Raw genomic sequence first — 50,597 nt, 5'->3', positions numbered from 1 at the left:
CCCCCCCCCAATTTCAAATGGATTTCTAATAGGAATTCTGAAGGCCAAGTTAAAATTGTATATTTATATCAAAGCTGTTGTGTAGAAACTCGGAATCTTACTGTATTGAAGAGAGAGTGTTTTTCAGGATGCACAGACGAAGCACTAATGATAATGATAATTGAAATTTTTCCTGTTATGAACTAGCCTTTGTAGAAATAGCTGAAAAAATGTGAGAAAAGATCATGATATATACTTGCATATATTTTCACACCACCATTATGTTAAATACTGGTTCTATTAACGTTTATCATAGACTTAAGAATAGGAATTTTAGGGCTATTGTAATTTACTAATGAACGCTCCTCTGGACTAAGGGTTTGATTGTTAATGTACTGCTGTGCTATGCAGTTGTGTGTTTTTCTTTGTATTTTTATTTCCTACTATGTGTGTAAAATATAAACATAAAAGACAGCATCTGCAAGGCTGGATGCACATCAGGACTAATTTTCAGCAGTACCAGGAGAATTTTCCTCTGAGGTGTTCTTTTTCTTATTACACTGACCATGTAAATTACTTGCAGAATTGTTACCTTTTTTAAATTTCTTTAAAATCCAGGTGCTCTGCTGAGTTCTAGATCTCGAAGCAGCTGGGGGACAGTCAAATGTGTTCATCTCCAGTTAACTCTGTTACACTGAAAGACTGCACATAGACATGCAGAAACGTTCTGGCAGAGTAAAGCCCAGAAAATGTCTTGTTAGACTATCAAAACAGTGAATTTCATTGGTGTCTTGAAGAAACTGCTAGAGTGGGTAGCTGCTAAACTACGAAGACCAAAGTTCCAGCTGTGATGATAATGCATGTTAGGCATTGTAACATTTTAAAGAACTTACTGACTGATGCAGTTTCATTCCTATTTGCTAAATAGTTGAGGTAAGATGAGGATTTTGATATTTTAAAGATCAGATCATGAGACATAGCTATATGTAGACCTCATGGTAGCAGGACATGTGGTTCTTCAACAATGATCCAACACATTTATGCTGTAGAAATAGTTCTGCTACAAAAATGTAATACCAAATAATCCAGGCCTTTGCAGCATTGTGAGTTATATAGAGATCTAAGATAAAGTGTGTGTTCTTTATGAAAGAACTCCTTTTACTTGCATTCTCTGAAAGTTTGTATGTGGAGTTACACAGACTGCACTACTGAGGCTTTACAACAGCTCTGTAGCTTATTGCAGTACAAATATACAATGGCTCTTCATTTAGGCCCTTTTCCATGACTTTTTGAGAGTCACTGACACAGATACTTTATGTATTTACTTTTCCCTATTTAGAAGGATGTGTTGGAGAGAAATCTTTCATTGGAGCTGTTTCAGTGAGTCACCAAGCAGAAACTGCCCATTAAAAAATAAAAATACCAAAGACGCTTTATTTGGTGGCTTGCATACTGAAATACAAGTTCTTTGTAATGTCCCATTTACCAACCTGTTAATTAGGTAGAATTAAACTGCTTGGAAGTCCTTTATCCTTTTCAGGACATGATAATTAGTATTCGCTAAGATTATAAATGCAAAGCTGCACTGTTTAGTCTTCATTAACTACCTGGATGAGGCGATGGAATGCACCATCAGCAAGCTTTTGGAAGACACCAAGTTGTGTGTGCTGGAGGGCAGAGCTGCTGTTCTGAGGGACCGTGACAGCCTGGAGAAGTGGGCTGACGGGAACCTTGTGGTATTCCGTAAGGAGCCTGAAAATTGAAACAGAATAGCCCTACACACTAGTAGTACAGCCTGGGAACCAATGGCTAGGAAGAGACATTGCAGCAAATGACACGGCTTTCCTGGTGGCCACCAAGATGAATGAATGTGAGTCAGCAATATACCTTTACTTAGCAGAAATGAAGCCAGCAGCTGAGAGAAGCAAGTATTTCTGCAGGCTTGGCTTTCGTGTGACAGCATCTAGAACTGTGTCTAGTTTTGTGCTCCTCAGTATAGCAGATGTGCAGAGGTGCTGGAGCAGGTCTAGAAAAAGACTACCAAGATAATTAGGGGGCAGGAGCACACCATGTGTAAAGAAAAGCTGCGAGAGCTGGGTGTCCTCAGTGTTCAGAGGAGACTTGGGGTGGATCTTGTTTTCAGTTACTGGGAGGGTATGAAGAAGACAGAACCAGACTTTTCTTGGAGGAGACATGTAACAGGGCTAGAGGCAGTGGATAAAGTTCCAGCAAGGGATGTTTCAATTAGACATTGGGAAAAGATTTACACCATGAGGGTGGTCAAGTGCTGGGACAAGTTGCCCAGAGAGGCTGTGGGATCTCTATCCTTGGAGATACTCTGAACTTGGGAATAGCCTTGAACAGCCTTTGAGGCTTGAAGATGGCCCTGGGTAGAAGATTGAAGCAGTTGACCTTCTGAGGTTCCTTCCAATGTAAATTGCTTGCTCTATGTCACATGATAGGATTGCACAACCAACCATTTTCTCCCTCCTCTGCATACAGCTGGTCCTGGCCCAGCTGAAGTGTGTGGCTCAGAGAGCAGCAGAGCTTCATGGAAGAGGACAATATGACTATCTTACGTAAATTCTACTACATGGCTCAAAAACTGGTTTTTTGCCGTACCTCTTCATAGTCAAAGATTCAAAGTTTAGTGCTTTGAGTATTGCATGTGCTGTAATGCAATAGACTAAACCCGAGCAAGGTATCTTTTTCCAGAGTTTTGTATTTTTAAATAATGTTGCGGGTTTTTTTCTGTAATATACGACTTTAAAAATTTTTCTGCTATGCAGAAGTAGTCTGATTCCTTGTGCATCCTTTCAGCTAATGAAATAAATGTATAATTGTAATTGCAATACAAGCTTATTCTGCTTTTATTTGCTTGTTGAGGCTGTTTTGTTTTTTTTTTCAAATTCATAAATCCAGACTTTCTCATAAGCAGGCTGCCTGAGATTTATACTTATTTACTTAATAAAGGAATAGAAAGCTAAATTAAGTTGTCTGGAATGGGAATTAGACAGGCAGCATGTTCTAGTATAAAATACTTTGTTGTAACGTTTAACTCAGAAGAGATAATTTGGAGGTTTTCGTCTCTTTGTTACCCTGGATGTTATTACAGTGTCAAATAACCAAACCTGAATAAAACAGTCACATAGTTTTACTGTAAAGGCAATGTAAAGTGCTTATTGATTTGGTCTTTATTTTGTAGTATATTTTTTTAAGTTCAGTCTCACTGAGCTTAATTCAGAAATCTTGTTGATTTTTTTTTTTTAAATATATTCCTGTTACATATGCAAGTGAGGACTCAGTATGAAGAACCAGATTTTTAAAATCAATCTTGAAGGAGGTGATTGGTTATTTTTTTATTTGTTTCCCTCCTCACTTCTGGTTTTGCTATTCATACGGTTTTCTAAGAAAAGAATGAGTCAAGTTTCTCCCTAGGTAAGTCACAAGCCTTAAAAGTATACTGAATTAATTTTTGTAGGTTGTGGTATCAGGGTGGCTATAATAAGTTACTAATAACTGTCATTCATTACTATGAAATATACAAGGTCTCTCAATTTTAGCATCTACTGATGAGTGGGAGAGAAGAAATCCTAAACCCCAAAATCATGTGTTTCCTTGGAATACCTTCTGTATGTATTACACAATTTCTAGCAAAACCAAACTGTATCTTCTGTGTGTCTTCTGCATGTTTAGGTCCCTCAAAGTAGTGATGACATGCAGATCAAAGCAGACGGGGCTAGTGTTAAATGGAGGTGTTCAATAAAGTTTCTTTTTGAAACTTAAAACCTCAGTATGAACTTTGAACAAAAAGAATATTCCCAAACCAGCCTGCCCACGGCTTACTAGGAAAATAAATCTTTTCACATTCCTAAAGCTGGACTGTCGACCCTAGTCATGCCTTGCTTTAGCTATTTTATACTTTATTTTCCCTAGTACTGCTTGGGTCTGCTTATTCTTACTTTGTCTGATGATTCCTCTTGTCCTTTCCAAACTGCCCACCCAGCTGCTGTATCCAAACAGCTGTAACCAAGGGCACCCAGGATGTGTTCTGATGCAGTAATTGTATGTTGTGGCCCTGACTCCCTACAGTTAAGGATGTTTCTGATAAATAATCGTTTCTCTTTGTATTCAAATGTGCTCTTAAAGAATGAGAAGTGACTTCAAAATTTGTCTATGTCAAATTGAATACCCAAGAGCAGTATTCTGTTTTCAAAATGGATTTAATGCAACATGAGGCTGTAAAATGCAAAGGTGGTTGTTTTTTTTGGGGGGGGAGGGTTTGTTAATATGGTTTGCTGTTCTAATTGATTAAGGAAGGAACATTTCCATGTTACACAGACACTTTTACATCCTGAAAATGAGCAAGCTATTGCATAAGGTGGACGTGCCTTTTAGAGTAGGTGGTTCCAGCATCCCTGATTCCTGGAACACTCCAACCTCACATCCTTCTGCTGCAATATGATATGTTTTCATACAAACCACCATTTGAAAAGGGAGTCTCTTACATTTATTTCATCTCTTTATGGAGGTATATTTTTTGTTATTGTATATTTTTAGTAACGTCTGTTCTTTCAGCTGTCAGGTGCTTGCCTCAGAGATGCTTCTTATTTTTGCTGTAATACTGCAAAAAACCATGACAAATACAAATATTGTTCCATTTCTCTCGCTTGTCTATTGCTCTTTCCCCTTCTGAATATTGTGGAGAGTAGTTTAATGCGATTAGAACATGCCTCTTGCTATGCAGGATGTTATACGAGTACATAGCGTGACACCAGGGTAGATTTTTAAAGCTATTTGTGCCTGTTGAAATTTTCAGACGACCTTAAGACTTAAATCCTCTAATAAATACCTCACCCTATTAATAAAGTACTGCTGTTTCTACATATCCACCAACAATTGAAAATCTGGTCCGTGGATTGTTCCCCAGCAAGTTTTAAGTGTGTTATAAAATATGATGCAACAGGATATGTGATACAGGAGGGAAGGAAGGGAAGGCGTGTTGTTAAACATTACCCTTTCCCAAAGTGCAGGTGGGTAGGGAATATATTGAGCATCTTCCTTCCCTACCCTCTTCAAGACTGTGTTTGTTCAAAAAGCTTTGTGCCAGGTTGGTAGAGTTTATTATCACCAGAGTCCTGCTGATCCTCCTGCAGCTAAACCAAACACCTTTCACCAGTGTGAAAGCTTTCTTGCCCCACTCCTGCATTTTGACTGCCAGAGAAGCAGAGCTTGGACATCTTTGCATACTAGTAAATGCAAGCTCAGCTGTGTGCTTTCACTGCCTGTTGGGCTGTGATTTTAGTTGTCCCTCCACCTAGGTCTTGTTTGCCCAGCATCAGGCACTGGAATAGCGGCTGGGGCTGCTGTTATGAATCAACCTTTTTTTTTTTTTTTTTTTTCATAAAGCAATTAAAACTGTACCCAGACACAGTTACCAGTTCTGCTGACATTTTTGGAAGGGCTAGGGTGAAGTTGCTGTGTCAGTTACTGGTTGGGAGTTTGCATCCCAATACAGTTTGATACTCCTTTGTACACGGCTCACCATGGGTACTTGCAAGCTTGGGTGCTGTCTACAGCAGCCAGTGTTGCCTCTGGTGCTGTGATGCCTGCTGTGTACCTGCAGTCTCCAACTTCAACCAGCTACATAGAATTGTTTTGATTGGAAAAAGACCTTTAAGATGGTCAAGTCCAACCGTTAACCCGTCTTTGCCAAGCCCACTACTAAATCATGTCATAAGTTCCACATCTGCACACCTTTAAAATACCTTCATAGAGGCTGACTCAACCACCTCCCTGGGCAGCCTGTTCCAGTGCTTGACAAATTATCCTCCAGTCCACCATTCCCTTCTGAATGCACTGCCCCTCTTGGAGCAGTAGTTGATAAGTCTGGGCTACAAGAGAAATTTCCTAAGAACTTTTGACTTCAGTGCAATGGTGCTGTTGTACTCTTGCTTTGTCTCCAGCACTTAAACAACTGTGGGCTTTGCACAGTTTGCACATTGCTGGTGTTTCTGCATGTGTCTGCTCGCTCTGGCCATTTGGATCATCAACATCCACGAAGAGAACCCAGAAGAGGGAACTGATCTGAGTTACAGCTATCCTGCTTTGCTGTGTAGTCCCAAAGGCACCTGCTAGTACAAACCAAGGGGAAGTGTGGGAATATGGTTGAACTGAAGGGGTGGATCAGGAACAGAAAGGGCAGGATTAGCTCTAGTGTCAGTTAAAACCACTTTAGAAACTACAGTCTCAGTTTCTCAAACACCATTAGCATCATAAAGAGATAATGGAGGCAGTTTTCCAGCTAGCTAAGTGCATGCCTCATATAACTTGGAAAATGACTTTATAATTTTTGAAGCTTTCAGGGAAATCTGGTAGAAGGTCACACACTGATCTGGGTAGCAGTAACATGAAACAGGACTGGTAGGGTAGAACAGCCCAAGACAGGAACGAGAAGTGCAGGGGAAAAAGAAATGTGATTGGTTTTGTTTTGGGGGTGTCTCTTGTGCCTTTGACTTGACAAGCAGGAAGAACTATTCTTAAATAAGTGCCTGTGTGTTATGTTGGAATGGGTTTTTCATAAAGCCATTACCAAGGGATTCCTGAGCATCACAGCTCTGCAGCTGCTGAAACTAATACAGCTGGTTCCCACAGCCTGTGTCCCATCTACCACTGCTTGCTTTTGCTCCTGCAGATAGGTGCAGTGAAGCTGGCTGTTGTATTATGCTTCTAAAAAACTGTGTTCTTGGACCTGATCCCAGTGGATATCTGTCTCGCTTTCAGGCAGCCAAATACAAGATCTACCAGTACCTAGCAAATACTGGACTGATAGTTGAACTTTTCCTAGTGCTGGGTCAGGCTGCTTAAGAACAGCTTTACTAGTCATGGTGGAGGAAGGTGAATGGGCTTGCTGAGCTGAAGGAGACACATGGTGACTTGATGGCAGTAAGCATGCTCTTTTACACAAGCAGGTGGGATTGGGTAGTCTCAGGAGGCTACATGCCATCTTCGGCTGGGTGTCTGCTGTCACTGCTTTGCAGCCAGGTTTGGCAGACATCAAAGCCATCCCTCTTGGGAGGAGGAACGCCTAGCGACGGAAGGAATGCCTGTCCTAGTCACAGCAGCACCACCACGGCCCATGCCCTCTGTGACTTTGTGAGCAGCATTCAGAAATAGCACTGGCTAAGAACCTCCTGTGCGGTGTCACTGACACCTCCTGAGTCATGAGGATGACCTGGATCTTTCTGTTCTGCAGGACCTTTCTGTCTAATGGAGCAGCTAATAAGGGATACGGAGGTCCCAAAGTCACCTAACCAGAAGTACTGGCTCCACTGGTGAGCTAGCTGTGTTTGCAGCATGGTCAGTCATTCTTTAGTTATGACCCTGGGGACTGTATGGAGCAGATGTGGAAGGAACAGAGCTAGGGATAAATGCAGCCCAGGCCGTGTTAACTCCACATTATAGGTTTTGATACTAGGTAGCCTTGTGGGCAAGCTGTATTGGAAGCAAAGGATATGTAAGCCTAGTAAATGCTGCTTCTCAGTACACGTGCTTGCCAGCACAGTAGCTGGCTGTAAAGAGAGGTAGGGCAGTCGCTTACCATCCTGCAAAAACTTGGGCAATACACAAAGGCAGATTTGTGGACAAAGCATGAGATGATCTTGGCTTGGTGGATAGCAAGCCAAATGCCTTTTCTGGGGCAGGAAGGGAGCATGACTGTGAGACCATTAGCAATCTGATATTGATCAGGCTTAAATCTGGTACCTCAGATGATCTGGTTATAAGGAGATCCAGTGTAACTGATAAATTACAACTTAAATCTTTTTATAATTATTCCCTTTTCTAGACCACAGTGTTCTGGTTGAAAACATAAAAAGTAAAATATTGGTATATTAAAATATTTAATTAGTGTGAATACTTACATCTATCTCTGCATAGAGAACTTTTCTCCTTCCTATTGGGAAGACTCCAGTGAAAATTTTCAGGTGTACTTTTGTCATTCAAGTATCTTCTGTGCGGAGGTGTTTTCTTGTTCTTCCCCAGCAAATGTAAAATGAAAAAGAATAGTATTAAAGAGTAACAGGGTTTACTAAGTACAGGAGAGCATGGGAATGGGGAAATTGTGGGGAGAGGGGCAATTTTTTCAAGTTCCCTTTAATTTGTTGTTGCTATGAAGTAGAGGAATAAAGAGAAGCAAGGTATGCTTATGTGATACCATGAATGTTATCAAAGTAGGAGGAAAAACACGACTACTTATGCTTTCCTCTTCTGTAGCATCTGACTATGATCTTTCCTTGATAATTCAGCATCTCTCCTTGAGAGAGGTCTTTCAAGAGAAAACGGGGAGGGAAATCTGAAATAACTCAACAGTCATCACTCCTCCATCTTAATGTAAAAAATATTCTAGATATGCTTCACAGATTTCCTGTATTCTGGCTGAATCAAGCAAGGTAAAAGATTAGCATAGACACCCTCCCTTTATCAAGTACCATTTGCCAAAGTGAGATATACATACTTGGTGATGAGAGCTAATTTTGTAGGTCTGATCTCAGAACTGTCAGTCTGTTTTGAATCTTCTGGAAAAGCTGTGGAGACTCTGTTTCAGGTTATTTTTCTCAATGCGAATATGGTTTTCTTTAGCACAATTTTTGATTATTAAAACTCTGGAAAACCCCTGCATTTTGTCATGTGTATCCTCTCTCTTAAGAACTAACTTGCTGCCAGATTACTGGGGGTGAGTTAACATGATGCAATTTGTAAAAGATTCCACATCAAGCTTGTGGAACAGCAGATGTATAAGTGTGATGCCTGTTCCTGGAATATTAGTAGAAATGATGTAAAAATGGACTAGGTTAGCTGACATGTGGATAAGTGTGATGTCCTGAGGAACAGTCAGCATAACATTGTAAGGGAAAGTCTGGTCTCACAAATTTACTGAAATTCTTTGAAGAAATTAGCAGGGAAAATGCATTTGATATGTTGGATTTTCAAAGGGCATTTCACATGATCCCTTGCTTAGAAGTCTTTTTAAACTGTGGGAAAGAGGAGTGTCCTTTGTGTGCAGAAGTTGCTAGTTAAAAGATAGGAAATGGGTGGGAATAAAGAGGCAGTTTTTGCAGTGCTTGAAGGTTACTGATAGAGTCCCAGATAGATCAGTGCTAGGGTGTCTGGTGTTTAATGTGAGGATAAATGATCTGGAAAAGATGGTAAGTAGTGAGATGATGAGTCTCTAGACAATACTACAAACATAGTGTCAACTGCAAAAGAATTTTATGAGTCTGAATGGTAAATGGCATATGAAACAATATAGCTAAATGTGAAAGATTCGCATGGTTGGGGGAGAAAAAGGGTCTTAAATTTATATATAGAAAATTATTCTCTTAAAATCTTAAGATTCTGGTATTATAATAAAAAATGTGAAGATAGTCGTTAGTAGCAGACCAGAAAGCAAATAAAATCTTAAAAGAGTAGAGACCATGCCACCACCATGTAAATGCACTCATTTTGCATGTTATACACACCTCCTCATCTCCTAAGTCAGAAGAGTGTTGGTGGCATTGAAAGTAGATTAGAAAAAACAGAAAGAATCCTAAAAGTTGCACAGCATCCATTCCCTAAGAATTAGGTTTAATCAATCTTTGAAAGCACAAAAGATTGGTATGACAGAAGGGTAATCATCTGTAAAAGGTGATATGATAGTAGTGTCTAAAATGACAAGTGGAATGGAGTGAGTAAATAGGAAATTTTTTTGCTGCCTACCTCTCAGTTCTTGTAGACAGCGAAAATGAAATTTAACAAGTGGTAGGTTAAAAACCGATGTTTCTTCACAATGAATAATTAAGCTGCAAAGTTTCAGGATGTTGTGGCTGTTAAAATTTTCCATAGATTCAGGGAGTTTTGGAACAAATTAATGAAAGAAAAATGCATTCCAGGCTATTAATATAAAACCAGCACATCTGGCTCAAAAATTCTTCAAGTGGTAAATTGTTGAAGACTGGGAGAGTGTTGTGGAAAAGTATCAGATCATGCTTGCCCAGTTTTTGTACTTTTCATTGGTATAATCTGCTGGCAACTCTCTGGACAAGTTATTAGATGAGAAGTATGTCATCCAGTATGGCCATAATTGTAACTATATTTATAATCTTCGGAAACAAAATGGGAAAGAAAAAAGGCATATATTGGTAACAGCAAACTTTTAAAATAATGAAAGTTATATATCATCTGTTTGATTTCATATTTGTGAAGTCTAAAAGCAAAGGAAATTTTGCTGCAAGCCAGATCTAATGCTGCTTCATGAAAGCATACAATAAATTGTATTTATCAATAAAACGTTGACATATAAACAGTAGAAGTGGTAAATGAGATTGCTGGAATTGAAGGAGTAATCTAGTTGTCATTAATAACATTTGAGCATATATGATGAAAATAATTTTCCGCTTGCTTTAAGCTAATGTCTTGAAATAGAATTGCTATTAGGGATGGGATTCTTTCAAGGTAGGGATAAACTAATGTTTCTCCCACTTATAATTCCGTGTATTCCTAAGCGTTGTTTGCCTTTATTTTTGAGGATTGACACTTTTTTTCCCCAGTCTGAAATAACCCAAAACATCAAGGGGCTCTTACCTGTCTTTGTCAGGCCTAAGTGATTTTTAATTTATACAAGAACCCTTCCAAATCTGCAGAGCTGAAAAAAAACCTGTGGGTTTTGCTTTTATATGTTTTTAAAGGCTTGTCTAATAGTTTTGAAATTTCCTTTTTTAAGTAATGTAGCTACAAAAAGCTGATATAAGTTTTTAATTTCTTAGTTTGCTGTAGAAGCCATGTAATTTTTCAGGTTTCCACATTGAATATCAATTGAACCCATTATCTCAAGAACACATTAGCTCCAAGAATCTGTTATTATTTTTGGAGTACTGAACACTGTGGATGCAAACATAAGAACCTTCATGAGTACATATGAATTACGAAGAATCCTGATTTCAGGGCAAGGTCAATCACTTAGTTGTTGACTAAAGAAATTTCTTCCTTTAGCAGATTGTTCATTGTCTAATTAAGCTGTTTACAACTCATTCTATAGTATATAGGACTGACTGCTGGCAGGGGGAATAATGGATCATATCAATTTCTGAGGTTGCAATCCAGGAAAACAGTTTTTCTGTAGCATGCAGAAGAAAGTAAATAAAACTGAGGAATGCAGCTCCTGCAGGTCATCAGCATCTTTTTAACTCATTCTGGTGTCACATCCACAGAATTCCCCTGGAGAAAATCTCCAAGATTCTGCCAGGAGTTCAGCACCATCCTGATCCTTTCTCATTACTTAAATCTTGATCTTGGCAAGCACAGACATAGGAGCTGTTACTGTAATCAAGGATGCTTCATTTCTCTGTACCCAAAAGCTTGCTGTCTTTTGTTCTGTGAAAAATCATGGGTTCTTTCATGAAGTGAGGTGGTAGTTTTCATTCAGAAACTGTTGCTCTATGTATTTATGTTTTGTTGTATCAGGTAGCCCTTTACCTAGGACAAACATTTCTTTTTGATATAATAGTTTCAGATGATCAGATTTGGCTGAGATTGTATCTTGCCCCAGATACCTTTGAACAGCCTTCTTGTCTGCCATCTCTTATCTTTTAGCATAACTGTGGGATGGTGTCCAAGGAGGCGTTGTTTATTCCAAATCCATGGAAGTTGCTGTTAAATTACTGCATTGGGGATGAAGAAAATTTTTTAAGACTTTGTCTGAAGGAAGAATATTCTGATTATATAGGTTGCTTAGTGAAGTGTCTTACGGTGTAGCCTCTGGGCTAAACCAATACAATAAAATGATCCTTGGCTTTCTACAATAGTATTGCAATAATTTAAAATTAAAACCTACTGCAAACTGATTAGCCTTATTAGTAGAAATGCCATTGGATTTGTTGGAGCATAGGTGCTCTTTTATTGTTACAACACATTTCTGCATGAACAGAGAGTTTCTTGTTTTCAGGTGTGGTAAGAAATTGGAACAGTGGATGCAATAGTGAAATGTTCCAGCAGACTCAAGATGGAAGAATCTGGTGACCTGCATGTTGTGGTTTAGAATATAAAGAATGGGTCTCAATTTCAAAGTTTGGCTGTTTATAAAAGACCGTAACAGACAAATTTAACAGGACTTTTAAAAGAACAATTGAGGGGGAAAAAAAAAAAGGGAGGGGTTGTGTGTTCACTGCTATTCTTTGAGCCTGTGATCTGAAGTCAATGCCAGGCAGGGATGAGCAGGGAACTCTGGTTGATACTCCCAAACTTCTCAGCAATCCTAACTGTGAATAGAACATAGAAAAAGTAAAATTAAAAATTTTTTTATTTCTGTCATAGAACATCTGTTTTGTTTACTTATGGCTCAGATTTTTAATACAAATACTAATTTTAAGGCACATTATAACATACATTTTTCTTAAGCTTGGATGTCAGGATGGGTAATAATATTAAGGATTTGTTTATGCTTCAGGGAGACTAGTTTGAACAACTAGTTTGCTAATTTGAAGGGAAAAGCTCACTTTTCTGTGTCACTGGTTTAAGGAGTATATTCTGGAAATGAAATTATGAAAAATAATGCACTGTAAAGAGGTCGGTGTCTCTCAGTAAGTGATTGCACTTAAGTGTTCTGGACATGAGAAATGTCATAACTTACGGAAAGAGACAGTTACATTCTGTTCAGAGTGTTTGCAGTTTTGTTGGCTTTAAGTCATTTTCAAAGTCATAAAAACAGCAGTGTGCTTTAGAAAAACTGAGCAGAGCTACGTGTAGGAGCATGTTCTGTTTGATCCTGGATGACTTAGAAAAAAATTTAAGGTGTGTGTAGTTACTTTGTACACTCACACAACAGATACAGATATGCCAGTGCATGTTCACTGTTAGATGACACTGGTTTGACCTCTCGTGTTCAAAGCAGTGGCTGAGAGTCATGCTCTGGCTGAATTATTTAAAATAAACAACAACCCTCATGACAATACTGAGTAAGAGGTGGTGTGGCAGGGATTTCTGTCAGCTTGAGTTCCTTCCTTGATCTGTCTTTGTTCCTGAAGGAAGCTTCATTGTCATGACTGGAGCATTGTATTGACAAGTAGCATAGGTACATACTACTTGAGAAAGTTTCAACAAAAGAAAAATCATTGTTAGAGACTTATACAGTATCCGTCATTTCCTGGAAATAAAAAATGACAGAATAAGGAATGTTTGTTCAGGACAATCACAATTCACCTGCTTGTGTAGGGCCTTCAGTTTAAATGAACACCTACTAGTTTTGTCTTATTTAGCTTGCATGATGGTGGCCTATGGATGATGAAGGTTTTGGAGTGTCCTTTCTCCTTCTGTTGTTACCTTCCATCCACTGACTACTGCAAACTGTTTTCCCTTGTTTCCTGCATTTTTCTTGCTCCTGGCAAACCAGCCAGGCTTGTTACTCCTGCTGCTCTTTTTCCACTACCTTATCTGTTTGCCTGCAGGAGTAGTGAGAGGATAGGAGAAATGACATAACTACTGTTACTGTCTTCTCTGTCTAGCTTCAGCATGACCCCTGGAAGTGATCACAAAGAAAGTTCCACCAACCATCAAGCACCATTAGCTGTTTTATGATCCCAGTGTCTGTACAGCTACTTCTGCTGGAAGCTTCAAGTGAATGGTTGAAGATCTCAAATAAAGTAGTGAAGATTTTATTACTTGGGTAAAATAAAATACTTTTTTTAGACCATTTCTTGAAAATCTTTTTAAGATTAGGCCTGTATACTCTGTTCATTTCATGCAATTTTGATGCAAAGTGGGTCAGATTTTCCAAATAATGGACTCTGGTAACTTGTATTTCTCTTTACTCCATTCCTTGTGTTGCGTAGGAAAGTTCAGTAATAGTATTCTACAAAGAATGGCAGTCGTTCATATTTTATTAGCATCTACGTCAGTCACTGGGGATGTTGATTACACTCATAGGAGAACTGACAGAAGAATTAATAAGAGAACTGTGTGGCCCGCAGGTTGAGGGAGGTGATTGTCCCCCCTTGTCTCCTCTCATGAGACCCCAGCTGGAATACTGTGTCCAGCTCTGGGTTCCCCAGTACAAGAAGGACATGGACCTGTTGAAGCAGGTCCAGAGGAGGGCCACGAAAATGGTCAGAGGGCTGGAGCACCTCTCATATGAAGACTGGCTGAAAAGACCTTGTTACAGCCTTTTAGTATTTAAAGGGGGCTTACAAGAAAGACAGGGTTGAATCTTTCTCAAGAGAGGGTAGATTTAGATTAGGCATGAGTAAGACATCTTTTATAATGAGGGTGGTGAGGCCCTGGCACAAGTTGCCCAGGGGAGTTGTGGATGCCCCATCCCTGGAAGTGTTCAAGGCCAGGCTGGATGGGGCTTTGAGCAACCAGGTCTAGTGAAAGATGTCCCTGTGCATGGTAGGAGGGTTGGACATGATGGTCTTTAAAGGTCCCTTCCAACCCAAACCATCCCGTGATTCCATGATTCAAGCTCAGGTTGTTTTGGATTTTTTTAAATACAGTTTATTCTCGCTCTGTTTTCTTTGGCTAGATCTGTATCTTGAAGCCAAAAATCATTTTCATGCAACAAGGTTGTGTTTCATTGTAATTATACTAGAGTCAAGCATAATCTTCATAAATACAAACTAGAAGTGACATACTGTAATTAAATTTGTTATCCACAGCCTTTATGTAAATGATTAAACAGTTTATATGCAGTGGGAAAAACAGCCCGATATTTCTGCAGAGGTGTTCTGGCAGGAGTTAAAAATATTTCTTCAAGTTACGTGTTTGTGTAAATTAATGTTAGATTAGATCCAGTATATCTTTTGCCATTTCCCTTCCAGAGTCAAAATTTTGCCAGTGGGTATGTTAAATATTTTATCAGAAGTGCAGCTGTTGCAGTTTTGCTAATTTTCTGGTGTACATAACGTGTAAGTAATGATCCTTGTCACTGTGGTTGCCTGAATGGCTCGTTCTTAGCAATGATGCCTCTTGAGATTATGGAAACTTCGCACTGTGGTGAACAGGATGCTTGGACTAGAAAGAGTTAAATAGTTCCTGAAGTTCTTTCCCAGAAATGCTATAAAATGCTTATGAAAAGTAGTGTAGAAAACATACTTTGCTGTGGGAATCTATCTCATTTTAGGCGTGCAGTGATCTCCCAGATTCTGTTTAGACCTTAAATGAATGTGTTGCTTTGAAGGAGTGCTGACCAGTTAAATTACCTCTTTGTTAAAAGGAAATTGATTTGTTCATTCATCTGAAAAAAATCAAGATCTCTTTGAAAAATCAGTGGGGTCACATTGTCTTTTAGCTTTATGGAGAACAAAACCAGCATGTAAGAATGTTTCCAGGAAACAATGAAAGTATGTGTGTGTTTGTTTCTAGTCCAGTACTTTTGTGAACGTTATTTGTCATCATTCTCCAACAACTGAGTTTGCTTTCCTCACACTCCATTTGAATAGCATAGAAATGTATACTTCTTTAGTGTAAGTAGAGTATATTTTACAAAGTTTCGTCCCATAGATATTTATGAAATAATTATAGTGCACCTAATAGAGATGTACTCTGTCACTCTTGGAACAATAGCTTGCTTACGTGAAAAGAGGGAACTCTGTATACATTGCATATTCCTTGAAATGGTATGAAATATTCTTTTCAGTTCTTTTGGTTATTTGGATAATAATAGAGAGATTACACTAAGTATTGCCTAGTTTATTCAGAATGTGCAACCTGCAGAGTACTGACAGTCTACAGATAGAGCTCTGGTCTTCTCAGTAGTGTAGTTAGGAGTCAGTGGTAGGATACTGTGATTGTTGCTTTCCTCTGATGGTTTGAAATACAGCATGGTATTTTGGCAGGTTCTACGTTGAAATATCTAGATTTATTTGTTTGCTCACCTTTTTATTTTTGCTTTATTAACAATATATTGCTGTTTATAAACTCAGGTTTTGTGTTGAAATGCACTGAGTTCAGATATTCGTTATTTCTAAATGCAACTATGCTTTTAGAAAGTGGTGGAACGATGCTTACTATGTACAGTCTGATTGCAGCTGTCTGACCCTGTGTAGTATCTATTCTTACTTTTTAAGATCCACCATGTAGACCTCTTGCATATTTACAAGATCCAGTGACAGCTTGACCCTACCAATTGATATTCTTTCCTATTAAAAACTTCCTCAAACTGAGAGACTTCTGCTTCAGGAACGTGCTAAGATTTTTAAATGTATAAGGGACTTTCTGATTTTTACCATGGAGGAGTGTGCTTGTGACCACTCCTGTGGTGCCATCCTCTTTATTTTTGCTTTCTGTGGATATGCCTTGACAGCCAAAAAGTTTTGATTTCAATTGTATCAGTTTAACACAACTGAAAATGAGCTTAACATGAAAGCTTTTGGCTGGCCATATTCTACCAGAGGTCTGGCTTTAGGCTGCAGTGCAGTTTCAAACGTGCTTGCCTGGATCTTAATGTGGCTTTTACACTGTGTTATGCTGAGCAAACATACTTGAAAAATAGATCCTGAACTCAGTCAAGGCGCATCCCACCCTATGTAGATTGGTCAGTCAAGCTCCCATAGGGTTTTCTACAGCCGTGTGCATTGCTGTCTATGTCCTAGCAGTGTTCTCCAGTACTGGTTGTCTTTACCCTCAGTTTTAATAAGCAAACCAATCTGACAGGTACCCATGAATTTCTTCAGACTTTCTGCTCCATATATTTCTGCCTGTTTATCCCATTTGTCCATTACTCTGTAAACCATTGCTTTGTAGCTCTTGGGGGTGGTTTCACTGAGTACTTTTTGTCTGTTGGAACTTATGGAGGGGACACACGTTTGTCTTTTGCTGAACTGAGCTGTGTTGTTGCTTATCTTATGGTTAAACAATGGTGTGTCTGAGTCTTTTCTGCAAAGTGTCTCCCACCCCAGCCAAAATGTAGAGCATGATGTGTGTTTGAGGGTAAGGAGAAACCAATCAGAGGAGCATCACACTGTCTGTACGGGGTTCTTGTGCTGCCAACGTGAGAGACATTGCACTGGTTAAGAACATTGCTGGTCTCTGGCTCATACTCTTCAGCTTATTGCTGATGCTAACAGTCCTGTGAGTCATCAGCTGCTGGTACTTCTTTATGTAGGGGCTGGGTGATATTTATTCACTTTTGCTTGATGAAAAAGTGGTGCTATCAGCATTGACCTGTGGTAGAGAAGTCTATTTTATAGACACTTATTGAAATAGCGGTGTTTCATGCACTGTATCAGAAATGTTTTCAGTTATTTTAGTTGGTGGAACAGTGAGCTTTTATACTAAAACAAACAGTGTGCTTGAGATTAAAATGCCAGAAATATCAAGCATGTCTGTCTTTAGCTTGACTTAATCTAATAAAATGTTAAATATTTCTTTGCCTTCTGATCTAGATAGGGGAAGTCTTAGGGTGGTAGTATCAGTATTACACAAGGTACAGATATTTTATATTATTTAAGATTAAGTTAGTCTACTCAACCTGAGGAGTGAAGAGCTAGCCCTAAAGGAGTTCTGCTACATTTTATGACTGGAGCCTAAAAAGGCCATTAGAATATCTCCCTTGTATTAGTAACTAAGCTACAGCAAATTAAATCAGATTATTAAGACCTTGACAGAAGGTTGCATTGGGAACAATGCCAGAGTGTTATCTGGACTTCAGAGAACTTTTCAGGGTTTTGTTGTTATTTTAAAAAAAATTTTCTAAAGACTTGGTGCCCTGGATTGAATATGAAATCATGTGCAATTGCAGGTGAGACTATTGGATATTCCAGTGCATATTTATAGAATGATAAGTCTTCTGTCTTACTGAATTGCTGCTCCCTAAGATTAAAAAAAAAACCCCAAAAACGGGATGCAGAAAACCAGATGCTCCTTTTAAGTTGTGCTGGAATTCTTTTTCCCCTGACTCTCTGCAGGGATGCTGTCTTTATCTGGCTATCACAGTATACCTTTGATTTGGCCGTACAGTGTCTTGTCTCTCCTGCCATACGTGTATGTACCTACCCCACAGTAGATTTAGCACATTTCATGTAGATGAGGAATTCAAGTACTGTAGACAATGCCGTCAAAATTAATGTAGCAATTACTTCAGCTATGTCTATGCAGAATCTTTTTCTTGAAGTGATAACTGCTGCTGTTCTCTGCTGCAGCTGTCCCTGTTGCGTCCCTCTAAGAGTATCAGTGCAAAGAAAACCAAAGCCATGCTTAAAATTCTTTTTCTCCACAAACTGGAGTTGTGAAAGAAGTGGGTCTGAAAGAAAATATTACACCTGGATGAAAGTCTTCGTGCCTGAGTCAGTAAACCAAAGTCTCAAATTACTGACTTGAGCAATAGCTTGTAAGCCTTCTACTTGTGGGGGTATGTATGCCAGCGTAAGAAGATTGTAACTTGAGTTACTAGAGTGTCTATCCCACAAACATGTAAGTAGGGAAATCATAAATTCTGTCACTACCCTACACTTTTATTCAATCAACTCTGAACATTATTGCCAATTTTCAGCCTTGCTATTTAAAACAAAGAGAACATGTTATACTGGTGATCATTCTACAAAGGGTGAGACGTTGGCCTATCAGGTTTTTTTTTTTGTCTGTACTTCAGCATGTAGTATCACTGAATTTGATAATGTCAGGCTCCCTTCACAGACATTTGAAGTGGCAGAGGTACTTCAATCATTTCCTGTTGATGATTTCAGAATTTTGGCAGGTACTTTAGAACATTTCAAAGTGTAAAACAATACCCCGAAACACCAAAACCAAACACATCAAAGACAAATGGACACACACCCCCCCTTACCACCTCTTTTCCATAACTTGATTCTCAACCTTTGCTAGTGCATTTGTTACTTAAAACTTTGCAGAAGTGTTCCTCCAGATGCAGGTATCCAGCAAGACCAATTTTTACCCATTAATTAAAACTTGGCAAATTGGAAATCTTTGCTGTAAACACATAAAAAATAGCTTTAGCCTAACTTTTTCTGCTATACCTTCATTACAGAAATCTCTACCATGCATAAAATATAGGTATGCACTTTTGAATGTTTCACTTTTAATTTTGTCCTCTTGGTAAAGTGAGCAATTTTTTGGCACTGTGGTGCCCTTTGCAGGGAGGGGAGGGGGCAAAGGAGGAAGAGGAGCACTAACCAGGGCTTTTTCTGCTGTGTTTGGGAGGGAGCTTGGTATCCTAAGAGTTCTTGAACATAACTCTTGACTTGCTTCATTTGTGTTAGTCCATCCCCGTAGGGAGGATTAAAATCACCTACATCACAACGTGAAGCGCTTCCTAAGAATAGCAGGCTTTCTCCTAAAACACAAAGCTGTTCATGATTCACTTCTGCAAAAAATTTGTTTTATAATGAAGGACAAACTCTACAGTAAATATTTTAGAACCTCAGTTTTTAAAAATGAGCTGTTTCACTGCAGTATCCAAAGCAAATAAAATAGTTACCTTTTCAGCTAACTGTGCTCGAAACAGAAGATCCTTTTAGAATGCAACATAGTATTTTATACTTTCAGCAAAAGTGCTTTTGGAAAACTAGTTGCTTTGATATCTTTTTTCTTTATCCTTTTTATGTAGGCAATTCATTATCACTTTTCTTTCTAAGGGTCTAGAAACCATGTAATGCACATTAATTTTAGTCAGTAATGTATTTTAATTGGATATTTAGTTATGGGAGGCTGCGTAAGGTCTTCCTTCTTTGACTTTGTCTCACTCTGCATAATGTTCATATAGTTTACATGAAAAACTACTGTTCCTGAGTATGACATACACGTTTTTCAACCTGCAAACTGTATTCAGACTTTTTAAGATTAAACTGTTGAATTATGCAGTGTAAAATCATAGCTACAAATTATCAGATCTATTGCTAATCTTTGCTCATTTTATAGATAATAGATTTTTTTGGTGCAACAGATCTATAGTATTGTTTATTCATGATTACACCTGAGTGGTTTTTTACTGATTCTGGTAGTTTCCTAAGCAGTACTATGTAGCGCAGTATGTCTCCCTTTCTTTTCTTCATCCCCCAATGTAGAGAACAGCTGCTGTATGATCATGTGCTAGTGCTACATTCAGTGAGAAATTCTGCTTCAGTGTTAAAGCAATTCAGATGTAAATTGAGAGGGACATAATTTCATGAAGGACTCAATGCGTAGCTCCTAAATGAGTGTTAGAAGTAGCATGTTTCAAAGTTACTTACCTGATCCCACTTGTACAATGTTTTATCACTCATTATAAATTTCTAGCAAGCACCGTGGCAGTATTTCAAAGAGGAACTCCTAAAATCCTATTAAACCATTGCAATTGTTCTCCTTCTTCAAACACTTCTGTGATGATGCCTATGGAAAAATCAATATTAATTTTGCAGCTGATGCAACTGCTTTCAAAATCTCATTGGTACCTTGCTCTACCCATGTCTTTCTGTATCCACCCTTTTTTCATCTTGTACTCAGTCTTCAAGCTCCTATGAGGGTGGCCATCTCTCTGTTAAATGTTTATAGAACTATGATATCAAAGTGCTGCTTTCAGCAGTGTTGCTAATAAGCCCATAGAAATTTTACTGTTCGTTGCCAAAGCACAGAAGTGTGATTCCCTTGGCTAGGTTTATAAGAATATTTCCTTAGACTTTAAGGAAGGTTGTATCCAGTATTTTGGGTTTTTTTGTTTAAGCTGGAACTTTTATTTGTGAATAGTAGAGTAGTAAATACAGTTTCTAATTTTGAACGAGATGGTTGATATTTGAAATTCTGAAATATATGGGATATAATTAGCAAACACTGCATTTAATTTCTCCTTTTTCCATTTCTTTGATGTAAAAGGTTATTATATTTGTGGTTATGATAAATGTTATGAGGTTGTGGTAAAGGCTATGATATAGCCCTTCTGTTAACCTCAGAACTTGAAAGTTTAGTGAATAGGTCTGCCTACCAAACATATACCTTGTCTTTCTTCTGTAAAATTCTATTCAAGTCTCATTTTATTAAGATAAAATACTTTAAAATTGTCATTTTTATGTTGTTATTTTTGTTCCACTGTCATGTTTTTGTAATGTGACACATCAAAACATAACCTAAGGATTTTAAATGCTGGGCTTACACAAACAGCAAAGAAAGACCAGTGACATTGATGCTGCACACTAGCCAGGCAAGCCTGAGGGCTGCTGAAACCACTTTCGCAACCTTACATTCAGCCCACCGGAGCTCTCCGCGTGCCTGAGGTTGTGGACTGACTGTACCTTCCAGGTCACCCTCTCTGCCACCTGCTTTGCCCCTTTCTGGAGGAATTATATGTATTACATGCCCTTCACCTTCGGAAGTATGGAATGAGGGGTTGAAGGAGTGAACCAAGTTTCCTTTCTGTGAATCCATGCCTGGTTCCAGCACTGGCCCTGTTAGCTTACTGTCCTGTGAGATCACATAACAGGTTGGAAGCTCTAATGGAAAAAACAACCCAAAAAGAAGGCAGGCTTGGCCCCTTTCAGCTATTTCCAGATCCAGAACTTTGTTGCATCAGCTCATGCTTTGTCCTTTTTCTCTTTCAGTTGAAAGAAAGGCTTCTTTGGCGGTGGATGTAGTTGGTCTGTTAGCTGAAAGTTGAACTGAAGACTGCAAATGGGCAGATCTTGAATATTTTACGGCAGGGCACTCATGAGCCATGGCAGCTTCAGAGAGCAGCAGCTGTCGCATCTTTGTTTCTTCTGGCCTTCCAAACACACTGGGTGCCGACTGTTATTGCCAGGGCATGAAGACAGCTTCTCCCCTGTCTTTCTCTATTTCTGCAGACATGTTTAATAGCTAATTCAGAATAGAAAACTACAGCATGGGCCACAAAATTTCCAAAGCATAAAAGGCTAATGCCAGTCTGAGTGTTAAAGATGAAAGACCTTGTGTATACTTTATAAAAGTGTAAGGCATTAGTACAGTTTCTCATATCATGTATTTTCAGTAGGGAATTGTTTTCTCGGTTAGTTTTGACCCTGTCACTTCTCTGCTTGCATTATTCCAGAGGTTGGTTTCTTGCTATCACTTCAAATATCAGCTGTTTGCCTTCACCTGAAGGGCTTTCATGGACTATCCCCATTCTATCACCTTTCATTTTATTTTGATAATGTGATGATTATAGTTACATTAGCCATTCGCTAAATTTTCAGTACCTCTATGCTGATTCTTCGTTTTGGGGCGAGTTTCACTTGTGTGTTCAAAGCCATATCATTGCTCTGTTTCATAATCCTTCAAATTCTCCCTTTCCTCTGCCTGAGAATCTTTTCATTTGGAGAGTGGCCTGGTATGCAGGCAAGTATTTAACTCTTTATTTAATTCACGTTTTTATCATGTCTGTATCGTATATAACCCTTTATTGTGCACATAGGCTGTAAGCTTTTTTTATGGACGCAGATGTCACTGTTTTGTTCAGTGACTTATGCAGTACACATTGCATATTCCTAAAATTCCCAGATGTTATGATAATGTACTTAATAGTTCAAACAATGTGCCTGTCTTTTATATTATTAGTTGTTGAAAATTGTGCTACCATCTAATATATCCATACTCCATCAAAAATAAAGTTTGTTCAGTGTGCAATAAAATTAATGTAATTTACAATTTTTGCCTTTTCTGTACTGCAATAACTTGAGCTTTTTAGTTCTGTAGAGCCACCCTGCACAAACCCTCAGTTCTCCCATGCATTTTCCAGACCCCTGCCTGAATCCAGTCAGATCTCTTCAACATCTCAACAGTACCACCCTGCCCCATCTTTCTCTCAGACTGCCTGAGGGCACCATCTTATCTCCTCAAGCTCTCAACACCCTCTCTCATCCCTACCCACGTTTGTTACTCCAGTTTGGGGCAAGAAGCAGCAGGTTCTGCAGCTGATGCAAGCTATGCATGTGCTAATTTCTGGAAATAAATGTGAGGCAATTAGTGCTGTTACCTTCTAATTTCAAATTATGGGAGACGTTTCTGTGCTTTTCTTCTTGTTATGGGCACTAGTGGGATCTTCGTTATTGATTTTCGTGAAGATTCTAGGAACATAATATCTTTTAGGCACTTGTCTAATTTAGTTTATAGTCTTGAGAGCTATTGGTGGTGGATAGGAATTGACAGATAATACCATAAACTGACAAATTTTACTAAAAGTCCTTCTTTCAAGTTATTTTTGAGATCCTAGTTGTTGAAGGTAGTATAAACCTGGTTGATTGAAGAGAGTGTAGGGTTTTTCTTTGGTTTATACAGTCTTTCATTAAAGCCTGAAACTATCCAGTATTTAGCGTAATGCAGCTGTTTCTGTATCTGAAAACACATTAATCTACAGCACTGAGAGCTGTGACGTGGGAATGTGAACATGCAGTGGCTTTCTTGAAGAATGTAAATATCTGCTTAGTATCTGCATGTTTGTATTTTAAAATATAGAGATGACAGATAGAAAATGCTGCAGGATCCTTAGTGTGATTGAAGAATCTGGGCTTTGGTTTATGTATGTATATAGGCATATGAAGCTCGTGCATTTGCTTTTAGATGAGTGCCTACTTTATTATAAATATGAGAAACCTGTGGCTGTTTAATGCAGTTGCTTGTTAGGTAGCTCTGGTCACAGCGTGGGCAACGTGTTTAGCATGTTGAGTCAGCTGATTCAGCACTGTCATTGTTATGCCACACAGTGACATCGAATGGTAGTGCACAACTCCAAAATAAAGGTTGTGTCATTAAGGTTTTATAGGAAAAGAGGATAAAAATGGAGGCTACCAAGGCCACCCCTCTCCTCGAATGGCCCTGGCAGCACCAGTGAGGTTATGATGAAAGTGGTCTTTTCCCTCCCCTTCACGAAATGACTTCTCAGAGGAACCATAGAGAGGAAAAGTGTAAGACTCCCGCTGGTAGGAACTCCTGCAGAATGGGATCTAAGCAAAGCTATAGCAAGACTGGGATGCAATGTGACACCTAAGCTCACAACAGTAGCTGAAAACAGCTCATGAGAGGACTACTTTGGGGAAACAAAAACATCTCATTGCAGCTCTTTCCTGGGTTTCCCCAGATCCTGTTCACATGAATTGCGTCTGCATCCTGATTCCCTTGGATTTTCTGTAGCTCTAGACCCCGTGAATTCCTCTGTTTCTTTTGTCTACAAGGCTGTCAGGCACCAGTAAGTGTGCTGGAAAGCCAGTGTAGAAATAGAAGTTTTGAGAGAGTCCCAAGAAGTTGAATGTAAGGTACTGGGCATGAAGCAGCTCCTGCCCTGCCTGATTATATGTGCCCAACATAAGCAATCTCAACTTCCTAACCTGCTGTGCCTGGCATATTTGGATGCCAGCGTGTGCTTTGTGGGGTGAAAGGGCTGGCATGGAGCAGTCTGGATGGGATGACCCATGCACAAAAGAGACCTCCTAGAAGGTTCACTGTGCTACTAGCTGCAGCCTGGTGCTGAGTCCCCTGTCTGTCCCTCTGACATAAACCAGCGTGTGCTCTTTTCTGACTGCATGACCTGATAAGCTTCTCCTGTCCCATCTCAGGAGTGGAGATGCTCTGTCTGCCCTGTCCCCTCCATCAGATAAAGGTGAGAGTCTCTGGAGTACAGCAGTTGGCAAGTACTTGTGAAGTTGGTTTGTGCCAGTATAATGCCTGGCATTGTGTGGACCCATTCATGGTTGATCTTTAAAGTGTCAATCTAAAAATGGGGTTAGGTGTTTTAAAGAGTCTGTTTAGCGGAAGTGTTAAGATGGAGCCATGGTAACTCCTGTGTTCATGTGCACTTCTCTTGCTACTCGGAAGGGTGCTTCTTACACCCACCTACACAAGCACAGGTGCTACAATCACAGCTTTACATGGTCTTCTTTAGGTGAAAGTTAAGCTGATGTCTGCTTTTTTGCGTGCTTTTGAAGAATTGTACCTCCTTGTTTAAGATTTTGCCTTGGTTCTGCTGTGTTTTGAAATTGCTTGTAATTCTAATTCACTTCTTATTCATGGAAATTCATCTCTGTCTTTTAAGACAGGTCTATATTGGCCATTTTTTTCACTTCTCTATGTTCAGAGAATATGGGTAGTGACTATTTGCACAGGGAGATGGCACAATTTATCAGGGAAATATTCTGTGAAAAATTGGGATTTTGTGTGTAATTATCTAGAAGGACTTCAGCAATTCATGAGCAGACTACAAGCCCTATGTACATGCCTGCTTACTTAGCTGTAGCTCCAGGTGAATTCTTCTAGAAAAGAGTGCTTTACAGAATAACTGAAATACTGTTTGTATTTTTAGGCTGTGAAGCATGTTACAGAACCGTCCAACAAGTGGATGAAGGGGAAAGGAAAAAGTGCCACTGATAGCTAGGATAGCAACATGGGAAATACAACCACCAAATTCCGCAAAGCTCTTATAAATGGAGATGAAAACTTGGCCTGCCAAATCTATGAGAGCAACCCTCAACTAAAAGAAACTCTAGACCCAAATACTTCTTATGGAGAAACGTACCAGCACAATACTCCACTGCATTATGCTGCTAGGCATGGAATGAACCGTATACTGGGGTAAGTATGATTTCAAGTTTTGCTTGGGTGTGAATAACTGAGCCAAGAAATGTAACAGTGTCAGATAGGTTATAAATACCTTATGTGTGTGCACATAGGTACGTGTGTGTTGCAGACACAGAATTTGTAACGTGTTCAAGTAGTAATAGAAAACATGCAAATTACTCTATAACACCAGGCTTGTGTAACAGTTTTTAATTTTAATTTTAGTATCTTTGTTCCTTCCTCGTAACATTAGTCTTGGATAGTTTTAGCTTGCTTCCTCAAGACTCCTCTGTCACGGTTCTTTGAAAATAGTTACTGTTCCGCTGTTCTTGATGTGTTTTCCTGTCTTAAAATAATCTGTTCGTAAAGCCATACCTAACGGATGCCATACCGATCTATGGCACAATATATGTTTATTCTTGTGTTAGTCAGGTAGATTTTATTTTTCATTTTGGGTAATAACAATGAACATTAATATCTTGATAATGAGTAAGTTTACTATGGCCACAGTCAACATGTACAGCAATCCCTAATGTTAGCTACTTCCATTCTTCTGTATTTCTGTCAGTGCTCTAAGATCGATTAAAGATTAACATCTTACCCATGTGCAGACACTGCAGGTACAAGCTGTTCTGGTCTTGTATTTCATGAAGCTCGTACTGAGTAGACATTGCTAAATCTCTTCTTCAGTCGACAGTAAATAAATATCCTCTTCCTTATGTTAGGAAACAGAATGGAAATATATACTGAACTGTATTATTGTTAATATTCTTTTCATCTCTGTGTTTATATCTACTGATGGGCCTGTGATATTCATAAGGTTTGTTTTGTCCTTTACGAGCTATATGGCCTCCCAACATAAATTTTTCCTTTGTTTTCGATTCACCTAATAGTTTTTTATAACTTCTCATTTATCTCAATTTTTGCTAAATATTTTTCTCTTCTGCACCACGTATTCTAGATTTCTGGTTTTAATTTATGTTTTCATTTGATCACTCAGTCTTTTTGATTGCTTTTTTGTTAACATCCCCGAACTTTCCCCCATTCCTGAGTCTTTAATTGTAGGAAAAATGTTACTAGACTTAATTTTTATATAATTTTCAGTTTTTATTTAAATTTTCTGTGATTTTGGTTTTTTTCTGAGATTCAGGTTATTTCTGTCAAGAAAAGATCTCTTAAGTAAATACAGCCTCATTGAAACAACAAGGACACATGACATTGTTTGCACATATGGAAAGTAATGGAGTCATAATTACTGACTTCTTGGCAGTCCATTAGTTAATTCATATGGCACCATTATGATGAGATCTCAGATAATTGCTTTGTGTTAAAAAAAGGTAATTTCAAAATTATAGCTGCATGGGAACTTCAGCATCTAAGTCTCACAGGACAATTATTTTATTTTGCACACCTTGCAAACAAATAATCAAAAGAATAATTTTTTTTTCTGGTTTGAGTCCAAGATTTGCAGTACATTTTTTCCCTGTAAACATAGTGAAGATGCTATTATTTGCTAGAGTCTGCTTCTGAAAACCTGCACTGTTAGAATTTTCACTGTTGCTATGAGTAATTTGCAGAGGTTTTTTTACTGTTTACTTTTCTGCTGTCTTTCTAAGGGCTTTGTTCAGAACTCCTCTGTAAGACAAGTTGCACAAAAATTTAGCCTTTCTATCTAAACAAAGTAGTAAGAGTGCAGAAATATCAGACTTGCAGTGTGCTTCTTTGCAAAGTTGATAGTAGAAAGGGCACAAGTGATTTCCAGTTAAGCCTCTTCCTTTTGATACAGAAAGTCCTGGGTATGACAGAGATTAAATAAATTAATATTAAAACAAATGCTTTGATTTACTGATGAAATGCAGTAGCTAAAAATAAATTAATTTTAATCTGTTTGTATTTTGAGAGTTTTACAATTATTAGGTATCCATAGTACTGTACTATAATTAATATTTCTCTTTTATTCAACATTTTAAATATTTGGCAGTGTGTAGCTACACTAACTTGTAGTTCCAACTCTAGATGTCACGTATTTGTGTAACGTATCATTCAATTTTTCTTTACAGGCTGATATTTGTATTATTGTAGGTGGATATAAACTGACATGTGTTTTACGATTCACTGTGTGAAATTTCCTCAAAATAGAGTGGTGTGATGCAGTACACCTTTTGCATAACAGAATATACTGAGAGAGATATTCTGGGATGTTCAGCTGGCAGGGCTGTTACCAAGTACTGAGGCAAAGGGACAAACTCCCTGTTACCAGGCGCATGGCTGGTGGTGACTGTCGAAAGGCAGAGCATTGTGGTTTAGCACACATGGTGAAAGCACAGGCACTGAGTTTGCTGTGAAAGGGAGTTGGGGACATCTTGGTATAGCCATCTCAGAAGTGAAGAAACAAGAAGCTGGAGGTGGCAGGGTCATGAAGGAAAACTGACCTGGACAAACTTTGTATAATCCAGCATGAAGTCTACTGGCAGAAACTTAAGACAACAAAACTTTCTCAGTGATTTTGAGAAACTGCACGTTTGTTTTACAGCAGGTGTTTGAGTCATCTGTCTGCTGCACTCTTCATCCAGCATTTACAGCCCAGAAACTGGATATAGTATATAATTGAGCCGTAAATATTTGAAATTTTGCTGTTAATTTCTTTTTCTTCAAAAGATTCAGCAAGAGTTTGTTAAAATACTAGGATTATTTCTGTGAATATTTTTCAGGATTATCATAGAAAGCTTTGGTATAGTAGAAATGAAAAATGGAAAATAGTCATTCAGTTAATATATGACTTTTGTTTTGTCTGCAGACATAAATAATGTTTACCTGACAGATCAGTTTGTTTTAACAGAGTGTTTAATGTTTAAAAACCAAAAATTGCTGGTCACAGTTCATTAGCACAAACGAGAATTTTCAAAGCACTGCTTGAAGTTGCCAGAAGTTATTACATAGCTCTCAGCTGTTCTCATAACTGACAGCTATTTCATTTTCTCTGTTTGGTTAGTAGGGTTATATAGTTAAAGTTGGGGTGAAGCTGTGTGATGGAGAGCTCATCCCCAGGAGCACAGGGGACCCCAGGGACAGATCAGTAGGGGGATCCCTGTAAGCTCATCAGAGGGAGGAGCCCCCTGCTCCAGGGCTCCACCCTCCACCTCAACACATCAGGAGGAGTCTACAGCAGGGGATTGTTATGGCTTTATGTGTAAGGTTTTGGTAGCAGGGGGCTGCAGTGATGGCTTCTGTGAGAAGAGATCAGGAGCTGCCCTATGCCGGACACAACCAGCTCCAAAACATCCCTGCCACTGGCCAAAGCTAAGCCTCTCAGTGATGCTGGTGGCACCTCCGTGATAACGTATTTAAGAAAGGATGAAAAACGCTGTGCAGCAGCTGTGAGAAAGCAGTGAAAAAAATATGAGAGGGACAGCCCTGCAGACACCAAGGTCAGTGGAGAAGGAGGAGGAGGAGGTGCTCCAGGCACCAGAGCAGAGATTCCTGTGCAGCCCGTGGTGCAGCCCATAGCAAGGCTGGCTGTGCCCCTGCAACCATGGAGGGTCACGGGGGAGCACAGACCCATCTGCAGCCCAGGCAGGAGCCCATGTCCGAGCAGGTGGAGATGCACTCAAGGAGGTTGTGACCAAGGTGGTTTGGGGAGCAACATGCTTGGTACAATAGAGCAGGGGCTAAAAGGGGCCGCTCACATGGAAATAGGTGGCTTGTCAGACCATGGTGTTTGTCTGACCATGCCTGATCACCACAGTCTGTCCTATAATCTCATTAACTCTATCGCTAAGTTATTTCCCTGGGTGACGGGAAACTGCTGTGCACACGACTGTGTATAGAGGTCTAAGTGCCAGCAACTGAAGTGGGGACCTCACGACAGAGGGGTCCCTGAGCCTAGGGTGCCAGCAGCTGGAGAGACCAGAGTGCATGCATATGTCAGGACATAGAACAGTGTGTAATGGCTCATGAATGTCAAGTTGGACTAGGCAGCAAGTAGGATAAGTGGCCTGGGAGCCATGTTTCAAACAGCTGTAAGTCCACAGGTCAGCCAGGAGGCATGTTTGAGGCAACTGGACATGAGAGGATCTAGGGACAGGTACTGGTAGTGTCTAAGGCCAGTTGCTGGGGATCTGCAGTATGCATGTGTGTAAGGTAAGTGGAAGGTCTGGGTCATTCAGCACCAGTCATGGGATAAAAAACATCCAAGGCCAGTTAGTGAAGGTATCAGTCTTGTTTATATGTATGTTTTTCCCACTAGCATACCTTCATCCTGCTTGCCTGGAGGGGAACAGAATGAGGCCATCAGTGTCATTTGTGGTCATGTGAATGCTGAGTATTTCTGTCCACGTTCATCTGTGTGGACCAGCATGTATATATGTTTGTTTGCCTGTGTGTCTTTTGGGAACACAGCCCAACCTCTCTGTGGGCTGGACCTGGGGATGTGGAGCCAGGACAGCCTTACCTGCCATGGGCTACTGTCTTTGCCAACCCCTAGCAGTCTGGGGCCTTTTACTAAAAACAGAAAAGCACAAAGAGAAACACCTTGAAATCTCTTTAGAAAACATGAGAAGGTTACTTTCCATTTTGGAAACAAAGAACTAAACATTTCAAGTTTCCTTTATTGGACTAAATTGTAAATACCACAGGAACAATTTGAGTGTGATTTACTCAGTGATTTTCTGCTACGGTCTCTAGACATCTGCTGGTGGTGCTTAGAGTCAGCACTAAGACTGAGAGAAGTTTGCCTTGGCTGTTAACAGATCTAGTTCAGAAATGTCATCTCTGTGTTACAAAAGTGTATTGATGTCACTATTCAGACTGTGTTCACAACAAACTAATAAATAGGTAGTCTCTAGTGGGTGATAGGTAAGGCATCTGGAAGTAAGAGAAAAAATTACATTGCACTCAGAAACATCAAAAACCTAATAAAAGATACGTAGCACTCAGGTGGATTTGAGAGCTTTGTACAACATACAAATTGGTCTTCCTGTACTGTAAACATCACGATTCCCTATGAATGAAGATCTTGAGATAAGATTCCTATTCAAGAGGCTAGTTTAAATTCCATCCACTAAATGGGTGTAAAAATATTAAAGAGAAAGAACACACAGGAAGTTTGTTTTCTTTAGAAAAAGCAGTCTTCAGATGATCAAGCGCCTCCAATGCCCTCAGGCTTTTTTTGCCTAATCCTAAGGTATATTTGAGACCATCTGACTGCCCAGTTCAAAAGAACTGCTAGCAATTTGGAAGGTTTTTCACTAGGGTCTGGCTGTTGGTGAACCATTCCTGAAACGCAACAAGAGAATTGTCCTTTCCAGAGAGTGGCTGAGATGGAGTGGCTGGAAATCATGAGATACTGCTTGTGGTTGTGAATTTACACGTTATCTAAGATGTTTTTTTTCCTTTCAGTGTGTGCTGTGGTGTGACTTTCAGTGCTGTAGCTTTGCTGGGAAGCCTTTTGGGTCAATGACAGTTTTTCCTCGTTGTGTGCTTCATACAGCTATGCCTGAGCACTCTGTGAGTTTTCAGGCTGGAAGTGGATTGCTTGTAGCAGTTGCTGCTGGTCCTGGGCTGAAGAGGAGGAGGTGATGGAAACATGGGGCTGTGGGGAGACAGGATGGTTTTGTGAAGCTTATTTTTCTTCTAGAACAGGAAAAAACAAAGGTGTCCAGTAGTAGAAGATGCTGGAAATGGAGATGAATGCTGGAACGGAAAGAACCCCACTTTTTAAAACATTCTTGATGGCTGCCTATCAGTAATAATAATTAAGGAACTATGGAATTGAAGACATAGCTAAGATAGCCAGAGAGAAACATGGGTGAATGTGCCCAAGGTCTGGCTACAGGAAGTATTTCTTGTTTCATTGCTATAATTAGGGAAGTATTTTTCGCTGCAGTAGAATGACAGAAGTAGTGGTGGTTTGAATTTCAGGTCAGTGTAGGCTACAGTCTTGGCTTGTCTTACCTAGTTTTTATGGCTGTTTAAGAGCTTTCAATTGGGGCTGGTCTAAGCGATTGTAATGCAATCAAACAAAGTGTATTGAGATTACCAATGTTATATAGGCTGGATTTGACAGCAGATTTGTTGGCATCAGGGGGAATGTTGCATTGGTCACAGCACACTTGGGACTGTCTCTTCCCATGTCAGGTTTTGTTGTGTTTTATTCCTTTTGCAGTAATGTTGAAAATTAGTTTTGGATGTATTAGAGGGAGATGTGTGCAGGCTGTTTTTCAGCACGTGACTTCTCTTGAGTTAAGAGGATATTAGGGGATTTTTGTGCTGCAAAAATATATGTTAAGGAAAAGTATCAGAGAAAACACTGTTAACTTTGTGGATCTTTTGTCTTTAGAGAGGTGTTGTAGTTGATAATTTTCTGATAAGGTTGAGGCTGCTGTGAATTTCAGATTATTTTTTTTCCTGGAGATGCAAATAAAAAAGAGGCTACTTCAGCCTCCACTGTTTTGACTGAGACAGAAGTTCAGTACATGTTTAAACTCTGAGATTCAAATTGACCTAATCATTCATGCTGAAATATTCAGAAAGGTGATACAACATTTTTTCTGTCTTTATCAGATTTCTGAAAAATCTATTTAATGATCTTACAGTAAGACTGGTGTTCCCTTCTAACTGTACTGTTAGAACTGTGCTCCTCATGATTTCCACACAAAATACAAAACATCAGGTAGGTTCTGTCCTAATAGTTATCTTAATAGTCAGGAGAGACTGTAACTTCTCTCCTAACTGTACTTCTGATATAAATGTGAGCAACAGAAAAATGCGAAGAAGGTTAATAGCAGTTCTTTGTCTAATTAGGGCAAATGTGAAAAACATGGTGTTATTAACCAAGACATCAGTGTCCCAGTGTAAGGAAATCTGTATTGAATGTATGGACATTTTCTGTAGGTTGAAATCCTGGAGGAGTCCTGTTTTTCTTTTGAATTTATTCTTCAGGGTAGCTTTTGGCATGATTAAATTTGTTTGGTGTTTTCCAGGTTATTTTACAGCTCACCTGGGAAAAAAAATAGGATAATAGTAGTTTTTAAAAGTTTTGACTTCTGATTTAGTATAAAAGATATCTACCTAACTATTTTCCCTTTCTCCTACACAACAAAAGAATTCTGTCCTGTTTATTAACTTAAAATTTTACAATATAATGTTTCATCTGAATAATTTACAATGTCATTGTCTAGATTATTCACTTTTGAACAACAAAAAGCAAGCTTCTTTTTAATTATTAATGCTTACACAGATAAATTAAATGTGTAGAATATAGTTTTATTTCACATTAATTTTCTTCATAAAAGTAAGTATGTCAGCATTAGAATTATTCATGCTAGACTCCCTTTATGGTCAGTGTACACCTAGGTAATAGATATAGTCAGAATAATTAGTGAAGGCAAGACCACAATTCATTTTATTGTGAAATTGACCCTTAAATATTTTAAATTACTTGTGTGGCAGAAGTGCCTGTTTCCTTCTAGTGATTATAAAGGGAATCTAAAATAACTGGATCAGCTGTAGTTGTTTGCATTGTAGATCTCCAGTGCTGAGAAGATTAATCTCATCCTGGAATATGCTAAATCATGCAAGATTGAATAGTAAGCACCTGCAAAGCTGTAAATGGAGCACTTTCATGGTTTTACAGTATCAGACATGAATGCTGCTTGCGGGAAATACTGCCGGGGACACAGTATTAAATATTTTGCTTTCGTGGTCTGCGTTGAATGATCTGAATGTTTTGATGTGGTTCCACTCAGCTGCTGAAAAATACCTAGCTTTCCATTCTTTAAGACCCTTCTCAGATTATTTTATATGGTTTTGAGGCTCCGTCACCTACTAAATGCTTTGAATATGAAATATTGAAAGGAATTTTTGATCCGAGATAGGTGAATAATATATGAAGAACCTGATCTGACCAGCCTTTCTGGGAATGTTTATAAAGAAGCACAAGGACCAAGTGAATTGAAATGCCCAAGACTTCAGTAACAGGGCATGTGACTGGACAGGAGAAAATACTGTCTTACAAGGTCATTTTCATAACAGCCAGTCTCAAAGGCAGTCAAGAGGATGAAGGAATGGTAGAATTATGAAGCCTTTAAAACTGAGCAAGTTCTTGCTGTGACTGAATTCTCACTGAGGAAAAGAAAGCAATGAGGACGCTTAGAGGAGTAGCTACAGACAAGGAGTAGCAGCGGTAGTGTTTACTAGGTTTCTCAAAGGGTCTTAGCCTGTTGAGCACTGTCTTCTAAAGTACAGTTTAGGCAGGTTGAAAACCTCAAACCTTTTCGGACTTTCTCCCACTTACTAAAATGATAATCTATTCAGAATCACTTTGAAAAGTTGGAAAATACCTAGATGATAATCTAGTCCAACCATCAACCCAACACTACCACTAGACCATGTCCTCAAGTGCCACATCTACACGTTCCTTGAACATCTCCAGGGATGATGACTCCACCAATTCCCTGGGCAGCCTGTTCCATTGCCTGACCAATCTTTCAGTAAAGAAGTTTTTCCTAATATCTGATCTAAACCTCCCCTGGTGCAACTTGAGGCCATTTCCTCTTGTCCTGTCACCAGTTACCCAGGAGAACATTCACCATATTGCTCTTTTACTTTCCTTGGAAATCAGATACAGCAGAATAAGATCACTTTGTTAGTGATTGGTGAGATATGTTAATGCAGTACACTATGAAAGATTTCTTATTCTGTGTTGTGTTTTTCTTAGTAGTACCCTTGTGAACATTTTACCACAGGCAAAGTAAAATTACATTTGTGTTGTAGAGGAGTACAGCTTTGGTCCTGAGCAGCCAAGATGACTGAATCTTTATTTCAACTAATTTTGTTACCAGGTTGAGTTTGTGACTCTGTCGAGTTGATTGGTAACTGCTGAATCATTGTGTCAAATGGCTTAACTTCACCCTGGGGTTAGAGGCACATGTGACTTCCTTACCAGAGAGATCTGTCGGCTCAGTAGTTACCGGAATGATGACTGAGAGACTTGCAGTTTCTGATAAACAGGAGTAAATTTATCAGAAATAACTAATTAACTTTTATAGCTAAATGCAATATCCAGCTAAAATATTCAGTGACGTTGTATATAAACCCAGTTTTCCTTTTGGCCAAAATACAGACTGTGGATGATTTGATTCTTTAGATTTGTAAATTATTTCAATTTAAACCTGATAAAATTACTTCGCTGAAACATTTAAGGAAAATAAAAATTACTGGCACTAAAGATCAAGCAACATACAGATTGGAAGATGTTTTCTAGAGGGAGAGATAAAGGAAGATGAGACATTCTCTGTAATACATTCATAGCTTTTAAGAAATAGAAAGAATAGAAATGACACAAAGTCTGTTAATATTTGCTGTTTAATTCCATCATTACTGCTATATAAATAATATCAACACTAGATGTCATACACTGCTAGGTGATTTACAAGCTGATAAGTTGGTTGTGGTTACTGTGCAGGAATACAAAGCTGTGCGTTTAAATGGTGAAGGTGAACCCGTTAAGTAGTTTCATGCTTATTGTTTCCTCTGACATTTTTTTGGAAGCAATCTAAAAATAATAGTCTCACAGTTATCTAAGAAGAGAATTCAGTGTGGAATAGTCTATTGGAAAAAAAACAGTGATCAAAGGAGGGATTTGGAGAGGGGGCTGGACACCTAGGTTCAAGAAATGCTTCTAGCTGTAAAGAAATATATAGAAGAAAGAGCCAGAGCCAGAGATGAAAATCATACAGCTTTTTCACTGCAGAAGATATTTAGTCACAAAAGCTGCTGGTAAGCAGCCAGTTCCAGTGAAAGCCACATCTAATTTGGCACTCAGCTCTTTTTCTTTTGAAATCTCACCCAGAATACTGAAATAAAAGCCAGAAGTGGCATGGGATCATGGAAACAGTATTCCTGATGGTCCAAGGGAAGGCAAAGCTCAAGTGGCTCATAAAAAAATATAATAATTTCCTGGTTAGTGATAACTTAAGTATGTTGTTGATCCTTTTTGTATCAGGAATGGTTTAATTCTGTGTTTTGGTGCTGCTGTTCCTCCTAACAGGCACAGGAATCATATATAATTCATGATTTTTTTGGCCCACCATATAACAAATGTGAGGATTAAACAAGTTTTGTGTTCCCCACTTTTAGCATACACTCTCTTTGGACCTGTGCTCCACATTCAATTTTATCCCTGTAGTGACAGGACAAGGGTTTTAAATTGAAAGCGGGCAGATTTAGATTGGATATCAGGAAGAAGTTCTTCACGGAGGCACTAGAACAGGTTGCCCAGAGAAGCTGTGGATGCCCCATCCCTGGATGTCTTCAAGGCCAGGCTGGATGAGGCTTTGAGCAACCTGGTCTAGTGGAAGGTGTCCCTGCCCATGGCAGGGGGGTTGGAACTAGATGGTCTTTAAGGGCCTTTCCAACTCAAACCATTCTGTGATTTGTATAAGACCTTTCTTGGGTGTCTTTAGGTGATTGGCTACTACGTTAAAATGAGTCAGTCCAGAACTGCAACTCAGACCGAGGTGCTGACCTACCTTAAAAGTGATTTGGGGAAATGACAGCAATACAGTGAAAAAGATTGTAAGGCTTTTTAGAGCCAGTTTAGGAGAGAGTGAAGACAGTGCTTGCATTCAAGGCAGTATTTTTGTACTGAACGTTACCTTCAGTCTGTAAGTGAAGCAGGCCCAGGAAGAGCATATCTTGTCAGAGGTGAAGATTCCCATTTAAACCTTAGACTGCTCTAAGTAAAAGACATCAGTCATATGCGCCATAGTATGGGCTTGATTCTCAAATTGGTGGTTTTCTCTGCATATCTGCAGAAATTGTTTGAGTACTTAGAAAATGTATTTAACCAATTTTGCCAGATGTACCGGACTTGGTAGGAGTCATATGAATGGGAACAAGTGGGATGCATTTCTGTTTAGGTAAAGTACGCAATTGGAGGCCAGAGTGGAGTACTTGATGTAAGGGATCTTGAATTGTCTGCCAAAACTTCGAATTTCAGAAGGAAGAATTATCTTTTCACAGACTCCCGTCAGCAGTGGAGTATCATTGTATCATTGACAGCCTCTCAGATGCTTTCTTTGCTGTTAGCCCAAATCACCACTGGTATAACCTCTCTCCTTACTTTAGCAGAATATTACTAGTGTTTATGGGAATCGTGGTAGTGTTAGTAACAGGTCTTAGGCAAGAGGCCAATTAAATTTAAGGCTTATAAAATGTCAGGATAATAGTCTTTGTTTTTCTTTGATAAATGGTTAATGATCTGTCAGCATATTCTTTATGTTAGAATAGAAATAGTCACTGTCTCCTACCCAGTTCTTTTGCTGTATACAGGAGATTCCTCGACTGTAGGAGATGCTTAAGTATCATAATAAAACAAAAAAGAAACTGTAAGTACTAATAAAGAAAAATGTCAATAATTACTTGTACTAGATGTGGCTTCCAACATCAGGTAAATAATAACACTTCTCACAAAGTTATTTAAACCAGCTTATAGTTCCATATAGCAGTCAATAATGACTAAAACAATTTCTTCAGGTGTTTGCTAGTACACTGTGGTTGCTTTGTTATAGTACGTTTGGGAGAAAAAGTACTTTGAGTTAATGAAGTAACCATAATTATTCAGGGTTTTAATGCATCAATCTTGACCTACTAGGTTGGAAGCTGAATGACTCAGTAATTTTATTAATTAATTCATTGCATATGAGTTTTAAATTACTGGATAACAGGGCTTAGCTCTTCTATATGTTTTTATAACTCATGGCTTACCCATACTTCACTTCGGAAACTGAGTTTTAGGTTTATGTCTGCACTGGAGTACACAGTGTGACTTTTTAAATAGCAAGCTGGACTTACCTTGGCTGTTCAACCCAAGGACCAGGGGGGATGTTGTGAAAGGCAACCCTGTGCAGGTTAGTTTACCTTGTTGCTGCAGCTCACCTTTTTCTAGTAACAATGGTGCAACGTGCTGTGTAGTTTATATAGTATATGTAAGTGCTTTGAATTTAAAAAATCAGTAAATCTTTGAGCAGATTCAGACTTGCTTTAGTCTCCATCTGTCAAAACTACCTTTAAAATTTCATTTTACACTATTTGTTATTTTGGCTTTGTTTTTCTATACATAGGTATATTTTCCTATGTTTATATATGCCTACATATATATACACGTGTGCACTTATTTATAGCTATAAATATATAACATTTGTTTAGAGAGACAAAAAGACTGTAAATATGGTGGTTTTCATCCCCCAAACATGACAGATTTTATTAAAACCTGAAGACATGTTGATGTTGGTTTCCTGGAGTGAAGGAATGTGCCAGTTGTTTATTATTCAAGTTCACAGCCTTGTGATCTTGAGTCTCTTCCTGCTTTTCTGCAAATACAGATAGTAGTAGGTGTGAATGTTACAGCCCTTTCATTTCTGTCACTTTTTTCAACACTTTTTTCATGCCTTTGTCACCTCAAGTTTGGATTCTGCAAAGAGCTACAGCTTGAAGCAAAATCTGGAAACTGCAACTAGAGTAAAGTCTGTCTGCCTTGTGGTTAAGTGGTATTTTCTGTAGGCAATGCGTATTTTCACTCTCTCAGTACGTTTCCTGGGAAAATTTAGCTTTTTAAACATCTGAACCAAATTGCAGGGGCCTACAGCACTGCTGTGTGAACGTCTTATGCACCAAATACCATTCGTAAAAATGGGGCCCTGTCAAATAATTAATTTGTGGATGTAAAATGTATTCATTTACCCTTTTTTTGGACATTAATCGTCTTCTCTGAACTTTAAGTCATGAATTCAGCTGGACTTTCTAGCGTTGGCTTGATTTCCCCTTTGAATGAAGAATTGACCCTTTGATTTTTGGAAGAGATAAGGAGAGAAAAAAGAGGGAGTGTTGTGGCACTTACAAGCACATTTATGTATCCAGAGTGATGTGCTGGATGCCTTTGGCAGCTCTGGTGTTTGTCATACCAATTTATGACAAGCAAGGAATCAAACAGTTATAACAAGAAGTAATCAAAACTATTTTTTCCCCAAATCCAACAGTGTTTTTACAAATGTCACAAAATTGTTCTGGAAAATATGTTTTATTTTATGTAAATATTTGAGAGCTGCCTGCTGTAGATGGTTCTTACTGATAGACTTATTTGTGTAGAAATATCCTCTGTGTTACGAAACGATAATAATACAGCACGATGATACTTTCAAAGATTTAAAACCATCTTAGAGCTTTTAATCATTTGGTTAATACAGAAAAGTGTTTTTCTATTTGTTTACGAACATCGAATCTGCAAGCAGGGAGGACTTAAGTACTTCTCATTTTAGATTAGGATATGCATAACTTCTTAAAACAAGAGTTTTATTGGTTTTTTTCCTGAGAACTTAATTTTCTGGTGGAAAAAAAATATACTAATTGTTAGTTACTACTAAAGCTACCTTTAGAACTACTTTTTAAACCTTTAGAGAGAAATTTTATCTTTAAAAAGGGGTACTGGTTTGGCAGTCTTCAAATTCTACTTCTATGCACAGTTTCAGCTTCTAAACTGTTAAGGATAAGGTGAAATATCTACCTTGAGCTATGACAGAGTACTTGCACCCATTCAGAGCTTGTGTATTCTACAAAGGTTCTTCTACAAACCTACATAAATCTTAGTAATGGGAAAGTAATAGTTTACAACATATAGTCAGTTGAATAGGGATGAAATCCCTGTAGCTTGGGATTGTTAAAGAGAATTTTAGCAGAGTTGTTGGGAAAAACAGAGCTTTTTGAAAAAAAAAAAATAGGGGAGTGGGTGGAGATGAATATAGACAGTATGGCCTCTTTAATTGATACATACTATTCAGTTAACATCGCTATTATGGTAGTAGAGGTCATGAATATTTTTGTCTGTGTGTAAAATACTGTTTTCTAAGATAAAGTGTCTGATTTATGGCTTTCACGGGTCACCACAAAAACATTGTGTTATTCTGAAATCAGATGCACTGTAACGTGATTCAGGAATGAATTACAGACTTTAAACTACCACAGCATGGAATTCCAGCGATGATAAAAAGTTAAATATTGACAACAGAAATGTACATTATAATATTATCAAGCCTAGAAGGTAATGATTAGATGGCTAAAGATACTGGAGAAACTTCATCTGGTTTGGAAGGAGACAGTGAAGGTGTTCTCACACTTAAAAAAACTAAGCCCTGTTTATTGTAATACAGAAACCACAGACAGTTCTTAACTGAATTGTAAAGTAACATTTTACTTTGAATTAGAGAAGTAGCAGGAATCGTTAAGTTGAATATCACGCAACTCTTAAGTGGAAGGAAAGGATGTAGTTAACCAATACCCAGAGGACTCTCCTGACATTCAAAATATGCAGGTCCAATTAGGGCAGCCATCCAGCATGTTACACAGTCTAAGTGCAAATTCTGAAATAAAGTTCAGGCACTTGATGTGAAAGACAAAGTCCACCCTCTTTGCAATACTGAATTGCTTCTGTTAGCTTGGTGCTATGCCTTCATGCAGCTGAAGCCTTTAATCTCGATACTTCCTCAGTTGTGTGTACTCAGGGATTACTGATGAATGCTTCTGCACAGAAACTGGTACTTTTGCTGCTGTACCACAGTCCACTGTAGTGATTGCAGAAGGGATCTGGCCCATTCTTTATCACACTTTCTTCTCTACTCATTCCACGCTAAGTCAAAGGTAACAGATGCCTGCTGTTTACGAATGCATTGAAGGCTAAGTTGGGGTAATCTTTACTTGAAGTAAAAATATAACAAAATAAATTGTAAAAGCAAGTTTATAGAAGAAAAGACACTGGTGTATCATAAAACAGATTTTATTGCAGAAATAGAGAAACACAGATTTTAGTGCATTCCCAAAGTTACATCTCACCAAGACCAAGATGACTTCTCTTTAGCCTAGTATTTTCTATATCCAGGTTTTGCAGTGGGTACATGCAAAACCTCATGTCTAAGGCATCTAGCATTATCGTATCTAAGTGCCTCTATAGAATTCATGTCCTCATCCCGCAGTGAGTTAGCTTTTCTCCCTCCCTCCGTCTCTCCCTCCCTCTTCCCCTTCTCCCTTCCTTCCTCTCTCCTCCCTCTCCCTCCTGTCTTTCTCTTCTTTTCCACCTTCCTTCCCCTCCTTTCTTGCTGTCTCTAGCTTCATACTGTGTAAAGCTAATTCAAACAAGCAAGTTCATTTTGAATAGTGTTTGATACTGGTTAGTCTTGTAATTTCATGTAATTGGCTGCGAAGCATTTTGCCTGTGTTGCTAAATCCCTTTCTTCTGAAAACAAAAAAAAAAAACCAAACAAAATGTGCAATCATTTTTTTTGGCAACGTCTTCAATCTCAAGTTTGGCATATTCATATTTCCTAACATGCATCTATTGTGTCAGCTATCATGGAATGAAAGAGAGATTTCTCTAAGGAACATTTTTGCTGCCAAAATAGGGCAGCATAGAGACGACTGTTTTGTTTTTCTCTCTTCCACTGACTACTTTGTTACCAGTTATTTAAAGAACAGTATTTTAGTAATAAGTTTCTTTCTGAACTGAAAACTGTTCAGAGATTTTCAGAGGGAAGAAGGGACAGAAATCTGGCTGACTGAACGTCTAGCATTGAGACATCCTTTTACCACAGGACCAGATCAACTCTGCCTAAGTTTTTCTACTGAAATACTTGTCCAGTCTGTTTTCAATAATTTTTGAAAGGGAAATTCCACACCCACCCTTGTATAGCCTCTTCCTTTATTAATAAAATAGTTTCAGGATTATTCTTTGTCCTAAACAAAGCATGGGAGAACTCTGAGAGAGGGAAAGGCCTACTATGTAGTGCCTGGTGGGATGTATTCAGGAACGAGAGAGAGGGGAGATGGGATTTAGACTTGTAACCACAGCATAGGGCAGTAACTTTGCTTTTGTCAATTTGGTTACGAGTTCTTCTGCTCATCTGTGTTCACCACGAGCAGTATGGTCTGATTTTGTATTTAGAGCCTTCAGGTGGCTGAGCTGCCTGTTTTAAACTGAAAGCGATTAGAACTGTTTATAATTAGGCTTGGGGGTGAGGACAGGGAGAGTGGAAGCTGATCCCCTGCAGTCACTTAATAAGGATTCCAGAATAACTGTTTCTTCATACCTGCAAACTGTTCAGTCAGGGAACAGCCTGGAGAGGGAATGAACAGTGGTTTCTGCTGGTTTTACGTGTGAGGAGGCTTATGAGGACAGTGCAAATGTTTGTGCAATGACTTGCGGAATACGTGTGCCATGCAGCTCATCTAACCTGCTCCTACCTTTCTGGGAACTGTCCCCCTACCTTCACAGGGAGTTCTTTCGTTGCTGTCTCTCTGACCCCAGTTCTACAAAGAGATGGTATTTATTCCTTCCATTTCCTACAATTCACCCTCCCTTAAGGAAAAAAAAATATTATTTTAGTGTACCTCAAAAGGCTAAAGCAAGTTTGGGCTTTATTGGGCTTCTGTGATATATCTCAGTTCTTCCATTTCAGAACTGCATTGTGACTTCTATAGTCCCTTGCTGGCAAGAAGCAAGAGAGCGCTGTGTTTTCTCAGGAGCTGTCAGGAATCAGATTTGTGATTCCAGGAACCAGTTGGTTGTTTCCATTTCATTCCTAAGATGATCCTTTTTGCCAATTTAGTTTATTGTCCACTTTGAACTGCCTGTAAAGTATTCAAGAGAAGACTTTAATTCTTGCCAGCCTCTGTCATCTGCATAGGTGAGGGTTTGCATTATGTTGCGCTTCCATATATTCTAGAGTGAGAAAGCAAATAGTCTTTCCTCAGTGCATATAGTACTAGCAGGAAAAGTATTTAATATATTTTCAAGAAGTAGTAAGTACTGTCTTGATCTGCCTCTAGCATCTGCCTAAAGATATGGGAAAGGAGAATGGGTTTTTTAGAAATTACTCCAGCATTATCTATTTGCAGACTACCAAATGCACTACTATTCAGGACACTGAGTAGAAAAAATAAAGTATCTATTTCGTCAATCTTGTGCTTTAATAACATTTATTGCAATACAACACAGAATTGTAGAATAAACTGCTGGATAAAATTTGTGTCACATAGTAACAAAGTAATTATATATGGTACTTAATGATATTCCAGTAATTCATCCAGATCTTGGCTACTGACTCCTAAGAGAAATGGAGAGCTGTCCAGTAGTAATTATCTATTTATAATGTTTATCACTCACATGGCTAGTGAAAATCTTGGCAAGAAGAGAGAAGTCACAATAGACCCTTCTCATTTCAAGGAAATGAATGTGCTAATAATTTTCTTCTATTTTTCCCCCCCTTGCAGAACTTTCCTTTTTGTTAGAGACGGTAACCCAAATAAACGGAATGTGCACAATGAGACATCTATGCACTTACTGTGTATGGGACCTCAGATCATGATCTCAGAAGGGGCTCTTCATCCTCGCCTGACACGACCCTCAGAAGATGACTGCAGAAGAGCAGATTGTCTGCAAATGATCCTGAAGTGGAAGGGAGCAAAGCTGGATGAAGGACAATATGAACGAGCAGCCATTGATGCTGTTGATAACAAAAAAAATACTCCTTTGCACTATGCTGCTGCCTCAGGGATGAAAACCTGTGTTGAGGTAAAAGTTCTTAGATGATGACAAGTCTGTATGCTGCTATTAGTAAATGACATGCACAGTGTTTCACAAAGCCATTCCAGGGAAAAAAATCTGATAGAGTATATTGAATTAATTTTTAATTCTATTTTTCATTAATTGGAAAAGTTAAACAGCCCAAAACTTACACTGTCTGTAGAGAACAACGTAAAAAATGCATTACATATACATTACCTTCATGACATAAACTCCTCAGCAGCAAGACTCATATAGGTTTATAGAAATTTGAAATAATTACAAAACTGTAACGCTGGAGAAAAAGCTTTAAAGGTATGCCTAAGCACACCTGTATGTGTAAAGAGAAGTGAAATAACTGCCTGAGAGAAAATCAGAGCTCTTTTTATTCTGCTCTGTAGCTGAGACTTGGAAATGTTTCAAGAACGGGTCTTATGTCTTTAATTTACAGTGCCCAGCTTTTTTAGAGAGTGCCATACATCTGTGCTAACAGACTCAAATATAATTACCTTTTCACAAATTAAAAATTACTTTAATGTTTGTAAAAGTAGTGGATAGTAATGAGTAATATGGAATCATAGTGACTTTGAAGGTCTCCCGTCAGATTTACTTTTTAAACTATACCAAGTAATGAGGACTAGTATTTAATTGTGCCAGTAATTTAATTTCAAGAACACAAGAACCAACAGCTAACATTTTCAAAAGCAGCTTATGTTTTCATAAGTCTGTCTATTACAACATCAAGATTTGTATTTGAAAGGTAATGTTTAATTCAGAGTTCAGTACTTATGTATAATATTTAGGTTATTTTTCTGCTGTGTATAACTTCATGTTTATTGACACTACACTCATTAACTTAGATTCATCAGCAAAGTTTGTCACCTCCTTATTCACCTGCTTTTCTAAATAACTTCTGCAAATCTTAAACAGTTAGGTCCCAACGTCTGGAACTTCACTGGTGACTTCTGTGCAGTAAGAACTGACACTCTCCCTGTACTTCCCTGATTTTCTCTGGAGCTAGTTTTAGTGTTACTTTTACCACCTTCTAATCTTTACCGTGGCAGATTTACACAATAAGTTGTAAATTATAATAAATAGTTCAGAAGTTTCATATTTGAATTCCATTAGGACTCATGAATAAGTACCATCTAGTGCTGGGTATTTATATTAGTATTTGGTTTATTGATTGTTCTAGAACCTCTTGTTCTGAGACTTCATTTTGAAACAGACTTCATAAAGCATGTGTGGTACATCCACAGAATATCTGAATTCCAACAATTCATATCACTTTTCTGGTTTAGAACATTTGAGATTGCTTTTGCACTTTGTGCAGCAACTTTACAAACACATTAAAACATCACACAGTAAATGTGTCAAAATGATTTATTCTGGCTTGTTATGCACTTGGCATACTGTTCTGAAAAACATTCAGAGCTTGCTTTATTGTGATTTTACATTTACCTTTTCCAGACTTTGTTCTTTACATATTCTTCATCTAGAGACAACTTCAGCTTCTTATTTCCCGCACAATTGTGTCCTGTCGTTCTGCCTTCACAGGTTCTTTTGACGTTAATAGGTTTTTTCCCATGCTTTTACTTAATACCACTTTTTGAAATTAGGCAGTGGATTTGTCCTTTTTTTCTGATTCTGCAAGAATGGTGAATCTTGATTACATTTGGGGAATTGTTATTGAGTGGTTCTTTGGTAACATTTTGAATTAAGAACATTTACCCTCTTGATAAGAAATGCTTCTTACTGTCCTGTCTAAACCTCCACTGGCACAGCTTTGAACTATTCCCATGCGTCCTATCACTGGATAATGTTAACTTAAGCCTCTGTCTTTCTGGTCCCTTGCTCAAGTACTGAGAGGAATTAGGAGGATGCTGCTATTCTGAAATTTAACCCCCAGTGTCACAGCCTAAATCTTGCCCCTGTACCTTCCTTCCTCTGTGCCCTGTGTTGTTACGAGCTCCACGCTAGCAGTTTGTCTTCAACACATCCCTAGAAATTTAGTTTGTTTACTTACTGAATTTCCCCAGGGAGATGAGTCACTGTGCAGTCTTTGCTAGCAGAATTATACTCAGACCCAGCTAATATGTACATGGTAACTGAATTACAGGTACTGCCTGGCTCTTCCTGTCAACTAGAACGAATCTTTCCTTACTGGTATGGTTATATGATTCATTTAGTGCCTCTTCTGATGCGATTTATTTGTAAACAAATACCAGGCTGTCTCCTAGGTCTGTGTTAATACTGCTTTTGTTGTGATTGTCAACTTTTAATTCTTTTCAGATCTGATAAACAAACAAAAATATTAATTGTGAAGGACTGTGTACTTTTCTCTTGTTCTGTTTTTTAATGCCACTTGTTTGACCCAGCTGCTTGATGAATTCTGGCTACTGGGATTTTCAGTCACAGTTGTTCTTTCTAACCTTCCCTCAAGAAGATCCATTTGCTTTTGAACATTATTGTACATTAGGGGACAAACGTACATGTCACATCAGAAAATGGGAGCTATCAGGATTTAGCATTTAATGACCTCTTTGAGCAGAGTTGGTGAAAAACACTCCCATAAAATCATTTGCAGTGAGAAGGGTTGCTTCTGGTAGAGAAATGGTAAAGAGAATAAAAGTTTAGAAGCCAGTTTCTAACATATTTCAATTTCTGGCATTTACAAACTTCCTTACTTGCATTTGTGAAATGTCTAACATACTGATTTACTAATCAGTGTATTAGACACTAACATGTGTATTAATCAACACATAATGTTAATTATTAACCAACAATAATGTTAATTATTTATTAACATTAGTGTATTAATCACTAACAACTTACTGTTGGACCCTTGTGAATATATACTGCAAAAAGAAGGAACAATTACGTTATCCACATAAATTCTTATTTCTTTTGTCTTCTGTCTGTCTGTCTACACTTGAGATCCCAGGTAACAGACTTCAGATTTACAAGGGAATGGAGCAAGAAGTCTTCTGCCTCAATCGTTCTGCCTTCATGCCGTAGACAGGGCTGTACAGTGGTATTAGAGGTAGACACAGTTCAAAAGTTTCTATTTGAAGAGCATGAAGCAAATGGGGTCACACAGTAAGATCCAGGCAGACTGTGGTGTTGAAAAGAATCATAGTTGCTGTGGAGTAAATTGTAGTTCTGGAGCTGGGCTGCAGCTTTTAACTGCAGACTGTAAAATCAATTGGTTTTAAACTCATCATGAAATTTCATGGTTTGTGTTTCTCACAAATGATTGTTCTATTTCTCACTGTCTGTGATACAATTCATTAGATGAATCCAGCTACTAGACTGCTAGTTCCCCATTTAATTATGCAAACTGGGTTATGTTATCATGACAAGATGTACTGTTCAATTGACTAAACCATTTCTGACTCTAATTTGCTTTCAGTTTGTCTTTGAAGAATTTACGGTCTGATCCACGTAGCTTGCCATTTGCCAGAGTTTGGACGTAGATATGTAGTCTAACTAGTCATGGTTTCTACATTAGAAACATAGAGTACACCTCCAAGCCAGAACTTCATTATGTGCCCTACTGTAGGGTAGAGGGCCTTGGATCCTAAGATTAGTATCTGAGATATCTTAAATCCTCCAGTATAGTCTGTAGTCAACAGGAACAGGATTATGAACAGGAACACAACATTATCAGAAGCCCAAAACAGAACTTAGTGAAGGAATTATACTCTTTGTTCGTGGAAGTATGTGAGGATTAAAGTTCTTAGCAAAACAAAAAGATAAAGAAATGATTTGCCTAATCCTCAAATCGTCTTCCCTCTCTCCAGTAAACTGAAGGTTACTTAGAACCCCAGGAGGACCTTTTGCCGTTCTTCTCCACTGCCTGCCTGGTTTTGTGGTGGTTACTCTCACTTCACAGCAGCATTCCCCGTTAATCGTCCCCTTCTTTTTCCATAACTTCTCAGGAAAACCCCAGCCCTGTATCTTCTCTTATCCCTGACACACCCACGTAAGGAAAGGAAAAAGCAAAACAGTCCTTTGTGGGTGAACCACCCGCTAGCTGATTTGTTCAGAGTTGATAGTCAAATGTGCAGTCTTGATACTCATCCGTTCACATGTGTTAAGTTTCTGAGCAGAAGTGCTGTGTGGAACCCCCTGCTAAAGATAGTTTGGCCAAAGTTAATGTGCTTGCCTTCAAAATGCTGAACAGAAAAAAGGCTTAGGTTCCATGCTGACTAGATTAGATTTTGTGTTGATATATTCCATGCTGTCACAGCATATTTGGTGTATTAAATGGCATTTTTGTGATTAGATTATGAATGTGATTATTTAAATTATTACTCTCCTTTTAATTATGTATGGATACAAGCCTTTTTAACAGTGCTACCAGAAAATATGTAATCATTATTAAAAACTTGTTGATTTGTGTTTTCCTCATCCTGGGTACTAGATTTTGAGCTGCGTAGGTCTATGGAGTGTTCTTTCAATTATATTTACTATTTTTCTTTCTCAGAAGGTGTCTTAGTTGCCTCAGTTAAATTTTTGTTAGAGTTTAAAATGAATAGACAGAAAATAAAACTCAATTTAACAAAGTTTTGCCAATGTTAAGAAGTTTAGATAGAACAAGGTAACTGTAGGCTGAGTAGCTTGATAATTATCCTAGCATTATCTTCATTTCTGCCTGATGATCTGCTCTGAAGATAACATATGGTGTCATACTTAATGACACTAATATCTTCTCAACTAAATCTTGTTAATGCTCTGGTTTGTGGTATTTTGGGGTATGCATTTCTTTTTATTTTGGAGAATGTGGGAGAAGTTTCCAAAGAATTTACAAGAATTATTCCAGGTTTGTAAAATGCAGTATGTATTTTATAGTAACAGGTGAAGGAAACACAGTCTGCTGAAGAGAAAAGAAGTGGCTGATCATAATCTCAAAGGTTTATGTAGAGAACAGATCATTTGGGGGAAAAAATATTCATTTTAGAAGTATAAAAATTAGAACCTGAGTTTTGAAATATTCTGGCTAAAAATACAGGATAGTGTTGTTACAGCCATCATGGTCTGAAGACAAGATAATGTTTACAGATTTTACTTTTATTTCGAAATAAGATAAATCATTTATTAGTGAATTATTGTCCTGGCTGCTCCATCATTGGAAGTCTAGCATGTGTTATAAAGATGTCGTAATAAATCAGCAAAGTGGTCCACTGTTGGCCTTTAAAATCTGTGGCATTTGTTGTCCTTGCTTTTATCAGACCAGTTTATAGCAGGAGACAAGGTTGGAAAGGATGAGAGCAGCACAATTAGTGTTTAATAGCTAAAGACTCAATTTATGAGTGGTTACTGGCAAGAGACAAAGTTGCTAAAATGGCACAGTACTAGACTGTATTAGAACTAGAATTATTTCTTTCCACTTTTCTCATGTCCTCAAAAATAAAGTAGAGCTACCAGTAGTATGTACTGGCTGTGAATTGGTATTCCATCTTCCCTCCTACCCAAAGATTCCCCCATTTTCTATCACCACCAGTGTACCAGTGCTGGGAAGAACACACCCATATATAACCAATATTTAAGGGTGTATCTAGCTCTGTCTTGGCTGCTTGATGACCTCAGGCCCCTCATTTTCTATGGAGCACTGAGTGTATCAGTAGAGCAGATTTTCATTGTTTAAAACCTAATGGAGACACATTGTACAGCATTGCCTTGTAACAAATTTCTGAGTTTTTATGGTTCCATGGAATTAAGATGGGTATAGTTATAATTATGTATGAAATCAAGCAGTAATTTATTTAGTAACAGTAGAGAGTCTTTGTTTCCCAAAGAGCATTGCTATTTTATTTGTCTCTTCTTTCTGTTTTCCTTGTTCATCTTTTTTTATTCTTTATATAACTGACATGTCTTTCCTTTAGGGTATTATTAGAGTTGGTAACTGTTTACTTTGCCGTTTTACTTTTCAGCTTCTAGTAAAACATGGTGGAGATTTGTTTGCAGAAAATGAGAATAAAGATACCCCATGTGACTGCGCAGAGAAACAACACCACAAAGAGCTGGCTCTCAATCTGGAATCTCGAATGGTATTTTCACGTGATCCTGAAGCTGAAAGCATTGAAGCTGAATATGCTGCTTTAGACAAAAAAGAGGTCAGAGGATACTTTAAATTTGTGATTTTTTACACATTTATGTTTGTAGCAGTTACATTGTGACAGAATACTACAAAGTATTTCATTAGGTACTGTACTTCTTACTGTGTATATGTAAACCATTTGGTTTTAGCACAGCTCTTTATATATTTCAAGTTAAGATCAGAGAACATAACAAATCTGTTGTCAAAACTATAGAGAAGTTTTATTCAGATACTGAATTATGTGAACTGTCTTAAAAGTGTTGCAGTCTCTGGGGCTATAGAAATACAGTGAGGCCAGTAGGCTGGGAAACAGTTGCTCCAAACCAAACTTTTTTTACATATTTTTATTTCTTAAGATGCTTTTCTGTCTAAAAATAAAGTCAAGAGAAATTCTGAAAAGGAGAAAATCTGTGGGGTAGAATAGGGAAAAATTTTTTGGTGGATCTTCCTAGACAGAGAGTTGGTTGAATGTCACCAAAAATTGGCCGAATAGTGCAGGATTTCAAAACAGTGCATTTAGTTTCATGTTTAATAATATGAGGCCTGAAGCTACTGCATACCAGAACTTGTATGAAAAACAGGTAATAACAGGTGCTGTTATTTTGAAGCAAATTTCAAAAAATTTGCTTCAAAAAAGCAGACAATTCACTGACACAAATTTGCTTGAATTCTGATATGCCTTACAGAAGACTCTGATTTGATAAGGAGAATTTGATCAAACAGATTCTGACCCAAAGTTCCCTCCCCCATCCATGATCAGATTTTAATTAACTAAAATTCTAAATAAGAATAAATAGAGAAATCATATTATTCAGTAAATATTGTGAAGGAATTCTATGTAAATGAAAGGACAATAGATTTCTGTGTGGCTACTCCCTTCAAAAGTAGCATGGCCTTGCCTTTTACTAGCTTAGTCCACTTACGACCTAATGATACCTAAATCTGAATGATTTTTCTTTTAAGTATGAGTAGACTGAGATCACATCAACTGTTTCCCTGAAAAATGCCACACATGGTCACTTTCATTTGAAAGTAAGAAAGTCTGTCCTACTCCACTCATTTTCTAACCAATTTTCTTGACTAAATTCAAATATAAACAAGCTTAATTAGATTGTTTACTCCTAGTTGAGAGGTTTAGAGATGAGGTTTAATATACTTGAATTGAACATTGGAATAACAAACGTAATTAATGTTTTAGTTTCTCTAAATATTCCCATATAGAGACACCCAAATTTTTGTAAGAGTATAGTTTGAAATTATATTTTCTCTTTGTCAAAACCACTTAAAAATCTGCTGCAGTTTCCTGCCATAACTGCAGTTTACCGCTTCTTCAGTTGTACAAATAGAACTGTATGGTTATGCTGTCGACTGGATCACAGAATAGTTTGG

General features: G+C 38.3%; 1 protein-coding gene across 1 annotated transcript; it reads left to right on the top strand.

Moving 5' to 3' along the window:
* Positions 1-25,242: 25,242 nt before the first annotated feature.
* LOC104507913 (ankyrin repeat and IBR domain-containing protein 1-like) lies at positions 25,243-49,224 on the top strand (the record flags this gene model as incomplete). Its single annotated transcript, XM_010149350.1, has 3 exons — positions 25,243-25,512; positions 42,814-43,114; positions 49,042-49,224. Coding segments are annotated over exons 1-3 (672 nt in total), but the record flags the coding sequence as incomplete, so codon positions are not given.
* Positions 49,225-50,597: the final 1,373 nt, after the last annotated feature.

The sequence above is a fragment of the Eurypyga helias genome, unplaced genomic scaffold (assembly GCF_000690775.1).
Source record: "Eurypyga helias isolate BGI_N326 unplaced genomic scaffold, ASM69077v1 scaffold17193, whole genome shotgun sequence".
In the NCBI taxonomy this organism is placed as follows: Eukaryota; Metazoa; Chordata; class Aves; order Eurypygiformes; family Eurypygidae; genus Eurypyga; species Eurypyga helias.
Note: the sequence above shows the minus strand (reverse complement) of the source record. Positions and strands in the feature narration are given on the sequence as shown.